General features: G+C 55.4%; 6 protein-coding genes across 26 annotated transcripts in view; 2 read left to right on the plus strand and 4 right to left on the minus strand.

The window, feature by feature from the left end:
* CABP4 (calcium binding protein 4) overlaps positions 1–6,898 on the plus strand; it is an 8,210-nt gene extending 1,312 nt beyond the window's left edge. For 2 of the 8 annotated variants that reach the window (XM_049892654.1, XM_049892655.1), the window contains 8 exons: positions 781–853; positions 1,120–1,945; positions 2,344–2,374; positions 2,461–2,604; positions 4,089–4,198; positions 4,433–4,580; positions 4,764–4,921; positions 5,456–6,898. In XM_049892654.1, coding sequence (XP_049748611.1) covers positions 1,568–1,945; positions 2,344–2,374; positions 2,461–2,604; positions 4,089–4,198; positions 4,433–4,580; positions 4,764–4,921; positions 5,456–5,545 — 1,059 coding nt within the window. In that variant the 5' untranslated portion in view covers positions 781–853; positions 1,120–1,567 and the 3' untranslated portion in view covers positions 5,546–6,898. The other 6 variants (XM_049892659.1, XM_049892653.1, XM_049892656.1 and 3 more) reach the window with 6 other exon arrangements.
* Positions 6,899–11,286: 4,388 nt separating this feature from the next.
* TMEM134 (transmembrane protein 134) lies at positions 11,287–17,908 on the minus strand. Of its 5 annotated transcripts, none has more exons than XM_049892707.1 (7): positions 17,668–17,908; positions 16,647–16,711; positions 16,166–16,228; positions 15,968–16,044; positions 11,938–11,982; positions 11,689–11,742; positions 11,287–11,543 (listed from the first exon to the last, which is right to left on the minus strand). In XM_049892707.1, the coding sequence occupies exons 1-7, from the start codon at positions 17,839–17,841 to the stop codon at positions 11,353–11,355; spliced, it is 669 nt and encodes a 222-aa protein (XP_049748664.1). In that variant the 5' UTR covers positions 17,842–17,908; the 3' UTR covers positions 11,287–11,352. The 5 variants fall into 5 exon arrangements, with proteins under 5 accessions (XP_049748664.1, XP_049748663.1, XP_049748667.1 ...); XM_049892706.1 differs by having other exon boundaries at positions 16,166–16,255; XM_049892710.1 differs by having other exon boundaries at positions 11,403–11,578.
* Positions 17,909–24,111: 6,203 nt separating this feature from the next.
* AIP (aryl hydrocarbon receptor interacting protein) lies at positions 24,112–31,137 on the plus strand. 2 transcript variants are annotated; one of them, XM_049892704.1, is made up of 6 exons: positions 24,112–24,321; positions 28,063–28,242; positions 29,384–29,572; positions 30,103–30,279; positions 30,369–30,510; positions 30,821–31,137. In XM_049892704.1, the coding sequence occupies exons 1-6, from the start codon at positions 24,223–24,225 to the stop codon at positions 31,024–31,026; spliced, it is 993 nt and encodes a 330-aa protein (XP_049748661.1). In that variant the 5' UTR covers positions 24,112–24,222; the 3' UTR covers positions 31,027–31,137. The 2 variants fall into 2 exon arrangements, with proteins under 2 accessions (XP_049748661.1, XP_049748662.1); XM_049892705.1 differs by having other exon boundaries at positions 30,369–30,502; positions 30,821–30,893.
* Positions 31,138–32,220: 1,083 nt separating this feature from the next.
* On the minus strand, positions 32,221–48,321 carry PITPNM1 (phosphatidylinositol transfer protein membrane associated 1). Of its 5 annotated transcripts, none has more exons than XM_049892665.1 (24): positions 48,137–48,321; positions 47,096–47,205; positions 45,280–45,494; positions 45,074–45,195; positions 44,724–44,948; positions 42,638–42,964; positions 42,463–42,558; positions 42,271–42,378; positions 40,301–40,362; positions 39,806–40,056; positions 39,284–39,473; positions 39,057–39,164; positions 38,693–38,850; positions 38,408–38,610; positions 37,781–37,951; positions 35,879–36,019; positions 35,543–35,691; positions 35,153–35,428; positions 34,903–35,019; positions 34,576–34,724; positions 34,351–34,500; positions 34,099–34,282; positions 33,661–33,789; positions 32,222–32,791 (listed from the first exon to the last, which is right to left on the minus strand). In XM_049892665.1, the coding sequence occupies exons 2-24, from the start codon at positions 47,171–47,173 to the stop codon at positions 32,528–32,530; spliced, it is 3,873 nt and encodes a 1,290-aa protein (XP_049748622.1). In that variant the 5' UTR covers positions 47,174–47,205; positions 48,137–48,321; the 3' UTR covers positions 32,222–32,527. The 5 variants fall into 5 exon arrangements, with proteins under 5 accessions (XP_049748626.1, XP_049748625.1, XP_049748622.1 ...); XM_049892664.1 differs by having other exon boundaries at positions 32,223–32,791; positions 35,879–36,043; XM_049892667.1 differs by having other exon boundaries at positions 32,226–32,791; positions 35,318–35,428; positions 35,879–36,043.
* A 1,174-nt stretch (positions 48,322–49,495) lies between these two features.
* On the minus strand, positions 49,496–51,699 carry CDK2AP2 (cyclin dependent kinase 2 associated protein 2). 4 transcript variants are annotated; one of them, XM_049892720.1, is made up of 4 exons: positions 51,397–51,699; positions 50,987–51,087; positions 50,768–50,900; positions 49,496–50,025 (listed from the first exon to the last, which is right to left on the minus strand). In XM_049892720.1, the coding sequence occupies exons 1-4, from the start codon at positions 51,476–51,478 to the stop codon at positions 49,958–49,960; spliced, it is 384 nt and encodes a 127-aa protein (XP_049748677.1). In that variant the 5' UTR covers positions 51,479–51,699; the 3' UTR covers positions 49,496–49,957. The 4 variants fall into 4 exon arrangements, with proteins under 4 accessions (XP_049748677.1, XP_049748678.1, XP_049748676.1 ...); XM_049892721.1 differs by having other exon boundaries at positions 51,255–51,490; XM_049892719.1 differs by lacking the exon at positions 51,397–51,699 and adding an exon at positions 50,378–50,458 and having other exon boundaries at positions 50,987–51,238.
* A 9,262-nt stretch (positions 51,700–60,961) lies between these two features.
* CABP2 (calcium binding protein 2) lies at positions 60,962–65,651 on the minus strand. 2 transcript variants are annotated; one of them, XM_049892715.1, is made up of 7 exons: positions 64,670–64,726; positions 63,961–64,125; positions 63,325–63,355; positions 62,523–62,657; positions 61,864–61,973; positions 61,602–61,749; positions 60,962–60,987 (listed from the first exon to the last, which is right to left on the minus strand). In XM_049892715.1, the coding sequence occupies exons 1-7, from the start codon at positions 64,724–64,726 to the stop codon at positions 60,962–60,964; spliced, it is 672 nt and encodes a 223-aa protein (XP_049748672.1). The 2 variants fall into 2 exon arrangements, with proteins under 2 accessions (XP_049748672.1, XP_049748673.1); XM_049892716.1 differs by lacking the exons at positions 63,961–64,125; positions 64,670–64,726 and adding an exon at positions 65,487–65,651.
* Between the last annotated feature and the right edge of the window lie 541 nt (positions 65,652–66,192).

Genomic DNA, 66,192 nt, shown 5'->3' on the forward strand with positions numbered 1-66,192 from the left:
GGTCAGAGGTCCTGTGGGCCCATAGGGGTCTGAGGGTGGACCGGAAGTCTGGGGCAGCAGCAGACCCCTCCCCCACGGCAAATGCAACTCATGGGCTCAGGGTGAGCCCCCCTTCCCTGCGACTTTCTCTCCCCTGCTGGGGGGCTACCAAATAGAGAAGGAGGCAGTCGCTCAGCATCAAGACGAGGGTGAAGGGGGCTGAGGGACACCAGGCCTGGGACCCAAGTGATCTGCTGCCTCAGCCACCCTCTGAGGGGGGAGGAAGCTGATGGCCCAGAAAGACTGTGTCCTGCCCTGTAGCCCTGGCTCTGGCCATTTGGCCTTCAGCCCAGCACCCCCCAGGGCTCTCCCTTAGGCAGACCTCACTCCGCAAGCTCCAGCCCCTGTTGGATCAGAAACGTGGGGCCTGGGCCTGGAGTGGCAAGGCCTGGCTTACCTGTGAGGCGCAGGCCAATGGCCGGAAGAAGCAGGGTATGCCTGCCTGCCCAGAGGTCCAGCCTTCCACATGGCCCCACACTGGGGCCTGGAACATGGTTCCCGGTGGCTCCAAGTCACGCAGGCACGAAACCCAAGCCTGCGGGACATCAATCATTCATGGGGCTGCTCTCTGGGAAACCCTAACCCCGGCCAGTAGGGCCAAGTGACCAGCCAGGCCCACCTACCCCCAACAGCGCCGGCGAGAACTCCCTCACCCTGGGGCCTCCAACCCAGGGCATGCTCTGGGGCCCCAAGCACCCACCTCATCTGACCTCACCCCATACCCCTCAACTTCCATTCCAGGCACTGTGAACGGGCCTCTTTTCTTCAATCTCACGCATCCTCTGTTCCAGCTGACTCCCTGGTAGTGCAAAGGGTGAGTGCTCAACCTCTAACCAAAAGGTTGGCAGTTTGAGTCCACCCAGAAGTGCATTGGAAGAAAGGCCTGGTGACCTACTGCATAAAAAAAAAAAAACCCTACGGAGCACAGTTCTGCTCTGAAACCCATGGGGCTGCCCCAAGTAAGAACCAGCTTCACAGAAACCGGTTTAGTTTTTTGTTTGTTTATTTTCTGCTCCAGCCAGGATGTCACCCATGAGGGGTCCCAGTAGGCTAATGGCTCTGTCCTTTCCCACCGCCCAGCTCTGCCCACACTCTTCCACCTGCCTGAGATGCTGTCCTCTCTCCTGGCGAAGCCCTGCCCAGTTCCTAAGGAGCAGGCCCTGACTCTTCAGAAATATTCTCCCCATTTTATAGATGAGGAAAACTGAGGCTTGGAGAGGTTAGTTTGCTGGGTCTCCCAGGGAATAAGTGGCAGAGCAGAGCTGGAGTTCGAGGCTGATTTCTCTCCCCGCCCCCCGCTTGCTGTTAACTTCGAACAGTTTTCTGGACCTACCTGGTTCTGCCCCAGTCACCCCCGGCAGAGGGCCCGGATTAGGGCCTTGACTGCCAGCTTCGCTTACCCTAATCCCCCTCAGGGCTGATCCCAGCCCTTTGGCTCTCAGAGTAGGGGGTCATAAGCGGCTTTGTGGGTCCTAAGAGCCAAGGGTGCCCCTCATGCCACATCTTGGAGCCCTGCCACCCTCCCCTCATGGCCACAAAGCAGGCGAGGGGCTGTCCAGGCTTGGGCTCAGTTCCCTGCCCCCAGGAGCCCCCTGCGGGGGTGGTGGACCCCAGGGGTGGTGCTGAGGGTCTAGCCTTGACCAGGAGGAGGAGCAAGAAGGAGAGGAGGCACCGAGGGTCCTGGAAGGGCACTGGCGGCTCTGGGGAGCAGACCGCCATCCAGGGCCCCGAGGCCCTGGGCAGCAGCAAGATGCCTCCTAGGCCTGGGGAGGGACAGGAGGAGTTACTCCCTGCAGCCCCTAGGCCTGCTCCTCCTCGCCGCCAGTCCCGCCGGCACCGTCCTGACCCCCAGCATGAAGCTGCCCAGAGGATGTACGGGCCCCTGCTCAACCGGGTCTTCGGGAAGGTTAGGCAGGACCTGGGTGGGGCTGGGGCCTGGGTGAGGGGGGGACTCCTGCCGTTGAGCTCAGCCCTTGCTGGCCCCAGTCTTCAGGCCTCCTGCCCAGACTGGGGGAGCCTGGACTCCGAGGGCAGAGTTACTGCAGTTATGGGAGGTAGGTCTCCGGCCAGCCCGGGCAGCAGGGCTGAGTAAGAGCGAAAGGCTCTGTCAGGGAGAAATGGTGGGCTCTGTCCTCCTGGGGCCCACCAGCATCCAAGCCCCCGCCTCTGCCTTTATGAGATGGCCTTGCCAGTGGGCTTTTCTGAGGCCATCATGGACAGGGCCTGGGTGGTGGCTGCGGGGGAAGGACGCAGTGGGGACAGAGCTGTGGCTGGCCTGGGGACCTGCTGGCTGTCCCCCTGCAGGACCGTGAGCTGGACCCAGAGGAACTGGATGGTGAGTGGCCCTTTGCTGCTGCTGGGGCTGGTGGTGGGTGTCCCTGAGCCCAGCAGCTGGGGCCTGACCTCCCCGCCTCCCCACAGAGCTGCAGGTGGCCTTCCAGGAGTTCGACACTGACCGGGACGGCTCCATTGGCTACCGGGAGCTGGGCGCCTGCATGAGGATGCTGGGCTACATGCCCACGGAGATGGAGCTCATTGAGATCTCACAGCATGTCAAGATGCGCAGTCAGTGTGGCCCCTGTCAGGCAGCCCTGTCCTCTCTGCCTCTCCCACCTCCGGGGGGCAGCCGGGGGGTGGGAGATGGGCCCTTGTGGCTCTGGGATCCACCATGGGTGGTGATGGGGATGAGGGAGGTGACAGTTTCCAGGGGTCCCTCAGAGGCGGGGACACCAGCATCCAAGCTCCCACCACCTGGTGCTACAAGGGGGTAAGGAAGTCATCCAGGTGATTCAAGAAGGGCCTCAGGCTCGGGTATTGGTCCGCCACTGCTTAGTTTTCCCTCCCCCCCAGGCCCCTTCCCGGCACCCTGGCCCAGGCACCTGGGACTCCTTGATGAAGTGCTCTCTTGGCTTGTACCAGCCATCTGCCTCCTTCTCACTGTCTTTCTCTCTCCCGCCACCTCCTCTGTGACCCTGCCCATTGGGTCTCTTCCTGAGGAGGCTGTGGGCCAGCGTGTTCCCACTCTCCGTGCCCTGGTGGTTGCTGCCTGAATTGAAGTCACCCTGGGTGGAAGAAAAGTGTCTCCTGAGGGTCCATGAGCCCCATCTCTGGAGCTCCCACTAACCCACCCAGGGGGCAATGCTGGGGTCACAGAGGCCCATGGGCAGGCTGGCAATTGGGGCAGGGGGGTGCAGGTGGGCCTGTTGAGCCGGACCATGGCTGTCTGGACTAAATGCCTGGTGGGCACTTATGTGATTCTCATCTGCTAGTTTGTCCCAAGATAAAGGTCCTATTCACGCATCCTGGGAATCCTGCATTTGTTTTCCTTACACTTTTCAACATCAGTGTGATTTACAATTGATGGGAACATAGTGCAGCACTGCTTTTCTCTCCCATCCGTGTAATTGGGCCTTTGGTGCTTTTTACAATTGATGGTATCTTAGAACCGAGGGACTCCGTGCCCATGGCCTAATGGGTTCCAGGCGTCCCTGGGTGGGACCAATGGGTAAGCGCTTGGCTGTTAACTGAAAGGTTGGAGATTCGAGTCTACCCAGAGGCACCTCGGAAGAAAAGCCTGGCCACCTGCTTCTGAAAAATCAGCCACTGAAAACCCTATGGAGCACAGTTCTACTCTGACACACAGGGCGTGGCTGTGAGTCCCAGTTGGCTCTAAGGCAGCTGGTTTAATGGGCTCTGGCACTTTATAGCCATGAGCTCTCATTCTGACACTGCCAGGAGCAGGTTCTATCAGCCCCGCCCGAGCACAGGAAAGGTCTAGTAAGTTACCCACGGTCATGCACGGTCAGCAGCAGAGCCAGGGCTCGAGCCTGGGGCTGCCTGGTTCAGAGCCTGGCTTCTTTCCCCTATCCTGAGAGCAGAAACAGCTATGGCCCCCGCAGCCCGGGTAAGGAGGCTCCAGTCCCTGCGCCCTGCGGGTGTGGACTCCGACCTGTTCCTTCCCGGATGCAGAGCCAGGAAGCACTGGCCCTGTGACTCTCTGTCCTTGGGCCCCAGGCCTTACCATTGTGACGCTCTGCCTGGGTCCACAGTGGGTGGCCGCGTGGACTTCGAGGAGTTCGTGGAACTGATAGGCCCGAAGCTGCGGGAAGAGACGGCCCACATGTTGGGTGTGCGGGAGCTGCGCGTGGCCTTCCGAGAGGTGGGGTCACAGCCCTGCAGGGAGGGGTCAGAGAGGGTTCGGCTTACTCTCAGCTGGGGAATCCATCCAGGGAGGCTTCCTGGAGGAGGGGGCACCCTGTTTTAGCGTGAGAGGACGGGGAGGGCTTGGATGGGCAAAGATGGGGGCATCTGAGCAGAGGAAGTGGCAGGAGTGGAGACGGGTGCAGGCAAAGGCCCCTTTGGGTGGGGGCGCTGAGCCCTTCCGGGATCCTAGTTTGACAGGGACAGGGACGGACGGATCACGGTGGCGGAGCTGCGGCAGGCAGCGCCTGCTCTGTTGGGGGAGCCGCTGGCGGGTACTGAGCTGGACGAGATGCTCCGCGAGGTAGACCTCAATGGGGATGGCATCGTAGACTTTGACGGTGAGTCTCCCTCCCGGCCAGCCCCCTCTCCCCTTGCTGGCAGGGTGAGCCCAGCGCCTCCAGGGTCCTCGGACCCTCCCCCCGCCCCACCTCTTCGGCCCAGGCCCCGCCTCTTCGGGCCAAGCCCCGCCCCCTTTCTCCTGCAGAGTTTGTGATGATGCTCTCCACCCACTGAGGCTCCAGGAGGCCGAGTCGGTTGCCGGCGTTGTCCCAGAGAGCTGCTCGGTTCCTGGTGCTCAGGAGCCTCCGAGAGGCAAACACCCACCACCGCAGGGATGGAAGAGACCCGGCTCCCCCTGCTTCTACCCCTGACCACCCTGGCCAGAGCGTCTGCTCCTGAGGTCACTGCCCACTCTCACCCCAACTTCCCCACCTGAGCTGCCTGGAGGGATCTCGCCCTCAGCCACCCTCCATTCCCCAGAGTTTTCTTCTCTAGTGCTGTTGTAATAGAAGTACCATAAGCGGGTGGCTTTAATGAACAAAAATTTATTTTCTCACAGTTCAGAAGGCTAGGAGTCCAAATTCAGGGCCAGGCTCTAAGGAAAGGCTTTCTCGCTCTCTGTCTGTTGGCTCTGGGAAAAGGTCCTTGTCTCTTTTCTGCTTCTGTTCCTAGGTTCCTTGGTGATCATGTGGTATGTTTCTTCCCTTCATTTGTGCTTGCTTGTTTGCTTAATCTGCTCTTTCATATCTCAAAAGAGACTGATTTAAGACACACCCTATACTAATATTGCCTCATTAGCATAATAAAGAAAACCTATTCCCAAATGGGATTTCAACCACAGGTATAGGGGTTAGGATTTACAACACTTATTTCTGGGGCACACAATTCAATCCATAACACCCAGTGTGAGCAAGATGTGGCTCTCTCTCTCCAGCCCCTTAGGAGAGAGGAAGTCCCCTGGCACTGGCAGCATTCAAGGATTGACCCAGAGGGACCACAACTTAGAAATGTAAAAAATGGCTAAACTTGAAAGAAAGGAGTGACCCCAGGTACGAAAGACAAAGAAAGAGAGAAATGAAAGCTGAGTGGTAGAAGAGAGCTGATGCATTAGGGGTATCAGACCTGGATAGAGGCTCTGCAAGCTGGACCTGACTTCTGACCTGTAAGAGTTCAGGAGGCCAGAAATGGACCTCCTGAGTGCAGCCCAGGGCCTCAAAGGGCTACCCTGCTCCTGCAAGGAGGATTAAAGTACGTCTCCACCTAACAGCCTGAGAAGTGGCAAGGAAGCTTGCCTAGATGTCCAGGGCCTTAGGTGGGAAAAAGTTACCCTAGAAAACCTGAAACTCTAAACAGGAGTGTGATCTACCTCCATGGTGTGAAAAGCTGAAGAAATTGGAAACTAAGAAGGAGGGGGCAGTGTTTTAACCCAGGCCAGCAAAAACTAAAACTAAAAATAAAAAAATCCCACCACCCCTGAAGATGAAGTCGTTATTAAAAATTATAAATCACAAAAGGCAATAAGCCACCATGAAGGAGACTCAGCAGATACAGCAAACAGGAGATTTAGCACCCCAAGGTGTAAATAATAGAACAGCCTAAAGAGACCATAAAATAAATGTAAAAACAGAATCTCTGATGAAGCAGAAGGAAAGGCAGATGCAGACCTCGAAATCTAGTAAAAAGACCAGACTTAATGGTCTAAGACTGGAGGGATCCCAGAGGACGTGGCCCGGGACTCTCTGTTAGCCCAAAACTAAAACCATTCCCAAAGCCAACTCTTCAAACAAAGATTAGACTGGATTATAAGACATAAAATGATACTGGTGAGGAGTGTGCTTCTTAACTCAAGTAGACACGTGAGACTATGTAGGCATCTCCTGTCTGGAGGGGAGATGAGAAGGCAGAGAGGGACAGGAGCTGGTTGAAGGGACAAGGGAAATCCAGGGTGGAGAGAAGAGTGTGCTGTCACATTGTAGGGAGAGCAACTAGGGTTGCGTAACAATGTGTGTATAAGTTTTTATATGAGAAACTGACTTGAATTGTAAACTCTGACTTAAAGCACAATTAAAAAAAAAAAAGCAAAACTAAATTAATAAAAGTTTCTACTGCTTCAGTGTGGGAAATGCCTAGGATCAGACAAAAAGTATCAAACCACAAATTGTTCACAGCTTACCCAGGAAATGTCAATCAACCTAGACAAAAGAACAAGCCCTCTGGGCCCAGTGGCAGAGTTGGGGGTGACAAATGGCAGGGCCAGGAAAAGCCTGTCCTGAAGGGGTTGGGAGCAACCTGTCCTGAGAAGGCCGAGAGGAGGCCCATCTTCAAGGGGCCAAGAGAAACTTGCCCTCAGGTAACTGAGAGGAGCCCTGCATGGCTGGATCAGAGAGAACTGTCCTGCACTGAAGAAGGGAGACTTTGTCTACCTGCTTCCTAATCCTCACTTGTAGCCTCTTGATCCTCATCCTGAGTTAAACCATTTAACTGTAAGTACAAATAAATAAATGTAAAAAAATTTTTGAGAAGGAAGAGAGGCCAACAAGCGATAACAGAATAGCATGAGAAAAGAACAGGGATATTTAAAAAAAGAGTCCAATAGAGCTTCTAGAAAGAAGAGCTATAGCCAATGGAATTAAAACAAAAAAAATTTCAGTGGATAAGTTAAATAGCAGATTAAACACAATTTAAGAGAAACTTAATGAACAGGAAGCTACATCAGAGAAGTCACCCAAAATGTAGCACTGAAGGGATAAAAAGTGGAGTATATTAAAAAAAAAAAAATTAAAAGGTAGTTAAAAGTCATTAGGGATCTCAGAAATAGAAAATATGGACATGAGGAAATATTCAAAGAGATGATGGTGAAATTTTTCCATAACTGAACAAAGACCTAAGTCCCCAGATTGAAGGAGCATGTTGAAACCACATCAGAATAAATAAAAATAAGTCTCTCCCTAGATACATACTAGTAAAACTACAGAATACAACAAGAAAACCTTTTAAAACGTTGAGAGCAAAGTGAGATTACTTTCAAAGAAACACCAGTTCAACTTACCAAAGACTTTTCACTGGCAACAATAGATGCCAGAAGAAATGGAATAAATTGGTCAAAGTGCAGAGGGAAAATAATTGTCAGTCAAGAAGGTTATACCCACCTCAGTCACTATTCTTCAAGAAAGGCGGTGACATATAGATCTTTTTCAACAGATGCTGAGAGGGTTTCCCACCTGCGCACTCTCGTTGAGGGGGTGGCTTTAGCCAGAAGGAAGTGGGATCTAGAAGGAAGGCGGGGTATATGATAAACCATGGTTAGGAAACACATTGGTAAACATACTGTACAGCTGAAGAAGCATTAACTGTAAAAAATTAATTTGGAAGATTTTAAAAACAAGGAGGGACTAAAATAGGCAAAAATCAAACAGGAGATGGGAGAGGACGCTTTAGGCATGCTGAAATTATTTTTTTGGTTGTTGCTGTTCTAGAGGATTCATTGATTAACTTTAGACTCGGTTAACCACGTAAGGGTGACCAATAACAGGATGGAATATTCCCTTCAATAGTCAAATCAATAGAGGAGGAAAACAGGGAAATAAAGAATTCAGGATTAAGCCAATAGAAGGTGGGGAAAGAGAAAAAAAAGAGTAAAAAGTTAAAACAGTAGGCAGAAATAATCCTTTAAAAAAGCAATACTTACAATAAATACAAACAGATAAAGTTCTCTAGTTAAAAGTCAGAGAGACTCAGATTTTTTTCTTTTTTTAATATCAGAATTAGGATTAGGTTCCCTGTGAGTAACAGAGGTCCCAAATAACAATGTCTTGAACTGGATGTAAGTTTATTTCCATGAAAGGGAAAGTCTGGAAGTGGAGTGCAGCTATACACTGGGCTTTGGGGACCCAGGCTCCTCTGATTTGCTGCTCTGCCATCCTAGGGTGTGGTCATATTTGTTTTCCAGGTGGCAGGATGGAGGTAGGAACAAAGAAGAAAGGGGGCAAAGAGTATGAACCACTCTTACTCCACTAGGCAGATCTTAGCATGCGGTATGCCTCGCTGAAAAGAATGCTGGGAAATGTACTCTTCATTTTGGGTGGCCCTGTGCCCAGCTAAAAACCGAGGTTTCTTGTACTATGGAGGAAGGGGAGAATGGATACCAAGGGGTAGATAGCCGACTTTTCCCCACAGCTGAACTCAGGATATTGGAGACACACTCAAAACCTAGTGACAACTGAAAGGTTAAAATTGATGGCTTGGGTAAAAGATTTACTAGGAGAAAACTGACCGAAAGAAAGCTAGTACAACGACAGGAATACCAGACAAAAACAGACTTTGAGGCAAAAGGCATTAGGGATAAACTGAGTCACAATTGATTAAGGAAATCTAACGTTCCTAGTCTGTAAGGTCCTATGAGTGGGTCTTCAAACTAAAAACAAAATGTCTTTCACAATATATACAGCTAGGTACAGTGAGGGTGTTTAGGCATCGTTATTCCCTGTGAATAGTGTTGCTGCCAGTCCAAGCTGCTGAGATACATTCACCCACGAGCAGCAAGCTCACTGGTCACGTTAAAACTCACGTGATATTCACGGGGCTCCTTCGGTGTGTTCAAATACACATTTAAGGGGGAGGCCTAGAACAAGGGTCGGCGAACTTCTTCTGTAACGGGTCAGATAGTAAATATTTTTGGCTTTGAGGACCACACTGCCTTTGCAGCAGCCACTCGATTCTGCAATTGCGGCTTCTAGCGTGAAGCAGCCGCAGACACGTGAACAAGTGGGGGTGGCCGTGTTCCAGTAAAACATTATTGATCGACACTGAAATTTGAATTGCATATAATTTTTATGAGTCACAAAATATTATTGCTCTTTGACTTTTTTTTTCCCAATCATTTAAATATGTAAAAAAAACATTCTTACCTGTGGCCATATCTGGGCTGTGGGCTATAGTTTGCCGACACCTAATAGAGGCCTGTAACAGGCAGAATCACCACTTCCGGAACAGCTTTCTGCTTAGTTAAGGGTGTGGGGTGATAAGTAGTGAGCGGCCTCATGACCTCTGTATTGCCTGTTTGCTCACTTTCAATGAATGGCTTTTGTAATTCTTTTTCTTTTTCGTGTTTATTGTGATCAGATTATTGAAATGTGGTTTTCTATCTGATTAAAAAAAAAAAACAACAACAAAAAACCTGGGTGTGTATTCTGTATGTTGTTTATTTCATTTTCCTTGTTTTTATTTTATTTTCCAAAAGTATTGGTCATCACGGATTGGAAACTAAACGGGCCCTTTGCCATACGTAGCTTGAGAACTACCGGTTTAGGAGTTCCGGCCTCCAGATGGTACCACCAAAAGTGCCTTGACTGAGGAAGCACTAGTAGGGGGCCAGAGAGCAGAAGCAAGAGCAGGGGTCTAAGTGTTCATTTGACAAAGAGTCACAAACTCGAAAGGCACCAGCTTGGCTGCTGTGGACACAGGGGAAGCCTGGCCAGGCCAGGCCAAGGCCCTTTCTGGTCGTTTTTGTTAGTGCTGTCTTTGAGTAAGCGCCCACTCATGACAACCCCCTGTGTAAGAGAATGAAACATTGCCTGGTCCGGGGCCATCTTCAAGATCGTTGGTATGCTTGAGTCCATTGTTGCAGCCACTGTGCATTTGGAGTCCTTTCCAACCTAGGAGGCTCATCTTCTAGCACTGTATCGGACAATATTCTGTGGGTTTCAGTTGGCTAAGTTTTGGAAGTAGATTGTCAGGCCTTCCTAGGCTTTCACTATGGGTGATCCTACTGGTATCTGAAATACTGGTAGCATAGCTTCCAGCATCATAGCAACATGCAAGCCACTACAGTATGACAAACTGATGGGTAGTGGACTATCCTGATGGCATTTATCTTCTAGAGAGGGAGATGAACACGTGGGTATGAACAGGATCACATCGGCCTGCGCTGCTTGTTCAGTTAGCACCTTGGCTGTATGCCCCTCTCCTCCCTCCCCCAAGTGCCACGGAAAAGGCCCTGAACCAGGGAGCTGGAGCCCTGGGTTCTGTTCCTAACTCTATATGTGACTCACGGTTGCCTTTGAGCAAGTCAAATTTCTCCGAGCCTCAGTTTCCTCATCTGTAAAACAGACTGAGGTAGTAAGGATTACAGGATTCATTGCTTAGCAGAGGGTCTGGTTCCTTATAAGAACTTGATAAATAATGTTACAATCTCAGATTTTGGGATTCTTGCAAAGCCTCTTTCTTGGTTCTTGAGATTCCAAGGTGCTCTCATTTCCCTAGATTCTGAGATGGCCCTTTCTAACATTCTGTGGTTCCAGGATTCTTTGCTCATGGAGGGCCCTGCCTTCCAGTTCTCCCAACCTCACAGCAAATGGGGCGGAGGTGGCTGGGCCTCTGCCTTGTCATGGCCCACATTCAGGGCTGGCTGTGGCAGCCCAGGGCTCCAGAGCCGGGCTGGAGCCGGGATACCAGCCTCCAAGCCCCAGGCCTGCATCATCTTCAAGTGCCCTTGGTCAGGGCCACCAGGGAAAGCGCCAACCTGCCTTTCCAGGCAGAGACAGGGCGTGTGTTCCATCCAGCTCTGTCCCTAACATGCGTGTGACCTTCGGCAAGTCTTGGAGCATCAGGGTTCTTTTCTGCTATGGGGAGGTTTGTGGTCCTGAAGGCCCTCAGCCCTGGGGAAAGTCCTATGAGTGAAGGAGGGAGGAACTTTTTGGAAGGGGGCCATGGCCAGGGTGGATGGTTGGCCAGGGTGACAGGAAGGAAAGAGCAACTATCTCTGCTACAATTAACCATCCTTTTATTAGCACAAAATAACACGGACCCAGCAGCCCCGGGCCCGGGAATAAGTTAAGGCACAGAGCAGACGCGGGGCATCTTTCCAGGTCCGATGGAACTTCCTGATCCAACTCCCAAGGGGGCTGTTTTAAGGGTCCTTCCCGTGAGATGAGGTTCCGAGGGTCGCGCGCTCCGGGCCGACGCCCTGCCGCCGATCACTTTTCGAAGTAGGGCAGGTAGAAGAACTGGAAGCCGCGGTGGCCCTTAACGGCGCAGTAGATGAAGGTCACGTGATAGACTGCGGGGCGGGACCTGTCAGTGCCGGGGCCCCGCCCCTCGCCCAGCCCCGCCCCTCGCCCCCGCCCACCCAGGGCCCACTTCATCTCGGCCCGCCCGTCCCGCTCGCACCTCCCGGGACCAACAACAGGAAGCCTGGCACGAAGAAGATGGCGCTAGAAACACCTGCGGGAGGAGGGAAGGGGCCGGGTCAGGTCAGGGCAGGGCAGGGCGCCGGGGCGGGGCCGTGGGGGGGCCCGGGGCTCCCCAGCCCCGCTGGGACGGTAGTGCTCGCTGGGACGTGGGCGGTTTTGTCAGGGAGCCCTGGGCACGAGAGAGGAGGGGTGAGCGCTGCGCGTGCAGGTGGCAGGGGGACCTCACCTGGAGAAGGGGACACCTCCAGTCCCACGCCGATCAGGATCAGCACTGCACACAGACGAAGCCGCAAGGGTGAGGGGGGAACAGGCGTCTGGGCTGGGGCCTCCACCCGACCCCAGCCCAGCTCAGGCCTGAGGAATGGTCCCCCACCTGAGCTGAATGAGGGTCCTCTGGCAGAGACCCCTCCCCCCCAAGCTCGGATTTCAGAACAGCAGGCCCTGGGAAAGGTCTATGAAAGGAGAGATTTGTCTGTCCCTTGGTGTGGCCTTTCATTCACTCAACAAACATTCAGAGTGCACCTACTGTGTGTCTGGTACCGGGGATTCCTCGGAAAGGCAGATAAGGCCCCTGCCCTCAGGGCCCTTCCTCCACAGACTAGCTGAGAGACCAACACCAACCTTGAAGTTACACCCAGGTGATCAGGATACAATGGAGGAAGAAAACCCAGGGAGACGGCCCTCCTCAGCCTCAGAGACCAGGGAGGGGCTTCTTGGAGGCTGTGACATCTAAGCTGAGACTGGAAGGCTGAGCAGGGGCAGGGGTGGCAGCAGCAGCAGTAGTACAGAGACAGTGGCAATAATATGGTGGTGTAGTGGTAGTATACAGATAGTAACAGTAGCATAGTGGTAATAATAGTGGTAGTGTCATAGTCATAAAACCAAAAAAATCCATAGCCATTGATACTATAGGAGTGAGCAGAACTGCCCCATAGGGTTTCCAAGGAGCAGCTGGTGGATTCAAACTGCCGACCTTTGATTAGCAGCGGTATCACTTAACCACTGCGCCAGCAGGGCTGCAAAATAGTCATAGTGGTAGCATACTAATCATGGTAATAGTAGTGTAGTAGTAAGAGTGGTAGCATAATGGTAGTAATGGGAGCGTAATACTCATAGTGGCGGTAACAGTGGTTGTGCTGTGGCAGTAATAGTGGCGGTGTAGTTAACAGCAGTAGTACAGTGATAGTAACAGCAGTGTAGTAGTAATAGTGGTAGCACAGTGGTAGTAACAGTGGTCGTGCAGTGGTAGTAATAGTGGTGGTGTAGTTAACAGTCGTAGTACAGTGATAGTAACAGCAGTGTAATAGTAACAGTGGTAGCACAGTGGTCGTGCAGTGGTAGCAATAGTGGTGATGTGGTGGTAGAAACAGTGGTAGTCTAAAGAAAACCAAAACCAAACCCACTGCCGTCGAGTCGGTTCCGACTCATAGCGACCCTGTAGGACAGAGGAGAACTGCCCTGTAGAGTTTCCAAGGAGCGCCTGGCGGATTTGAACTGCCAACCTCTTTGTTAGCAGCCGTAGCACTTTACCGCTACGCCACCAGGGTTTCCAAGTGGTAGTATACTGACGGTAACAGTGGTGACGTAGTGGTAGAAACAGTGGCGGTATACTGACGGTAACAGCAGTGCAATGGTAGTGTAATAGTCATAGTGGTAGTATAATAGGCATAGTGGTAATAATAGTGGTTGTATAGTGGTAGTAACAGTGGCACTAGTAGTTAGCATCTATTGGCCACCTACCAGGGCAGCCAGGCACTGGAGTAAGCGTGGTACGTGCGCTGGCTTATGAACAGTCCCCTGGCACGGTGAGATAGGTAGTACATGACGCCCATCTAGCCAAAGAGGTAATGAAGCTAGTGACTTGCTCCAGGTGGAGGGTGGAAGTGGTCTGGCCCTAGGGCTTTGCACAGGCCTCATCCAGCAGAGGGGGAGAGAGGTATTCCAGACAGAGGGAATGGACGGCAAAGGCCTGGAGTCTGGAGGGAACTCGGGGCTTTCTAGGGGCTGCCGGCATTTGGGGAGACTGGAGAGGCAAGGGTCCAGCTGGAGGAGTTTGGCCCAGAAGCCCCAGGGAGGGATGCAGACTTGGATGTGACAGGGGCATTGGGGAAGATGGAGAGGCCATGGCTGGATCCACTCTTCAGACCCAGAGAGTCTGAGTCCCTAGTGAGAGGATGGACAGGGCGAAGTGGGGAGTTGGGCTGCAGGCTGCGAGCATGGGGTACAGTGTGGAGGCTGTGGGGCCACCACGGTCTGTCATGTGGTTCGTGCTTGCTCAGTGCTGGCACTTGCTCCCTGTACCTGGCTGAGGGCTGCCTGCAGGCTCTGCGCACCCAGGGGGCACCTGTTTCTAAGGTAAAACCTACGAAAGCCAGAACCTGTGTAAGGCAGAAACCTGTCAGAGAAGGAAAACTCAGTATTTTCCACTAATAGTCTCATGTACTTTGGCTGGAGAAGGACGCCATGCTCGGTAAAGTAGAGGGTCAGTGAAAAAGAGGAAGCCCCTCAACAAGATGGACTGACGCAGTGGCTATAACAGCGGGCTCAAGTATAGCAATGATTTTGAAGATGGCACAGGACCTGGCAGTGTTTTGTTCTGTTGTACGTGGGGTTGCTACAAGTCGGAACCCACTTGACCTAACAACAATAGAGCGATAGAAAAGCAGGAAGACTGCATCCTGTCAAAGGCGGAAAACTTGCCAGACCCGCAAAAACAAGGCAGTCGGTCGAGTTCCGGCTCCCCCAAGTTTCCCTGTAGTTCCTACGAAGGCCCTGGACAGCCCAGCAATCTCACTCCTGTGGGTCAAATCCCAGCTCCTCCACTTCCCAGCCGTGGCCCGAGCCTGTGTTCCCATGTGTGAAACCAGGTGGTAAGGCTGCTTGCCTTGCTGGGTTGGTGAGGGACAGGCAGGCAGCCAGCACGACCAGGGCTGGGGGAGGGGAGTAGCTCCCTCCCCTGTACCCAGACACCCAGGGCTCAGGCCATGGAGCACGGGAGGAGGCATGGATGCTGCCTGCCCTTCTGGCCAGGAGGTCTGGCTGGTTGGGGGCCTGGACCTTCCTTGGGGAGAGAGGCAGAGCTGCGGCAGGAGCCACAGCCTGCCCCCTCCTTATGGGTCCCTCTGACTTTAACCCTAGATCTTTTCTGGGGAGCCTGCCTCCTTAGCCCCAAAGAATGAGGAGCCTAGGAGTCAGAAAACATTTGGCTGTGAGATCTACCTGCTTTGGGCTGCAGTTTTCCTGTCTGGGCAATGGGGGTGGGAGGGAGGTCCCGTTGGGTCTCAGACTCCAGGAAGGGGGAAGTGACAGGTGCCCCAGTGGATGAGGCTGGGAGGGCACTCACTGAGCAGCCCTCCACCCGCCTCGGGTCCTGGGTAGTGGCCCTCCCTCTCACTTAAGTCTCAGGTCTCCGTCTGTAAGGCGGGGAAAGTGAGCCTGCCTCATACCTGGCCCAGAGCAGACACAGAGTTGTTGTTATTGTTAGGAGCCATCGAGCTGGTTCCGACTCACAGTGACCCCACGTACAACAGAATGAAACACTGCCTGGTCCTGCACCGTCCTCACAATCATCGTTATGTCTGAGCCCCTTGTTGCAGCCACCATGTCAATCCATCTTGTTGAGGGTCTTCCTCTTTTTCACTGACCCTCTACCTTACCAAGCATGTTGTCCTCCAGGGACTGGTCTCTCCTGATAACATGTCCAAAGCACATGAGATGAAGTCTCGCCATCCTCACTTCCAAGGAGCACCTGGCTGTACTTCTTCCCGGACAGATTTGTCGTTCTTCTAGTTATTACTTGTCTGTCCTCCGTAACCCCTTGCGTCTACCACAGTGTAATCAATCACAAGGTGAACCAGAACAAAAGCTTCCTGAGGGCAAGGACCACTCTGTCTCTATCTGTTCTTCTCTCTGCTGTATCCCCAGGGCTGAAACAGGGCCTGGAATACAGCAGGTGCTCAGAGTATTGTGCTGGCTGAATGATAAATAAGCTATGTTTTTAAAAAGGAAAAGTCCATGGCTCTTTGGAGCTGAGCCAGGTCCCATTTCCAGTTATACTTGATCTCCTGGCTGTGTGACCAGGAACCGGGGCCCAGTTCTCTCAGCACCTGGTCCTTTCAGCACCCTGTAAAATGGGTGGGGTGATGCCAGCTGCCTTCTTGGGATGCTGGGAGGCTCAGGGCACCCAGGAGGACTCAGAACCTGCACATAAAGGAAGGTGGGCCCCCCCTGGGGGGAAGGGGGCCCAGGGCACTCACCCAGCCCCAGCAGCAGAAGCAGGAAGGAGGCTAGCACTACCCGGCGGTTCTTCTGAATGAGAGGGTGTTGTATCCAGCTGGTGGGCAGGAAAGCAGGATGGCTGTGAAAGGGGTGCAGGGAAGGGGGGGGAGCCAGTCCTCGTGTGCTGGGTTGGCAGGGAGCCCAGGGGGTGGGGCCCAAGCAGGGCCATGTCTCACCTGCAGCAGGCGTTGTAGGAACGCTGGGTGCTACTGCTGATGGTGCTGAAAGACCACTGGGAGCTGCGAATGGAGGTTCGGGTGGAATCCCTGCAGGGCAGAGGCCCCAGTGAGAGAACAGGGAGGTGAGGAGAGGCCCCTGGGGCCTCGTGCCTCTGTGGAGCAGGAGTCAGGATGAAGTGTTGGGACAGTGCAGGGATTGGGGCAGGGTGTCCCTGCAGGAGAAGGGGCCCCGAGAGGGGATGGGGGCTAGGGCTAGGGGTTCCTTCAGGATGGGGAGCCTGGTGGGGGTGGGTGTGCGAGGCTGGGGAGTAGGGTAGGGTGATTCTATAGGACAGGGGGGCCCAGGAGTGGGAGCCAGCGCAGGATAGGATGTGAGAGAGCTGAGGTGGGGTGCAAGGCTGGGTGGGGTTCCTGGGAGGCCAGGAGCCAGAGGTGTGGAGCTGGGGGGTACAAGGGCGGTTCCCCACCTGGCCCTGACCTGGTGTTGACTCCCCCATCCAGTTCCGGAGAGGCCTGGGCTCCATCCTCATCATTCTCCAGGTTCTGTTCCAGAAGGCAGGAGTCAGGGAGGCTGCCAGGCTCAGCCCCTTCCCCACTCCCCTCTGGGGACCGTGGGTGGGGAGGAAAGATCCACACAGCTGTTTGCCCTCCTCCACCTGAGGCTGCTCACTGGCCTGACAGCTGCTCACAGGGCCCTCCCAGCAGAACGGGTTTGGTGACTCACAGAAACCGAAACCCAGGTGGGAGGATGGTGCTGGGGGGCTTGGGGAGTAGGGGCTGGCAGGGCCGGGTGAGGTCTCCCAGCATGCTTCTAGGACCAGATGATCTCCCAAGTTGGAGAGTCAGGGTGAAGCTCTCAGGATGGTATTTCAGGGGTCCAGAGCTGGGGCTCTGGTTTTCGGGGGCTGGGTTTGGACAGGCTCAGGGTTCCCAGGTTTGGGTCACAGATATCTGGTCCAGGTGTCCAAGAAAAGGATCCCGGGGCTGGTGGAAGTCTCCTGGGAAAGTCGGGATTCCCTGTTTAGTGGGAGTCAAGGGGTGGGCAATGACTCCTCTTGTGAGAGGGGGCTTCCAGCTGTGGAGGGAAGATGAGGAGGGGACTCTCACGACTGAGGAGGGGGAAAAGACGTTCCCATTAGATGGTCTGGCCTGGGAATGAATGGGTGCTACTGAGTATGAGCAAGGCTCTGACTCCGAACGGTACAGAGGGGCTCCCCAAGCCCAGTGGTGGGTGGGAGGAGTCAGTGTCCAGGGTGAGTAGGGACTCTAAGTGGGATCTCCACCTGGGGGTGGGAGATGAGCCCCCGAGTCCATTGCTGGCTGGGGACCAAAGTCTGAGCTGGGAGGGTCTGGGCAGGGCTCTAGATTGCGGGTCGTCCGGGGGGTCTCCCGCTCCGGCTGGGGGTCTCCCGGCAGATCCTCCCCAGAGACGGGCTCTCCGCGTCCCGCCTGGGGTCTGGCCCGACCGGGCGGGGGACGAGGTGGGCCGGGCCGTTCACCTGGTAGCGCAGCCGGGACTGCTTGTCCTCGTCGGCCACCTCGAACCGGGCCCGGCGCTCGAAGTGCAGCGGCCCGAAGCGGGCGACCCCACTGGGCTCCGGCCCAGGGCCCGCGTCCTCCAGGGACAGCTCGAAGGCGTCATCGATGCTGAACTGGGGCCGGGCGGCGCTCATGGCCCCGGCCCGCTCAGGCGCCCAGAGCCGCCGCCATGCGCACCGCCTACCCCGCGTCTCCGCGGCCCCGCCCCCGCCCCCGCGCCCAGGCCCCGCCCCCGCCCAGGCCCCGCCCCCGCCCAGGCCCCGCCTCCGCCGGCGTCTCCGGAGCCCGAGCGTCCCGCGCCGAGGCCCCGCCCCCAGGCCAGGCCCCGGCCCCCGCCCGCAGCAGGCTGGAGCTGCCGAGCGCAGAGCGGGCTGGTGGGCGGGGCCTCCTCCTGCTCGGACCAGGTCGGCCCCGCGGCCCCGCCCAGCGGCCGCCTCGGCGACCAGCAGTGGGTGCTGCCCTTTGGCGCAACCGCTCGGTCTGTAAAATGGGCGCGGAGGGGCTTCCCGCGTATGTCTCCCAGCCGGACATGGGGCCCCCGAGGGCCAAAGAGCCTTCCAGCAACTCAGTCTCCCTACCCTTCCTTACCACGGGCCTGCAGGAAAGTAGTATTCTCCCCGTCTTACGGACGTGGAAACAGGCTCACAGATCTTGTGTGACTTCCACTCTCTTCTCCAATCCAGGCAGCAGCCAAAGTGATCTTTTAAAACAATCCTGATCTTTTTTCCGTGTGTGTTACTCTTAAAAATACAACTTTTTTTCCCAAGTAGGCGACTAGGTCACTCCTCTGCTTAAAATCTTTCCTTGAGTTGGGATAAATCTTGGTTTTCCATTGCACTTTGAATAAATCTAAGCTCTTCTACTAACGCCCACAAAGCCCTGAATGCTCTGCCCCCGCCTGCCTCTTCTAACTTCATGAAGTCCCCCTCTGCCCCTCACTCACCCCACTCAGACACTTCGGCTTTCTTTCAGTCTTCCTTCACAGGCCAGGCTCATGCCCACCTCAGGATCTTTGCACGTGCTGCTCCCTATGCTTGGAAAGCTCTTAGTCTGGCTCTTCTCACAGCTGGCTCCTTTCTTCAAATGTTAGCTCTTGGAAAGGCTGTCCCCACAATGCAGTCTAACGTCAGTCCTGCATCATACAGCACTTACCTGAAATTATCTTATTTTACACTGTTTTATTCACCATAATGTCTACAGCGCAGAACAGTGGCACTAGATGCACAATTAATATTTGTGGAAGGACTGAGTGGTTTGTCAAAGCCCTAGATGCTTGCAAGTGGTAGAACTGGGATTTGAACCCAGATCTCCCAAGCTCCCAGGAGGACCCGCCTCTTCCTCACCCTTCCTCAGATCAGAGAGTTGAGTCAATCCTACTTCTCAGTATGTGACACACCATCACAACGAAACAGGCTCCTCTCTGGTTTTGTTCATTCATTTTTCCTCTTTCATTGCTTTTTATATTGCCCACCTTGCCCACCTCCTGTCCTCTCCCCTCCTTTCCATCAGACCCCACCTCAGCGTGCTCAGTCTGTATCCTTGCGTGCTGCCTGGCCCGGTATGGCACGTGGCATTGTCTCACATGTAGATGTGTTTCCAGTTTACAAACAGGATGTCATCATGTAAAACCTATTCTGTCGTTTACGTTTTTCCACTCGGCACTAAGGTTCTCTGCGTGCATCTCGTCTATTGCTTCTACTAGCTGCAGGCACGGTAGACCATGCTGAACATCCACCACTTTTATTAACCACCACCCCTCCCACCCACCCACCCACAGTGATGCACACTTAGTTGGTCTCGACACCCTATCACATACTTCACTGCTGTGAACATCTTCACCGTCATTGCTGTTAGCTGTCGAGGAGTCCGCCGACTCATGGCAATGCCATACACAAAGGAAGGAAACTGTCCTGTCCTGAGCCAGCCCCATGATTAGCTGTGGATCACTGGCTGATTTTTGGAAGTAGATCGCCAGGTCATTCCTCCAAGTCTGTCTTAGCCTGGAAAGCTCTGCTGAAATTTGATCAGCATCATAGCAACACGCAGGCCTCCACTGACAGATGGGTGGTGGCCGTACAAGTGGTTTATTAGCTGGGCATTGAAACTGGGTCTTCCTTATGGAAGACAAGAACTCTACCATTGAACCCCCATTGCCCCCATGAATGTCTTCGTACACCAGACCAGTTACTGTTGAGTTGACTCCAACTCATTGTGACCCCGTGTGTGTTAGAGTAAAACTGTGCTCCACAGGGTTTTCAATGGCTGATTTTTCGGAAGTAGATTGCCAGGCCTTTCTTCTGAGGTGCCTCTGGGTGGACTCAAACTTCTACCTTTTCCTGGGTGGACTCAAACTTCTACCTTTTCGGTTAGCAGCAGAGCACGTTGGTCCCTTTGCACTGCCCAGCGACTCTTCATACTGCCCCCTTATGGACGGTGGGAGAATTCTCCTTGGAGTAAGGCACCCAGGACCAGAACGCCAGGGCCATAGAATGCACGTACCCAGGACTTCACAAAGTATACCACAGATGCTCTCCTGAGTTCACATACCCACTACGAGGGGTCTGCTTTTCCCTCAGCACTTATATCACCTAGTTTTCTAACAGTTTGTCTATCTGATGAATATAAACTGGTCCCTTGTTTTCTTCCCGGGTTCTTTGACCACTGTGGAGAGTTCAAGCAGCCCTTGCACTTGCCAGCCATTGAGTTCCCTCTTCTGTGGACTGGCTGTTCCTCTCCTTGTCCATTTTTTCTACTGGGTTTCCAGTTCTTTTCCTGCTAATCTGCATGTCCGTGCATATTTAATTATTAAATCCCTTGCTGGTTTTTGATGTTGCAAATATCTCCTTCCTGTCTGTGTTTCCCTACTTTGTCCAAAGTGTCCTTTGTTAAATATCAGTCCTTAGTTTTGGTACAGCCAAATCCATATTCTTTTCGCCTCATGGTATGTGCTCTCTGAGTCTTGCTTAAACTGGTTCCTCACTCCAAGGTCACAAATATGTCCTCTAACATCTTATTCCATTGCCATTGTTTTACTTATCTAGAAAGACAGTTGCAACAAAGTAGTTACGAACCAAGCTGCCTGGGCTGGAATTCCAACTCTTTCCCTTACTAGCTTTGGGAGGTGGGGCTGGGGGCAGGGCATGAGACACTCCCCTCAGGTTCAAAATTTAAGGGGACACAAAAAACTGAGTAAGCAAGATAAATAATATCTTAATGCAATGATATTTAAAAATGCAAATAAATGCAAAAATCTGTGATAAGCAAAATATCAAATGCTAAATAAAGACAGGTTTCACCCTGCACTTACAGGACTCATCTCACCCACCTTCCACAAGCCCCATAACCTCTTCTGTGCCTCGATTTCCTCATCTGTCAGATGGAGTTAATAATAGTGCTTCCCTTAGGTCCCTTGGTGGTGCAAATGGTTTGCACTCGATTATTAAACTAAAGGTTGGTGGTTTGAACCCATCCAGTGGTGCCTCGGAACCAAGGCCTGGTGATCTGCTTCCATAAAGATTACAGCCGAGAAAATCCTATAGAGCAATTCTACTGTGTTTTTTTTTTTTTTAACACATGGGGTCACCATGAATCAGAATCAACTCCACGGTAACAAATTATTTTTTCATAGCATTAACTGAGGATTAGATGAATTAATGCATAATAAGCACAGAACAGTACCTGGCGCATAGTGAGCACTGGATAAATGTTAGGTATTATTCCAATTACTATAAGGTCCTTAACTCTGTGGAGTCCATCTGTGGATATGATGGGAGGGATCTAGGTTTCTTTCAATGTAGCATGAGCCAGTTTTCCACCACCTGGCAATCAGTTCTTCCTTTGAGTTGTGGTGCCACCTTTATATCAGCTATATAGTTGCTCATCTACACATCTGTTCTAAGCACTTTTTTTTGCTTCCTCTCATCTGTTGGACTATTTCTAGGCCTGTATCACAAGCTTTTTATCACTATGGGTTGTAGCGTGTCTTAATATGTTAGGGAAAACCACTCCTATTTGGTCATCTCTTTCAAACTTCACTTATCTTTCTGTGGACTTTTATTCTTCTATTATAGGAATATTACAAAAATGTTGTCCAAGTTCTCCAAAAATCATCTCAATTTTTACTGGGATTTCATTGAATTTCTAGATTAGTACTGGGAGAGATGACATCTTTAAATGTTAGGTTGTTTTATTCATTGACAAGGATATCGCTTCAACTATCCATGTCTTCTTTTATGTCCTTGAGTAAAGTTAAAATATTTTTTTTCCTCCAAAAAATTCTGTGCTGTCTTTTGGTTTCCTAAATATTTTATGGGTTTTCTTGCTGTTGTGAATGTTATTTTATTGACTACTATATTTTTGAATAAGGAAACCCTGGTGGCATACTGGTTAACAGCTATGGCTGCTAACCAAAAGGCTGGCAGTTTGAATCTACCAGGTGCTCCTGTGAAGCCATTTGGGGCAGTTCTGCTCTGTCCTATAGGGTCACTATGAGTCGGAGTTGACTCGACGGCAACGGGAATGATATTTTTGAATTGATGTGGAAGAATGTTCTTAAGTTTTGTTATTTTAAATCCCTGTAACTTTAGAAGCCAAGATGGTGAGACTTTGTCTTACTTACTTTGGACATGTTATCGGGAGGGACCAATCCATGGAGAAGGACGTCATGCTTGGTAAAGTAGAGGGTGAGCGGGAAAGAAAGGGAGATCCTCAAAGAGATGGATGACACAGTGGCTGCAACAATGGGCTCAAAAATACCTACTATTGTGCAGATGGTGCAGGACCGCACAGTGTTTTCTTCTGTTACACACAGAGTTGCTATGAGTTGGAGCTGACTCAAGGGCATCTAACAATGACAACGTTTAACATTGCTGAGCTCTCTAATTTGTTAAAATAGCCTGCTTATTTTGTTAGATTTTTCTCTGTAGATGATTATACAATTTGCTAATAATGACAGTGCACACTTATTTCCTTTTCTCATCTTACCGCTTTGTCCAGGACTTTTAACACTATGACAAATGGCATCACGGAAAGGGCGGAATCCATGTCTTGTTACTGATTTTAAAGAGGATATGAATACTTGCTCTATCACACTTAGTTGTACAAAACTTCTATCAACCTGAGGAAGTTCTTTTTTATTCCTCCGAGTTTTCATCATAAAGTCATGGAACTTCATCAAATGCTTTTTTTTCTGTATTGTTTATGATAACCACACAAGTTTTATCCTTTAGTCCATGATGTTGCAACACTCTTATGTTCTTGGAAAAAATCCTACTAGTTCTTGATGCACTTGTAAATACACACTGAATTCAATTAACTTAATATTTTAATTTAGTATGTTTCATATCTATATTTGTGAGACAGATGTGTACTTTTTTTGCCTTGTGGTATGCTTATCTGATTTAGAAATTAAGATTAAACCAGTCTCATAAAATATGTTGGCCGATTTTCCCTCTTTTTCTAGTTTCTGGAACAAATTGTATAAGATACCGAATACTTGTTCCCTCAAAATTTGGTAGAACTTGCCTATAAAACTTTCTATACTGGTAAAAAACGAAACCAAAAACATGTTTCCTCTTGACTGTCTCAGGGAGCTTCTTGTTGGAAAATTAACCACGATAAATACCCAAAGCGCTTAACACCTGGGTCACAGGCGACGGGCACTAATCCTTGACAGCTCTATGATGATGAGATGAAAACAGCGCAGAGGCAGAGGCCCCAAGACATTCCTCTTACTCCGTTACCTAAACCCTGAAAGGGGGAAGAGAAGACTCCTAGAGTTGTTTTGTACAATTAGTTTCCAGAAGCAGGGAGAAATGTTGTTTTAGCCCCCAAAGGACCTCATTTCTATCATTCATTCCCCAATATTCATTGGGCGCCTATGTCTCCCCCGACCCCACAAAAGACTCTTAGTGTTTTGGGAAGTTTACGGGTCCTGCAGAGATACAGAAATTCCCCTCCCCTTTCCCCTTCCCCTCCCTCCCTCTACCTCCTGTTTTTTGAGAGAGAAAAATACCGGATGCATAACGTCACTATTACGTTAGATACTTTAAAAAAGTTGGAAGGGAATACACAAAAATGAGAGTTATTTTAGCGTGTGGCATTACGACTAGGCTATATTTTCATTTTCCTAACTCTCTGTAATGTCGTTATATTTACTTTTACAATTTTAAATCGAGCAGCATACCAAACGCTGTCTAAAACGACTCAATCGCACACACAATCGCTAGGGAAGCCCTGCCCCGCCCATCCGGGCAGACCGAGGCCCCGCCTCTCTGACGGCTCCCGTCCTTCCCCTAGACGTTCTCAAGAGCCGCCTAGTCCAGTCCGTTCGCGCAGCCGCAGCGCAGAGAACCAGTCACAATACGTTTCCCCGCGTTCAGTCCCTTTTTGCCTTCTTCCCTTAGTTAAAATGGCGCCATCACGGAAGTTGCCGAAGCCCTAGAGGTTACCGAAGCGGGTCCGGAAGCTACCGAGCAAGTCCGGAAGTTGCCGAAAGAGAGCAGCGGGGAAGGAGGATGGCGGATATCATCGCAAGACTCCGGGAGGACGGGATCCAAAAGCGTGTGATACAAGAGGGCCGAGGAGACCTCCCTGACTTTGAGGATGGAACCAAGGTTCGTGTTTACCCCCTTCCCCTTTTCCCTTGTGCGGCGCGGTGCGCCTGAGAAGCGGGAGGAGGCCTTAGGCGAGAGGTTGCGCATGCCCAGATAGCGGCGGGCACTGACCCTACCACTCACGTGCGACGCTCGACGCTGATTGGTCTGAATTTAAGTAGAGGATAAAGTCAGATACGTGTGCCCCGCCCCCAGGTTTGGCCGTGTGGCCTCATTGGTCGGAGAGGCCGTCAGTCATCACAAAGACGGTGCGGCGTTTTGACCCTCAGGGTTGGAGCAGACCGTAGGGCGAAAACTCTGGACCGGGGAGGGGCCCCGGGTCCTCTGGGTCTCAGGTTCGAGGTCTTTTATTATGCAAAGGCCTCCTGAGAACACCTCGACCAACTGGCATTATTTACATGGGAAAACTGAGGCCCTAAGGCAAACCAGAGATGGGCCCAGGAGTCCAATCTGCCCGCCGGGAGCCCGTGGCCAGCTTTGCTACGTGACGCGGCTGGTGACAAATGGGGGCTTGGTAGTGAAGAGCCGCTTACCTGCCTCTTTTCTGCGTCCAGGCCCCCAGCCCGTCCCTCACAGCCCCTTCCCCAAGCCTCCTGCTTCCCCTGGGCTCCCTGCCCTTGCCTGTGCCCTTCCCTCCGCCCGGAGTGCCTTTCCCTGTTGATGCTTGTCGGTAGAATAAGGAGCGCAGTCACGAACGAGACGATTTTTGAACTAATGATCAAGATCCTGGCAGGTACTGGGGACATAAAAGATAACAAACAGCTACTGCGAATGACGGAAAAGGAGGCCTAGTGGCGCAGTGGTTAAGCGCTTGGCGGCCAAGTAAGAAGTCGGCGGTTGGAACCCCACAGCTGCTCCTCGGGAGAAAGATGTGGCTGCCTGCTTCCATGAAGATTACAGCCTTGGAAACCTTATGGGCAGTTCTAGTCTGTAGTGTCAGTATGAGTCAGAATTGACTGGTCAGCAGTGGGTTTGTGTTTTTGTTTTTTTTTGGTGAATGATGCATGTTCTTGTCCAGCCCCGTGCCAAGGGCTGGCACGTGAAGCTTCCTACCTGGTGTGAATGCCCTAGACGGGAGCGAGCTCCACAGCTCTATGGATCATTGGTATATTAACAGGGAACTTCTTGGAGAAGAGAGAGGTGTGCGGGCATGTGTGCATGGGCACACGTGCTGGGGGGTGATGGTCTTGGAAGAAGGGAGTGGAGCTGGGGGCCTGACAGAGGCGAAACTGGACACAGCAAACAAAAGGAGAGAACACTGTAAGGGTGGTGAAGGTCTGTGAACAGAGGCATCACAAGAACAGGCACCAAACCCAAATGTGATTCCGACTCCCAGTGTCCCTATAGGACAGAGTAGAACTGCCCCATAGGGTTTCCAAGGTTGTAATCTTTACAGAGGAAACCCTGGTGACATAGTGGTTAAGTGCTACATCTGCTAACCAAAGGGTTGGCAGTTCAAATCCACCAGGCGCTCCCTGGGAACTCTATGGGGCAGTTCTGCTCTGTCCTGTAGGGTCGCTACGAGTCGGAATCGACTCCTCAGTGCTGGGTTTGGTTAATCTTTACAGAAGCAGACTACCACACCTTTCTTCTGTGGAGTGGCTGATGGGTTTGAACTGCCAGCCTTTTGGTTAGCAGCCAGGGGCTCAACCACCAGGGCTCCGTAAGAACAGGCACAGGTGATAGCACATAACCAACCCCCAATGAGTACACGCTGTGTGCGGGGCGCTGCGCTGAGTGCTTCACAAGTGTATTCCCTGGAATTCCCACATCGGTGGTAGGTACTATTGTCAGTTCGTTTACTGATGTGGAAGCCGAGTTCAGAGGGGCAGCTGGTGTGGTGGATGGGAGTGTGGGCTCCTCTCTGCATGTTTTGTCGCCCGTATGTCTGTGCTCACGCTCAGATGATCCCACCCAGGGTCGTTAGAAACTCCATGCGGGGCGTGAGAGGGCTTGGTTAGATTGGGATGGGGGTGGTCTGATTCCCACCACTTGGCAGCTTTTTCAAGTGAAAGCAAAAACTGCTCTCCAAGGCCCAACTCGGAGTCCCGGTGGGTCCTCGTTCTCCCCCGTTCCACAGCCAGTCCTCCCAATACAGCCAGCATCCAGCCACTTCTCACCACAGCCACCATTGCCACTCTGGTTCCGGCCACGGTCGCCTCTCCCTGGATTGCTGCAGCGACCCCCTAACTCGCCTCTCTGCCCTGCCTGCTCCCCTACAATCTGTGTCCATTCCAACAGCAGAACTCAGGTGGGCCCAGGCCCTCCTCTGCTCGGTGCCACCCAGAAACTCCCATCTGACTGCGTCAGGACAGCCCTGGCCACAGCTTGTGGGCCCTCGAGGGTCCATCCTGGCGACCCCTGTTGTGCCCCCTTCCCCTCTGCGTCTGCCACACTGGCTGCCATGCTGCTGCTTGAACACACCAAACACAGTCTCGCCGCAGGGCCTTTGCACCTGCTATCCCTTTGGCCTAGAAGGCGCACATCCCTCTCTGCCCCAGATGTCTCTGTTCCTTCCTCCCTTCTGGTCTACCCTCCCTGACGGCTCGGTGTAGACCTGCCCTCCCGGACGGCTCAGTGTAGACCTGCCCTCCCCGACCGCTCGGTGTAGACCTGCCCTCCCGGACGGCTCGGTGTAGACCTGCCCGCCCGGACGGCTCGGTGTAGACCTGCCCGCCTGGACGGCTCGGTGTAGACCTGCCCGCCCGGACCGCTCGGTGTAGACCTGCCCTCCCGGACCGCTCGGTGTAGACCTGCCCGCCCGGACGGCTCGGTGTAGACCTGCCCGCCCGGACGGCTCGGTGTAGACCTGCCCGCCCGGACCGCTCGGTGTAGACCTGCCCTCCCGGATGGCTCGGTGTAGACCTGCCCTCCCGGATGGCTCGGTGTAGACCTGCCCTCCCTGACGGTTCGGTGTAGACCTGCCCTCCCTGACAGCTTGGTGTAGACCTGTCCTCCTGCTTCTCTCATCCTGCTGTAGTTTGTGGTTTGACCCATAGCACTGAGCTCCACCTGACGTCATACACGGCCTTGTTTGATGCCATCTCTTTTCTCTAGACGTGGACACCACAAGGGCAGGGTCTTTTGTCTGTTTTGCTCACTACTGTATCCTGGCAGGAAACCCTGGTGGCGTAGTGGTTAAGGGCTATGGCTGCTAACCAAAGGGTCAGCAGTTCAAATCCGCCAGGTGCTCCCTGGAAACTCTATGGGGCAGTTCTACTCAGTCCTATAGGTTCGCTATGAGTCGGAATCGACTCGACGGCACTGGGTTTGGTTTTTGTTTTTTTTTTTGGTTTTATATCCTGGCAAAGGAGCCCTGGTGACACCTTGGTTAAAGAGCTAGTTGCTAACTGAAAGGTCAGCGGTTCAAACCCACCAGCCACTCCTTGGGAGAAAGGTAAAGATGACAGCATAGGAAACCTTGTGGGGCAGTTCTACTCTGTCCTATAGGAGTGCTGTTAGTTGGAATCGACTCAATGGCAACGCCCTTGGTTTTTTGTATTCTGGCATGTAGCACAGAGCTCAGCACACAGTAGGTGCTCCGTAAATGCTTGTTGAAGGAATGGTTGGAGGTAGATGGGTTGGTGTCTAGTCTCAGCCCGGCCACCCACTAACCACATGACTTAGTTTCTTTACCCGTGGGAGGGGTGGTGTCAAGTGTAAGGTCAGATGGAGAACCCTAGGTAAGACGTGTCCCCACAAGGTGGGGTGGGGCCCTTGCTGATTCTGTGTGGCCCACAGGCCACCTTCCACTACCGGACACTGCACAGTGATGATGAAGGCACCGTGCTGGACGACAGCCGGGCGCGTGGCAAACCCATGGAGCTCATCATTGGCAAGAAGTTCAAGCTGCCCGTGTGGGAGACCATCGTGTGCACCATGCGCGAAGGGGAGATCGCCCAGTTCCTCTGCGATGTCAAGGTGCCTGGCCTACGCCCACCTGCCAGCGCCCGCCCTGGCTGGGCTGCCCCCAGCTCCACACCTGCCTTCCCGCTGGCATTCTGGCCTCTCCTGCCCTCTCCCGTCCATTAGCCAGACTGCAGCCAGGGGATTCATTGTCAAATGCAAATGAGCCACACAACCCCTTGCTTAAAACCAACCTGGCTCCTTGCTGGCAGGATAGAGCGGAAGTTATAGCTGTTCTCATGGCTCTGTGGGTCTGGCCCCTGCCAGTCGCCCCCTCACCTCCCTGCCTTTCCTTTCTTGGCCAAGATCCTCCCCCATACTTCAAGGCCAGTTCCTGGATCACCACCCCAGGAAGCCCTCCTTGACTGCTGGTGGGAGGCTTGAACCCCTCCTCTGGGTCCTCCAGGCCCTCATGCTCTGCATGGCCAGGATTTGGTCCCCTGCCTGGTCCTGAGCTATTGCAGGGCAGGGAGCTGGCCTGGTTCACCTCTGGCTTCACCCAGAGCCAAGCTCAGGAAATGCCTGCTGTGTAGATGGCCCATAGCTGAGCAGTCAGCTTCTGTGCAGATGGTGGGCAAGTGAGAGGGCTCAGTTAGACTGATTGCCACCATCTGCACAGCTGTTTCAGGGGAGAGACCAGAGCCCAGGTCCCTACGCCCTTCTGCGAGGGTTTTGAAGTGGCTGCCCTGGACCCAGCTCGGAGCTAGGCCCTGAGTGGGGTGGGGTGGAGTGGGGAGACGGAAGAGATGCAGGGAACAGAACGTGGGGGGGACGCCAGTAAAGCAGAGGAACCTGGCTTGTGGTCTGCATCCCAGGGCAGAAGAGGAGGGTAAGGTGAGAATTCAACGGGCCTTTAAGCACAGGCGAGACTGAAGGATGGTAGGAATGTGTGTGTGTGTGTGTGTGAGAGTGTGTGGTAGGTACTCAGTTTGGTTTGCCATCCAGAGTATGCCAGGAGCTGGGGCTTCACTGAGAGGCTGGGAGGTGGGGAGTCCTAGGGCCCCCACCCCCACACGGTCAGGGGGCCCTGAGCCCTTGGCTTCCCCTCTCTGGGCCTGCGTCCTTTCTCAGACGGTGATGGGGCGGGGGCTGGCCTCTGGGGCGGTGAGCAGCCAACCTGCACTGACAGCCCCTGCGTCCACTTGCCCTCCTGCAGCACGTGGTCCTGTACCCACTGGTGGCCAAGAGCCTGCGCAACATTGCTGCCGGCAAGGACCCCCTGGAGGGGCAGCGGCACTGCTGTGGCATTGCCCAGATGCACGAGCACAGCACTCTGGGCCACGCCGACCTGGACGCCCTGCAGCAGAACCCCCGGCCTCTCATCTTTGACATTGAAATGCTGAAGGTGAGGGCCGCCAGGCCACCACTGCCCGGCCCTGCCGGCCTGCCCGGGGCAGTGGAATCGGTGGACGGACTGCTGAGGGGGGCAGGCAGAGGCAGGTGCAAGAAAGGCCTGCTTGGGACCCCTGGCAGTCCACCTGGTGCCCCTCTTCCTCCAGGTCTCCAATACACCTCCTCCAACAGGACTGCCTCCCGCCCTGGGTCCTGTATTCTCTGTCCCTGTGTGGTCACTGCCTTCATGGCCCAGCCATGATTTGAAATCACCTAGGAGTATGCATTTCTTTGTCTGTTGGGGTGGTCCCCAGGGAACTGGAGCTCTGCGAGGGCAGGGGTTTTGACCGTCTTGCTCACTGCTCTGTTCCTGACACCTAGCCCAGTGCCGGGCACGTAGGAGATGTTGTTCAACAAGTGTTGGTTAACTAGTCGATGAAAAAACAAGGGGTTCTGCCGCCAGCGTCTGAGGTCTAGGGACCTGCTGGCTCAGATGCTGGTGAGTCTGGGGCTGAGAAGCTGACCTGACCCGCGCCCTGGCAGGTGGAGAACCCCGGCACATACCAGCAGGACCCATGGGCCATGACGGATGAGGAGAAGGCCAAGGCAGTACCAGTCATCCACGAGGAGGGCAACCGGTTGTACCGTGAGGGGCACGTGAAGGAGGCTGCCACCAAGTACTACGACGCCATCGCCTGCCTTAAGAACCTGCAAATGAAGGTGCTGCCCGGAGGCTGCTGGGGGTGGGGCGGGGGGGGGCCAGGGAGCTGTGGGCTCACCCCTTCTCCTCTTGGGCCCCGTGCCCCCAGGAACAGCCTGGGTCCCCTGACTGGATCCAGCTGGACCAGCAGATCACCCCGCTGCTGCTCAACTACTGCCAGTGCAAGCTGGTGGCCGAGGAGTATTACGAGGTGCTGGACCACTGCTCCTCCATCCTCAACAAGTATGATGGTGAGCACTGGGCTGCGGGGTGGGTGGCGGGCAGTCGGTGAGCTACCTCCCCCTCCCTGTCACTACTGAGCACTGGGCTCAAGACCTAGCCTTGGCATCCCCCCATTCCAAGGTCTCACAGGAGCCCCACCAAATGCCCACATCTCTGGTGTGAGCCCTGCTGTGCCAGTGAGGTCTGAATGGTGTAACAGGGAGGGAGGCTGGCGTCCTCAGGTCAGGAGGGCACGCTCTCCATGGGCACGTGGTGGCAGAAGTGCAGCCAGGCATCAGGCTCACGCTGTTGCCTCCTGCGCATTGGTATACCTTGCAGACAATGTCAAAGCCTACTTCAAGCGGGGCAAGGCCCATGCAGCCGTGTGGAATGCCCAGGAGGCCCAGGCTGACTTTGCCAAGGTGCTGGAGCTGGACCCAGCCCTGGGGCCAATTGTGAGCCGCGAGCTTCGGGCCCTGGAGGCACGGATCCGGCAGAAGGACGAGGAGGACAAGGCCCGTTTCCGGGGCATCTTCTCCCACTGACAGGGTCCCTGGCCCTGCCCACCCTAATGCTGTTCCCACCAGGCCACCTGCCCCGACTACACTTCAGTTCTTCTGTATAAAGGCCTTATTTATCTCTTTCTGGTCTGCTGAGCTGAGCCATTGGAGATCTGCGGTCATTCCCTGTATGTCCTGGTTCTTGGGTGGCCCTGGGGAGGCAAAGGACCAGGGTTCTAGTCCCAGCTCCCCGGTCACCAGCCCTGAGTATCTGGGCCCTGAGAGAGAAATGGGGACAGTGCTCTCTATTGGGGAGGAAGTGGTTTTGGCTGGTCAGGGCTGGGGTGCCCTGGGAGCCCCCAGTCTTGGAGGGGAGCTAGAACTGGCACAAGCCAGGTGGCTGGGCTGGCTGGGGAGGCTTCCTATTGGGAGGGTCAGGGACTTGAGCAGTGTCCTGAAGGGTGTGGGAGGTAAAGAGAGTACTGGGCGAGGGGCAGAATGGTGGCACTGTGTCTGTGTGATGTGGGGGCTGGGGCCCAGACTAGACGGACTTCAGGGCCGGGGGAGGGCCCTGGGGTTGTCCCAGGAATCATGGGGAGCTGTGGGGAGGATGTGGCCTGGGCAGCTGGGACCGGGACCTGAGGAAGGCACATTGGAGGAGAGGGTGCCCTGGACAGGGGCTGTGGGGAGGTAGGCCAAGGGATTGTAAGATGTGGGACACACAGCCTGGGCAGGCCACATTTGGAGGGTGGTCTTGGTACATCCAGGTCCCCTCTTGGCCTGGGGCTTGAGCCTTGTGACAAGGCCAGTGTGGGAGAGGAAGGGGTTCTCAGAGAGGAGGGTGGACACCCAACAGATCATGCAGGGATGGGGGGACCTTGGCCAGTGGGGAGGACATTAGAGACCTGCTGGGGAGGAAGAGCTTTGAGAGGTGGCTGCTGGAGGGGTCTCCACTGGAAACTTGGGTCGGGTGGGAAGGAGAGAAGAGGGGGGGCTGGTGCCTGAGTGAGGCGCTCTCCCAGTGTAGCCTCCACACCACCTCTGACCCCATCATTCCCTGGCCTTGGCTTCTGGGGGCAGGGGATTCTGTGAGATGCCATGTCTGGGCCAAGGGGAAGGTCCAGGTGGGGTGACTATGTAGGACCCTGAGATCTTGGAGTTCCGGGCCCCCATCCTGGCTCCACCTGACCTGTTCAATGACCCTGGGCAGGTCCCCAACCCTCTCTGCACTTCTGTTTCCCCATCAAATGGTCAGCTGTGCTCAGCTGCCCTGGGACGCCAGGCAGGTGGGCACACCGTGGGATGCAGGTGGTTTATTTTCGTGGACACACACACACTGGGAAGGCTCTAGCCAACGCCCACACCCTCCTCCCTCCCGGGGCTGGGTCCCCCACCTGGAAAGGAGGAAACACGGAGAGGCAGATGGATGCAGGGTGTGGGGCTGGTGGGCTGGGCGGGGCTGGCAGGCTGTGCCCCAGCTTCCTGTTTGCAGCCATGTGGGCCCCGCAGGGTGTGAATAAATAACCCAGGTCTGGCCAGTGTGGCCTCACTCCTCACAGTCCAGCTTGAGGCTGATGCTGCGGGCCTTGCCCCGCGCCAGGGTGGTGGGTGGCGTCCCTGGGCCCTCGCGCTCTGCCTGGCTGGGGCCCCTGGAGCGAAGTAGCTGGCTCTGTTTGCGCAAGAAGTCCACAGGGGCGCCCACACTGTAGCTGCTCTTGGCCAAGGCGGCCCTCGAGGGTCCCGTGGGGGCATGAGGGTGGGAACCCGCTTCCAATTGGCCCAGGTGAGCCACGTAGCCGTCGGAGAGGAACTGCAGGCAGAGGTGGGCAGGCATGAGGGGATGGCTGGCCTCGGCCCCACACGCTGTCCCCACCTGTCCTTCCTAGGCTTCTGAGGCAGCGTGGGGACTGTCAGCACTGGTGGAATGGCTGGCCATGCACAGCCTGAGCCGGACTCTTCTCAGCTGGTAGGAACCCCAGGCTGGAAGCCAGGGCACCACTGGTTTACTCCTACCGCTTGGCCTTAGTTTCCTCATCTGTAACATGGAATCTTAGGGGAAAAATAACAGCAGCTAACATTTAGCAAGCCCCTCCTTTGACCTGGAGCCCTGGCGGCGCAGTGTTTAAAGTGCTGGGCTGCTAACCAAAAGGTCCGTGGTTCGAACCCACTAGCCACTCCAGGGGAAGAAAGATGTGGCAGTGTGCTTCTCTAAAGGTAACAGCCTCGGAAACTCTACGGGGCAATTCTACACTGTCATGTGGGGTCGCTGTGAACCCAAATCCGCTGGACGGCAGTGGTTTGGGTTTGGGCTTTGCCTTGGCTCAGTTCTGTGACATTAAGGTGTGGTAAATCATTGGATCCTCCTGATAAGCTGAGGAGGCATGGTAGGTGCCATTATTTTAGAGAGGAAACAGGTCGAGGCCATTCTGGAGTGCGGCCAGCACTCAGGCTCTCCAGCACACTCTAGTTACCCCCACCAACTGTCCGGCTCTGACACACAGTTCCAAGCTGCTCATGACCCCAGCTCTAGGAGGACCACAGATCCCCTGAGGCCTGAGACACAAAGGGTTGGCATGCAGAGCATCTCAGAGCCGCGCCCACAGGTGCTACTACTATGGCCTGGGAGTCCGTCCGTCCTTGCTCCCTGCAGGGCCCCTCTCCCCTCGACGTGGCCCTCACCTGGCACTGCGCCTGCAGCTTCCGCACCGCGCGGCCCACGATGTAGGTCTGGCTGGGCGGCAGGCCCAGCGCCGCGTACACCGCCACGTCTTTGGGGGACCCGTAGCCGGCCACAATGTTCAGCTCCACCTATAGCAGGAGGGGCCCGTCAACGCCGCAGGAGGCGGGGCTCTGAGGCCGGAGGTGGGGTCTGCCGGGCTCCCCCCGAGACTGATGGTGTGGGGCGGGGCTAGTAGGACAGAGGTGGGGCCACAAGGTGCTCAACTCGCCGGGTCCCAACGGGGAGGGGCCCGTCCGATCTCCCGCGATGGCACTCAGGGCAAGGGGCCCTCGGACCGAAGGGTCGGGCAGGAGGCCCGTCAGGCAGCAAAGGGACAGGACCGGATGGCCCTCCCGTCCTACAGGCGGGCCGGGGCCGGGACCCTCCCCGCCGCGCACCTCCTGTACCAGGCTCTGCAGGAACATGGCCTTCTGGCGCAACGGGTCGTGAGTGAGGCCGTCGCAGAAGGAGACGACTCCGTGGGGGAAGTTGTGCTGCGACAGCCAGGCCACCACGCGGTGCTTCTGCATGTCGGGCCTACCCGTCACGTACAGGATCAGGTAGCCCGCGTCCTGCCAGTGCCTGCGGGCGGGGCGTTGGTCAGCCCTGGGCCTGGCGGGGCGAGCACGCGGGGGCAGGACGGCTCCTACCTGACCACGTCCACTGCGCCGGCGCGCACCTTGGGGTCGCTGCCCATGATGGAGACGCTGGCGGTGAAGGAGCCGTCGATGCTGAAGACCACGGCCTCTGTGCCGCGGGCCACCACGGTCAGGCAGCACTCGGCGTAAGTGTGGTCGCCCCTACGGCCCACAGGTCGTGAGCGCAGGGACCGGGCCCCGTGGAGGCCCTCCCCCAGGGGCCCGCCCCTCGCTCACCTGACCACCATGCGCACGGGGTAGACGCCGATGCCCAGCGCGCGCTCTGAGGGCACCGGGAAGGCCAGGCGCCCCGAGCTGTTGGTAACCTCAGTGCCAAAGTGGATCCACTTGCCAGACAGCGGCTGCGTCATGACGTAGATGTCCACCTGGCGGGGAAATGCGGGAGGGCCAATGAGGAGGTGCCCCGGGCACCCCCGACTCAGAAGGGGGGCAAGCCTGTCGTCGGGGGTGGGCTGGTGCTCAACTCCGCCAGACCGGAGCCATTCCGAGGACAGGAGGGTCCAATGGGGGTGGATCTGCGGGGACAGGCCGCAGGGTCCTGACCTTCTCTCCGGTAAGCGTGACTACGTCCAAGGGCCCGTACATGAAACGCCCGTTCAGCACCTGGGGGCGGCCCTCGCACACCACCGTGTCGTTCGCCCGGTGGTTGGAAGTGACGTTCTGGCGGGAGGAGACGGGGTGAGGCCGCGGCCAGGAGAGAATGGGATGCAGGGGAGCTGGGGAGGGGAACTTCGTTCAGGGGGCGAGGCCTGGCCCGGAGGGGGCGGGGCCAGGATCTCAGGGGCTTGGTCACCTGGGAGCGGGGATGCACGCCCGTTTGCACGCCCGTTTGAGGACCCCGACTTAAGAAGGGAACCGTGGTGCCAGGGAGTGAGGTCATGAGGAAACAGGGCCGATGCCGGAGCGCGGGTACCGCGGTCGTGATGAGGGGGATACTGAGAACGGCCGGGGCGCGTACCCGGATCTTGACCTGCGTACGCTTGCGCTGCCACCTCTCCCTAGGGAAGGCCGGGCTATAGATGGACGGCTCCTCGCACTCGGCCAACTGGGGTTGCTCCTTCTCGATCACCTGCGGCGGGACGGGGCGAGACCACGTGAACGGGGCCCGGGGCTGCCCCTATCAACCCCGCCCGAGTTTCCGTCCCCCCTCCCGTTCCCATCTCAGCCCCTCGCCCCGGCCCACCTGGCGCAGGATGAAGGCCACCACGTCGGCCGACTCCCAGTAGCTGGCGTGGAAGAGGTGGGGCAGCGTGACGGTGGGGAAGGCCGTGAGCGCCTCGGGGCAGTACAATGAGTAGTCAATCCGCTTGGTCCCCCACCAGCGCTCCAGGACTGTACGGCCACGGTGGGAGTGAGTCAGGGGCCTCCCGCCCGTGACCCCGATGGCCAGGGCGCTCTTCCCTCCCTCCTTCTGGCCAAACCTGCTCTCTGCCGAGCTTGGGCTCGGTGCTGGGGGGAACAAAGGAAGTGTCCCCTACCCCAACAGGCTGCACTGCCCAGGTAGGGCTGGCTGACTTACTCTTGACCACCTCACTGGTGGTGCTGGGGGCAGCTGGCTGGGCAGGTGGCTCGGTGCCCAACTCACTGCCCTTCCAGAAGGCACCGCTGGCCGAGGTGGGCGTTGAGGGCACCGTCATCTCCAGCTCCTCCAGAAAGAGGCCTGAGTGGGTCTGCAGAGTGTCGGCTGGGGGAGGACGGGCGGCCTCAGCAGCCCCCCTAGCCAGGCCAGGCCTGCCCTCCTGTCTTCCCACCACCACCCTGCCTGCCCTCCCCTTCTTGGCCGGGGCTTGGCTGAGGCTGGACTGCCCTGTGTCTGGGTGGGGTGCAGAGTAGGGAGCAGCCTCCTCATAGCTCACCCCAGCAGCCAGCTGCATTCCTGTCAGAATGCTGCCACAGTCACGCAAGCACATGCCCACCTGTCTCATGGGGCTGCACAGGTAGCTGACTGCGTGCATACCTGTACGCGCTCTACACCAACACATGGACACGAGCGCATATGGAGACACAGTACACTCCTCCACACACACACAGCAGCCACACACACACACACATCTGCCACACACACAGCAGCCACACACACACACACATCTGCCACACACACAGCAGCCACACACACACACACATCTGCCACACACACAGCAGCCACACACACACATCAGCCACACACACAGCAGCCCCCCACACACAGCAGCCCCCCCCACAGCAGCCACATACACACACAGCAGCCACACACACACAGCAGCCACACACACACACAGCAGCCACACACACACACAGCAGCCACACACACACACACAGCAGCCACACACACACACACAGCAGCCACACACACACAGCAGCCACACACACACACAGCAGCCACACACACACAGCAGCCACACACACACACAGCAGCCACACACACACAGCAGCCACACACACACACAGCAGCCACACACACACACAGCAGCCACACACACACACACAGCAGCCACACACACACAGCAGCCACACACACACACAGCAGCCACACACACACAGCAGCCACACACACACAGCAGCCACACACACACACAGCAGCCACACACACACAGCAGCCACACATAGACATCTGCCACACACACACAGCAGCCACACACACAGCAGCCACACACACACAGCAGCCACACACAGACATCAGCCACACACAATCTGCCACACACACATACAACAGCCACACACACATCTGCCACACACACACAGCAGCCACACACACATCTGCCACACACACACAGCAGCCACACACACATCTGCCACACACACACACAGAAGCCACACACACAGCAGCCACACACACACACATCTGCCACACACACACAGCAGCCACACACACACATCTGCCACACACACACATCTGCCACACATACACACAGCAGCCACACACACATCTGCCACACACACACAGCAGCCACACACACACAGGAGCCACACACACACACATCTGCCACACACACACAGCAGCCCTCCCACAGCACCCACACACACACACTGCAGCCCCCCCACACAGCAGCCACACACATAGCAGCCACACACACACACAGCAGCCCCCCACACACAGCAGCCCCCCTCACACACAGCAGCCCCCCCACAGCAGCCACACACACACACAGCAGCCACACACACACACACACACACAGTGGCATACACTTAGACACTGGCACACCAGGGACGCTCTGCCTCCTCTGTCTAGCTCAGTCACTGCACAGCACCCTACTCCTGGACAGAGAAATGTCAGAGGGAACTGAGGCTCCAGAACCCCCAAGGGACCAGGGTAGGGCTCTCTGGTCCTGGGAGTGGTGACTGAGAGGGCTACTGATGATGTGGGAACTACCTCATGTCCTCTTCAGTGAAGGGGACCCACCCACGTCCCTCCCTGCAGGTGCTCTCCTTGTTTGGGGCGTACCCAGCAGCAGGGATGAGCCATCTCCCAGGGGGAACTTCTGGTAGCGGGGCACTGTCAGTGGGGCGATGGCCTGGAACTTGGGGGCCAGCAGGGGCTCGAGGCGGGAGGCGCAGGGGTCGGCTGCGTGGAAGAGGTTGTAAATCTGCTCACAGGCTGGGCGCATCTGGGCCACTGGGTACCGAGAAGATAGAGAAAGGTGGGGAGGGGCTCAGCATGCATGCTGGGAGGAGGGTGTGTGAGAAGTGGCGCCCTGACATGCTGTGGCACTGAGCCAGCGTTCCCACCCAGCACTCCCTGGGTGGCCACTAGGGTCCTGTGTAAAGTCTCCTGGCCAAGGTGTTCTCAGAGCCTGTGATAGGCTTACGTGGTTCAGGACTCAGCATTCCCCAAACCTGTTGGACCCCTTCTCAGGCAGAGCATCAAGGAATGAAGTTCCTCTGGGAAACTTGGCCTTGGCAGTTCCCGTCTCTCTGGGCCTCCATTAGTTTCCCCTCCATTAGCCAGGTCGTTTAATTTGTACAGTGGGGGATCGCAGGTGAGATGGAAGCTCAGATGAGTTTGGCTGGATGGGGGTGGGGGCTGATCAGACAGAGGACCAGAAGCTCCCGCCCCACACTGAGGGCTCACCCTCCAAGGCGGGCATCACGGTTTTGCGCAGAGCCAGCACCAGGCCCAGTGGGGAGCCAAAGAGGAAGAAGCCAGAGACCTTGAAGTCAAGGCGGGCAGCGCTGGTGGGGCCATCGGGCGCCTCGGAGCCAGCAGCAGGGGGGCAGGAGGCTGTGCTGGGCCGCCAGGGTTCCCCGGAGGAGGTGGCTGGGGCAGCCTGCAGGCTGTGGGGGAAGGAGGTGCTTAGCTCAGCTGCCTTTGCTCTCAGCACCAGAGCATAGCAGGGTGACCGGACAGGGAAATCACCTGTTCTGAGCACCCTCGGGCTCAGGGCTTGCCACATCGCTGGGGGTGCGCTGGGCAGGCAGGGCTGAGGGTTCTGGGCTGGCCCGGCCCAGCCCCTCCACCCCATCTGCCAAGGGGTCCCGAACTGGGCCGACCTCGGGGGATAGCAGCTCGTTGTTCTAGATGGAACAAGGAAGACAAACATTCTCAGGCCTGGAGACCCTTCAGTTTCTACTTACTTGGAAACAGGAAGGAGAGAGGCTCGGGGGTTGGGCAGAGCAACACTGGGGAGGAACAGGAACAAGGCCGTAGGCAGACCTGCCCACAGAGAGGCTACACTCAGGGGCAGAGACCTGGAGAGGGAGAGAGACAGCCCCCCACTGACCAGACTCCCTCTGCGGCTGCTGCTCCGGCTCCCCGTGCCCGCACTGGCACTGTGGCAGAGTGCATCAAAGCCCAGGATCCCGCCAACTCCGTCCCCAATCAGCACCACCTGGTCGGGGGGGGCAATCTCAGGAGGGGCCTGTGGCCAGGCCATGCCTGGGGCTGCAGCAGAGAGCAGGCGGGGGCTGTTCCGGCAGCACGCTCCTGGGCACGTCCCTACACTCTGACCTGCCCACAGAAGCCGGTGCCCTCAGGTGAGCGCAGGAAGGCAGTGTAGGCCTGGTTTGTGTGGGCGATGACTGTGGCCACAGCACCCTGGTAGCGGGAGGATGAGGTGGCCAGCAGCGGCAGGGCAGCCAGTGGGATGTGGTCCTGGGAGCGGGACAGGCTGTCACCGTCATGGCTGTAGGGGCTCAGGCTGCAAGAGAAGGGGGCAGGTGGGTGGGAAGCCTCTAGCCGCTCCACTGCCCTCGGTTCCCCTCGGCCCACTGAGCAAGTTCCTGCCCTGTGGGCTGTGGTGGGGAGCTGCAGCACTGGGGAGGCCCCTGCAAAGGAGCCACTGCCTAGAAGCTGACGTCCAGCAGGTGAGTGACCGGCCCAGGTTGCTCAGGTAGGCCAAGAGCTCAGGTGTCCGGCTTCCCAGGCTCCTCCCCCACTGGCATGGAGCCTCCCTGATCCTAGAAGCCCCCAGGTGGCTGTCCTTGCCTTATGGGCCCTGTGTATCCCTTGCCCATCCCCCCCAGGCAGTACTTGGAGACAAGGGCGTAGGCAGCAGCACAGATGGGCGGGCAGGGCACCAAGCGCAGCGCCACATGGCCCAGGGCCTCGGGGAAGTGGATGCGGGTGACGGCCTCGAAGGCCGCGCTCAGCGTCTGCAGGTCCGCCTGCTTGGAGTTGGCGTCCCCGGGGCCCGCGTCCAGGATGCCGCCGCTGTGCAGGACCAGGAAGAGGGCATGCACCGCGCAGGCCTCGGCCCCCAGCTCCCCGCTGCCGTCTGTGCCCTGCGGGGTGCAGTGGGCACCAGGTGTGTCAGAGGGGATGGCTAGCAGGTGGCAGAACCGCGATGTGGGGCTTGGGGTGGCAACCGTGTTGTTGTTCGGTGCCATTGAGTTGATTTTGACTCATAGCCGCCCCATGTGACAGAGTAGAAGAAACTAGCCCATAGGGTCTCCTAGGCTGTAATCTTTACGGAAGCAGATCGCCAGGTCTTTCTCCTGTGGAGCTGAAGGGGCCCACCATGCTCACCTCTGAATCCCTGGCTGCTCGGGACGCATCCCCAGTGCCTTTAGTGGCCTCAGTTCCAGGGTCTGTAGGGCAGGGGAAGGCCAATTAGAGGGTGCTTAGGGAGCCCTGGGGCACCCCTGCTCTGGTGTCTGCCTGAGCCCCCTACCTCTTCTCTGACCTGCTCCCCACACCTGGTTCTCACAGATCATTTCACATTGTAAGGTCTTTGCCCCTGTGGGGCCTGCTGTCAGGGGGCCCTTGCCCCACAAAGCTTTGTTTGCTTGACACACTTCTAATTCCACCCTGACCAATATGGTAGCCACTAGCCACATTGGAGCCCTGGTGGCACTGTGGTTAGCGTTTGGCTGCTAACTGAAAGGTCGGCAGTCGAAATCACCAGCTGCTCTTTGGAAGCCCTATGGGGCAAGTCTACTCTGTCCTATAGGGTCACTGTGAGTTGGAATCGACTTGACAGCAACAGGCTTGGTTTTTGTTTTTTTTTTAGCCACATGTGGCTATTGAAATGAATTAAAAATTCAGTTCCTCATTTGTACCTGCCACATTTCAGTGCTCAGTAGCCGCGTATGGCTAGTGGCTACCATATTGACCCACCCACTGCCATCAAGTCGATTCCAACTCCTAGCGACCCTATAGAACAGAGTAGAACTGCCCCATAGAGTTTCCAAGGATTGGGCAGCACAAATATAGAAGATTTCTATCATCACAGAAGTTCCTTTGGATAACAATGGCCCAGTCCTCCAAAACTCAGCTTAGCCATCACCTTCCACATGCAGCCTTCCCAACTCTACATTAACTCTTCTGTCCTTTGTGTTCTGTCTGAACCTCGGATCTAGTAGTCCCCCTTCCAGTAGTCCCCCATTATCTGCTGTTTCACTTTCTGTGGTTTCAGTTACCTGGTCAACCGTGGTCCAGTTACCTGGTCAACAGTGGTCCAGTTACCTGGTCAACCATGGTCCAAAAATAATAGCCTAAGGCTATGTCACAGTGCCTAACTCATTCACCTCACTTCATCTCACGTAACTTTTATTACAGTATATTGTTATAATTATTCTATTTTATTATTAGTTCTTGTTGTAACTATTATTATTAATTATTGTTATTATTACTCTTACTGTGCCTAATTTATAAATTAAATTTTATCACATGTATGTATGTATAGGAAAAAAACACAGTGTATACAAGGTTCAGTACTATCTGCAGTTTCAGGCCTCCTCTGGGGGTCCTGGAACATATCCCCCACGTATAAGGGGGACCAGTGTACACTCAATCATCCCTCCACCCATTGTCCATTCATTTTTCGCTTTTGTATTTAATGAGCACTGCCTCTGGTTGACATTTATTTTGTGGGTCGTTGCTGTTGTTAGTTGCCGTTGAACTGATTCCGACTAATGATGACCCCATGAGTTACAGAGTAGAACTGCTCCATAGGGTTTTCTTGGCTGTAATCTTAATGGAAGCAGGTCATCAGGCCTTTACTCCGTGGTACCGTTGGGTGAGTTCGAACCACCAACTTTTAGGTTAGCAGTCAAGCACAAACCGTTTGTGCCGCTGAGGAACCCCTACATTCATCTCATTGTCGTTGGGTGCTGTCAAGTCAATTCTGACTCAAGTGAAAGAACAGACCCCAAGTGACAGACAACTGCCTCGCGGGGAAGCAGACTGCCACATCTTTCTTCCTCGGAGCAGCTGGTGGGTTCGAAATACGGAGCTTTCAGTTAGCAGGTGAGGGCTTTATCTACTGCGCCACTAGGGCTCCTTTACATTCATCTTAGGACCCCATTAAACTTATGACTGACCTGTTCTCGGAGTCCCCAGTGTCCAGGGCAGCCAGCCATGCGAGAGATAAATCAATCTTTATTGACTTGAATTGAATTCTCCGAGATGCAGACTGTCCCTTTCACAGGCCATGGGAAGGACCCAGCCCTCCCACTGTGTACAAGGCTGGCCATGGCCTGATGCGGGGTCCTCACCTGGCGCCCCCTCAGCCTCCGTGGGAGGGGCGAAGGCGTCAATGAAGTCATTGGAGTTCCACTTGGTCATCTCCTTGGGGAAGACCTCCTCACTGTCCGAGAAGCCTTCTGAGAAAACAGGGGGCTGTGTCACAGAGAGGGGAGCTGCCCAGGGATGACCTCTCCGCCCGCCACCAGGGCCCTGGTGCTGACCGTGGGCGTCAAAAAACTCCTCCTCAGAGCTGTTCTCGGAGTCACGGGCGATGTTCTGCATGCGCCACTCGGACAGACTCTGGGGAGACACGCCCCCTGCAGGGCCGGCTCAGCCACAGCCTGGGAGCCCAGTCTGCAGAGGGGCGCTCCCTCCTGGCCCGGCCCCCAGCCTCACCTCCGTGCTGGGACGAGTAGGAGGAGCGGGAGGACGAGGACCACTGCTTGCCGAAGCTGGTGTCGGGCGAGGCATCGGGGCCAGGAGGGGACTCTGGCCCATCGGGGGTGCTGGCGTGGGTGGCCCCAGACCGGGCTTCGGTGCCTGGCTTCCCGGAGGGCTGGGCCTCAGGCTCCTCACTGCCCGTGGTGCACTTGGCCATTCGCTGGGCCAGCATGCGGGCTGTCTCCTCCTCCAGAGCCCGGATATCGGCCATGCTCAGCTCGGTCCACTCGTCCTGCCAGCACCAGGCCTGGCGGTGGGCTCGCAGCATCACCCGGCGCAGACCTGCAGACGCGGAGGCATCAGAGCCCCCCCCACCCGGGTTCCAGCCACCACAGTCACATCCCAGCCCTTGAGGTTGGGTAATGGCTCCCCTGGGGACACCACTTGCCACAAAGTAGGGCAGGGCCAGCACTACCCAGGGGATGGGAGCGGGAACTGGGGCATCTGTCTTCCTGCCCCACCTCCCTCCCTGCCCACTGCCTCTTCCATCCCTGTGGACACCCCAACTCTGAGCAGTGACCCCACCCCCTCACCCCAGAAGCTGGAAGCAATGCTAGTTCTTGCTCTCTTTCAGCTGGCTTCCCGCTGACTTCCTCGACGTGTTAACAGTTAATGAAATTATTGATGGTTAACGAAGGTGTTAACAGTTAATGGCAGCGCTGGCACTTAATGAAGGTTGTAGTCAAAGATGATACCCATTCTGGGATATTTTCATCTTAAGCAGAGGAATAAAGTTAGAAACCCTTCAATATCCAAGAAAATAAAATAATAACGGTTGGGTTATAATTACAGTCATGCGTTGCTTAACGTCCACGATACGTGCTGTGAAACAGGATGTTGTGTGATTTGGACGTTGTGTGGATACCGTGTTATTTGCTGGGACAAACAGCCTCTCCCTACGATTTACTGCATACGTCTGGCAGCGCAACTGCTTTGTACACAAGAGACATGAGGTACACGTGTTGGCTGTGAGAAGCAACGCATTCCTTTCGTCCCATTGCATCTGCTTACGTCCGCTACAACCCACTCTGAATTCTCTCATAACCTAATGGGGCCACAGACACGTACGTGGTCGGACGTTGCCCGAAGGAACATTATGCGGTGCACGACTGTATAAGATTCCGGAAGGAAAAAAAAAAAAAAAAAAACAGTTGCCATCAAGTCGATTCCAGCTTATGGTGACCCCATGTGTGTCAGAGTATAACTGTGCCCCACAGGATTTTTCAATGGCTGACTGTTCAGAAGGAGAACATCAGGCCATTCTTCCAAGGCAACTTTGGGCAGACTGGAACCTCTAACCTTTCGGTTAGTAGCCGATCACGTAAACATTTGCGCCACCCAGGGCCTCTTAGCACGAAATGTATCAGAAATTTATATGTGGTGATTGTATGTGGGTGATTTTAATTTTCTTATTTGTGCTTCTCTGTATTTTCCATCTGTAAAACGGGAATAGCGATAGTCCTTACCTACAGGAGATCTTGCGTGTAAAATGATTCACAAAGTACTGGGCGTGTTGTGATTGCTCAGTCAATAACAACTCTTAGTATCTCACCTTCATTTCCAGAAGGGACAATCAAGGTGTGGAGGTGGGAGGTGGCTTGCTGCAGGTTCCACAGGGATCAGTAGTGGAGCAGAACCCAGGCCCCCGGACTCCCCATCCAGGGATCGGACCTGGAGGTGGGGCAGGGGCTGTGGGGTCATGTTTAAGAGGAGGTGCGGAACAGGAGGTCCTGGAGACCCAGGCCAGAGGATGGGGCTCTGGGAGCTGATGACCCTGAGATTCTATCTTGCTCCGTTCATGGAGCGATGGAATCTCAGGATCTTCATGGAAGAAGCAACATCTCCAAAGGCTGGAATGGATCTCAGAGATCACGTGGCCAGCTTCTTGCCCTCCTGACTGCTACCTGCACCTCCAGACTAGCTCCCCTGACCCCCAGCCAGGCTGCACTGTTCCCCTCTGGCTCACCGCTTGCCATATCAAATGGGAATGAGGGCTTTTTGGTGGGTGTTCCCCAGCGGAGGGGACGTGCTGGGTGCTCACCGACATCATGGATGAACTGCTCGATCTTGGCCTGCATGCCCCAGTAGCGGAACTCCACCTTGCACAACTTGTAGGCGCACATGAGGGGCCCCGTTTGGGCCGCTGTCCGTGCCCAGTCATCAGCCAGAGGTCCTCGGCCCGTCTTGACAGAGCGGTAGAGCCTGGGGTCCTCCTCTGCTTTGTACTCGGCTGGGGCCACTGCATCCCGCACGATGTCGATGGTGTCTGGGGTGGGGGACAGCAAGCACTCAGCCAGTGCTTGGAACTTCTCCAGAGCTGCCCATCGAAGCAGCAAGTGGCCCGGGGTGGGCTCCAGAGTCACCCTCACCCCTGCTAACCCCAGGCCTCACCTAGGATGCGCTGCCGTCTTTCAGCCCCGCTCAAGTTGAAGACGTTCGGCTGCTGCCCCGCATCAGGCAGGTAGTAGGTCTCTATTTCAATGGAGAACTTCTCTACGAAGGGGCAGGTGTACCTAGGCAGGGATGAGGGTTACTACTGTGGCTTCCAGGGCCATGCCCCTTGTGGCCACAGGCCCGTGCCCGCTCCACCCGCTCACCGGGTTCGGGTGTAGGGATAGGCGTTCCAGGATTCCTCCTCCACCTGTAGGGCAGCTTTCGGCAGCAGTGCCCGGAACCAGCCTGGGATGTGGGAGCCCACGTGGTACACCTTGTGTGTGTACTGCCCGCTGCCGCCCGGCCCATCCGTGTAGGGCTGGTTGGCCAGGATCTCCACGCCACTGCCCTCGCCACTCGACTCCTCCCGGCTCTTTTTCTGCAGCCCAGGGCACAGCAGAACAGGGATCTCAACCCAGGAGTGAAGCCCTTCCCAACTCATCCTGTGGCACCCCCAACTCAGACTGGCCCCCCGCACAGCTCTGGAGCCCCAATCCCAGCCCTCTTAACTCCCTGAAACCTGGCCCTGGCCCCTTCAGCTCCCTGGGATCAGGATCACAACAGCCTCTGCCCAGTCCCCCGTGGGGACTTATTCGGTCATTCAAACATTTATTGAGTGCCTACTCTGTGCCAGGAATTGTTTGGGATTATATTGACTGGGATATATCAAACAGAACAAACATCCATGCCCTGGCGGAACTTACATCCAAGTGGAGCGAGAGAGACAACATAAAAGCAGATTATATGGTGTGTTAAGAAGCACTGGTGGCACAGAGGTAAAGCGCTTGGCTGCTAAACTGAAAGGCCAGCAGTTTGAACTGACCAGCAGCTCTGTGGGAGAAAGATAGGGCAGTCTGCTTCTGTGAAGATTAGAGCTTCAGAAACCCTATGGGGCAGTTCTACTCTGTCCTATAGGGTTGCTGTAAGTCGGAATCAACTCGATGGCAGCGGGTTTGGTTTACGGTATGTTAAACAGTGGTGCGCGCTGTGGAACAAAGAAAGGGGGCTCAAGGATTGAGGACTGCAGTTTTAATATGATGGTCAGGGGAGACCTGGTTGAGAAGAAACATGACCCAACACTTGAAGAAGGTAAGGGAGTGAGCCATGCAGACATCAAAACGTCTGCAGGCTGGGGGACCAGAGTGGTATTGAGTACTGGAGGCAAAGGAGAAAGAAGCCCCTGCTAGGCCGTGAGGTGGGAGGGTGTCGGGCAGGCTCAAGTAGCAGCAAGGAGGCTAGAGAGGGCTGGAATGGAAGAATCAAGGCGATTAACCAACTCCACTTCTCTGAGGACCTGACCCTGATTCCCTTCCTCCCAGCTCCTACCATACCCCTAGTAGCTGGAGAACCCCAGGCCCTTCCCAGTTACATCTCTGGAGTCAGGACTTGCCCCCACTCAACTGCCTGAGGCCCATCTGGGCCCTCTTGCCTCCTCAGGCTCCAATCCTACAGTTCTGGAGAACAGACCTCAGCGCCTTGGCCTCTCTGAGGCCTGCCCCAGCCCCCTTCCTCTTAGCCCAGACCGCTCCCTCACCCTTTGGGGCCCCTGCCTTCCCCTTCCCTCCCCACAGCTTTGGGGCCTGACTCTCATCCCGTGTCCCTGACCTCTTGCAGCTGCCAGGACCCTGGCCCCCTCTCCCCCCACCTCTCACTGTTGCCTCCTCCTCAGCTCCTTCCCCTTCCCCCACAGGATTACCGACTCCGAGGAGGATTAAAAGAGCTCATGCGTGGGCTGAGCGTCCAACCTGGGCTGGGCACGTGGGGGGCAGGGAGGCGCCACTGGCTCTTCTGCCCCTTTCCCACAGCCCTTACCCCACGTGGAAGAGGGGCTTCTCTGCTCCCTGGGCTCTGTCTGAGCCCTTTCAGCCGGGGCAGGACTGGCTGCGTTCAGGGTGCGGCGCCTGGATAGTGCCAAGCCTGCGCGCTCCCGTCGCTGTCCCCGTCATGCCGCAGGCCCCTTGTCCCCTCGCCTGCCCTCACCTGGATCATGTAGAGCTGGGCCACCTGGTACTCGTCCAGGCTCATGGGCAGTAGGATGTGGTACTCCTTGATGAGCATCTTCAGCGCTGGGCCCACGGCCTCCGCTCCGCCTGGCGTAGGCACCGCCGTCAGTGCGGGGCGGCGCGCGGCCACGAGCCCTGCGCGCGTCCCGGGGGGCTCGGGCCGCCGGACCCCATGCCGGCCGCGGGGAGGCGGGGCGAGCCGGACCGCCGGGGGCCGAGGGCGCAGCCCGCAGAGCGCTGACCTCGTTTCCTCGCAGCCCCCCCACCGCCGCCCGCCGTCACCATGACAACCGTGCGCTGACGCGGGCCCCCCGGAGCGGCGTCGCGGACCCGCGGGCGCCAGGAAGCCCCGCCCCTTCAGCCGTGACCGCGGCTGGAGCCCCTCTCTGCAGCATCCTGGGAACCTAGCCCCGGGTGCCCTGGCCGGTCCTCTGGACCCACCTTCCCTGGCGGCCCGCCCCCCGAACCCTTTCCCGGGTCGGTGGGGTTCCGGGGTCCCCCACTCGGACATCCTCTTAGAGCCCTGTCTCCTCGGGCGTCTCTCCGAGGACAGACCTGCGCGTCCCACCCGTCAGCATCCCTGCCGGGGTCCCTAGCCCCATCTGCCCCTACCTCCAGGGTCAGACCGCCCCTTGGTCCCCACCTGCCCTCCCCGCCTGGCCGGCAGCCCGGGCCTCAACTTCCCCTCCCCAGTATCCTTCCTGGACCCCCGGCCCCGTCGCCTCTCCACTCGTCTACGGGCCGCCCCACTATCCACTCAGGGCGTGACCCCTCCTCAGGCTAAGGCAGAGTGGCACCACTGGGTATCCCAGCGGCCCCGGAATCTGGGGGCCGCTCCCCCCACCTGCTCCCCGGCCGGCGCGGCGGTTCAGCTGCAGGCACTTCCCCCCACCCCCGCCACTCCCCATCTCGCACCCAGCGAACAGGCTGGAGGCCCCGCTGTCTCCACTTCCCTGTGCTCCCCGGCGTCCCCGTCCCTCACTGAGCTCCTGGCCCGCCCGCTGACGTCCCAGCTCACCTCTAGCTGGGGAGCGGCGCCCCTCACCCGACCCGGGCGGAGGCGGCCGGGCCGTGGGTCGGAGCCCGGAGCGCCCCCCGCCCCGGCCTCGGGTTCCAGCAGTGGCCGGCCTCCCCGGAGGAGCAGCGCGGGCCCATGGCTCCGACCTTCCTTCGGTCCGCCTGCCGGCGTCCCTGCAGTCACCTCCCCGCTGCCCGCCGCGTCACTGCTGCCGCCCCACCCCCTTCCTGGGCCCGCTGGCCCTCCCCACGACGTCGGAGGGCTGGCCCCTTCCTTCCCTACTAGCAGGCAGCAAGGAGAGGCCCTCCGCCAAACGCTGGCACTTACTTCCTGGGTGCTGCTTGGGGCCGCCAAGGTACTCCTGCTTTCCAGGCCACCCCGGCCCAGCCCTCCAGTGTACAATGAAGTGGCGGAGTTTGCTGTGGCGTTGCACCATCCCTACAGGAAGCCCCTCACCCTCTGCAGCCCCAGGAACCTGTGACTCAGGGCAGGGGAAGTGCCTCCCTCAAGTCCTGCCAGAAGCTGGGGACTCTGACTTGCCTCTGCCTGGGGTTGGGGTCTCAGGGCCCCAGGCCTCTACGATCGCTCAACTATAGGACCGGGGCATAGGCTGCCACTCCAAACTCTTGGGTCAGCCCCTTAATGGCACTCCAAGGCCTTCTCCACCTGTACCTTCCGGGTCCACAAGTCCGGCCACCCAGATACCAGACCCTGGGCAAAGGCCAAGACACTTGCAGATGGCCAGCAGGTGGGCTCACTGGGCCCCGCCCTCCCCGCTGGAAGGTGCTGGGCCAGTGGATGGCAGCACCCAGCTGGGTCTCACCCAGGCTGGAGGCCAGTCCTCTCCCCTTGACCCTGTTTGCCAGGAAAACAGTGCTGGGCAGTGGAGAGTGCCCCTCTCCTCTAAGGAGTCGGGGCTGGGGTGTACTCAGAGCCTCCCAGGGCAGATTCAGAGTGGAGGATGTTGTTAGGGCATTAAGGCATATGAGGGAATGGCAGAAGTGAACCGGCCACCCGGCCAGGCACTACTTGTAATCCAAAGAAGAGCCCTGTAGGCCCAGGCTAGCAGCAGTGCCCGCTAGCTGTACGGGCAGCCAAGGCCCTGTGCTGCCCCCTCGTGGCACCACACGAAGGGGTGCAGGGCTCTCAACTCCTGCAACCCCTTCCACCACCTACAACTGGAAGGCCAAGAGCCTGAGCTGGGGCCCATCCAAGGGACAATGGGCAGCAGAAGCAAGGCCAGGCCAGGTTCAGTCGGTCTCTGCCCCATCTCACTCCACCTCCCCGCCCCATCCCTTCCCCTCCTTGTCTGGCCCACCCAGGCTTGGCAGAGGAACCAGACCCAGAAAGGCTCAAAGCTGAGAGAACAACTTCAAATCATCTTTATTTTATACAAAAAGGGCATATTTAGCAAAAGACACACTGAGAAAAGAGTTGCTATGGCCCAGGAAACAAGGCAGGGAGGTGACAGGCCTTCCGAGACCTGCTGGGGGACAAGGGGATGGGACACAAAGTGGTCAGCAGTGCTGGATAAGTGCTGAGTGGTGGAGGCCCCAGAAAGGAGAACGTTCCAGCTGGATCAACACTATTGGTAGGTCATGGGTGGGTCTCATAGTGACCCTGCTGCTAACTATTGCACGGGGCCTCAGTTAGTGCTGCTGATCGGAGTGGGATTTGCCCCTGGTTCCTGGAGGGCACCCACCAAGGGACACAGGACAGGAGGCCCAGGATGGGGAGTGCAACTCGGGGTGAAGGCCAGGGAGAAGCTGGTGCTCTGCAGTGGCTGGAAGGGTCCGGACGCTGAGGTGCAGGCGCTTCCTGTTACGTGCGGGCGTTTCGCTCTGTCTCAGCCAGGCACTCTCTGACTAGGGCCCGTGCATGGATGATGCCTGGGGTGGGGAGGGGTGGGGGAGTAACATACGGGGTCTCAGCAACCCTCCAGAGCCCACCCCAACCTCCAGAGGAAGATCCTGCCCCTCCACCCTCTTCCCGTCTGTAGTTATTGTTGTTGAGCGCCCTCCAGTCAATTCTGACACATAGTGACCCCATGTGACACAGTAGAACTGCCTCAAAGAAATGTTCTAGGTTGTGATCTTTATGGAAACAGATCACTAGATCTTTCTTCCACAGAAAAACTTAGTGGGTTCGGACCACCAGCCTTTTGGTTATTAGCAGAATAGTTAGCCATTGTGCAACCAGGGCTCCTTCCTCTCAGTTAAAAAAAACAAAACAAAACCAAACCTGTTGCCGTGGAGTTGATTCCGACTCATAGCAACCCTATAGGACAGAGTAGAACTGCCCCATTAGGTTTCCAAGGAGCAGCTGGTGGATTCAAAGAGGCAAACCTTTGGTTAGCAGCCAAGGTCTTAACCACTGTGCCACCAGGGCGCCTCCTTTCAGTAAGAGACTGGATGAGATGGGAGGCTTGGCTAAACCCCAAATTTTCCTTGTTAAAATGCCAACACCCAGTCCCCTCCCTGGAAATGGTCTCGATTTAAATTTAATTCAAAACCCCTCTCTGGATAGTGACACTGGCTCGAGGTCTAGGCTCCACTCAGGTGGCCTCCAGATGGCCTTCCTTCCCTAAGAGGTTGTTCGGCGTCAGGGCAGGGTGCGCCTGAGCTTGCTTACCTCTCTTCAGGCGCTCCATGGCACTCTTGCTTCCAGCATAGGTGGGCCGGATCTCTTTGCCCATCTCCTCAATGACCGACAGCAGGTCTGTGTAGGTACTCTGGGAGCCCTGGGCGCCCGGTGGCTTCATTGCCTAAGCCAAAGAGAACAGGGCAGTGAGCTCAGGCCCCGGGTGGGCTACCAGCCCTCATCCCTAAGCAAGCTGGCCGTCCCACTCACCTGCACATAGCCCATGGAGGGAGGTCCAAAGTCGTTGAACAGTGGCCTGAAAGGGGCAGCGGCTCCCGGCACCGAGCCCGACGGCGACGGGACGCTTCCGGCTGCAACGGGCGCGAGGAAGAGGTCAGCACGGGGCAGGGACGCCTCCTCCCAACGTTCCAAGCCCCGGGCCGAGTGTTTCCGATTCCCTCCAAAAGGATGCTTCATTCCAGGCTGGTCAACTTCAGGGACAAACCCCACCCCCTGCGCCCCACCTACAAGCCCTTACGTCACCACGCCCACTTCGCAGGCCAGGAAACTGAGGCTCCAGGAGGGTAGGCGGCAGGCCCGGTATTGCAGAACTCAGGCCGTCTTCTCTTGGAGACCTCGAGCGCCCGGGGAGGCGAGCAGGGGTGGAGCTGGGTCCTCACCTGTAGGGACCGGGGTGCCGGGCCCAGGGGTACTGGAGCCGGGGGTGCTGCTGGGGGCGGGGGCGATGGGCTTGTAGGACATCCCCGACTCTCGGGTGCGGGCGGACGCCGGCCGGCCGCTGCTCCGGGGTTGGCTGCTGGCCGCTCAGCTGCGCGCTGATTGGCAAGCGGGCTGCACGCCCCTGGTAAATAGAGCGCTGGCCGGAAGGGCGGGCGGGCTCGAAGGCTCTCTCACTCCCGATTGGCAGGCCGAAATGTCATTCAAACCTCCTCACTGGCCGAGACCCGCCCCAGCAGGCCGCAACCGCTGTTGATTGGCCTCTGTCTTCCGGACCTCGCACCTGTCTGTTCCGGATTGGGTGGCGGCAGAGGCCCTCCACAATTGGCGAGTTCGCGGCCCGGGCCGGCGCGCTCTCAATCCGATTAGTCCCAGGGTTCCCGGGGCGGGGCCTCGGAACCTGGATCTGGGTTTGGGCCGCCGCGGATCGCGCAGAGGGGTCTTCTCGGCGCCTTACTTGCGCCTTACTAGCGCTGCTTCGCGCGTCAGCTTCGGGCCGCCCGGACCTCGGCCCAGTCTCGGTTCGGCTGGGTCTGCTGTCGCCGCGGTCGCCGCCGCCAAGCGCGCCTGTCCCCCTCTCCGGACGCCGAAGGACTCAGGGCTTTGACGTTCCGAGCCCTGCGCCCCACCCTGTGCGCTTTTACGTCACCTTTTCCCGGTTCAATAACCTCTCTCCGATTTGCGCATGCGGCTGCCTAAAGCCTTCGTTCGTTCCCATGGCAACGGGTCCAGCTTCCGACGCCACCACCCAAGCCTTTTTCTCTGGATTGGCAGGTCCTCAGTTCAAGGATTGGAGGGAGACTCATTAACAACCTGCGTTATGCAGATGACACAGCCTTGCTGAAAGTGAAGAGGACTGGAAGTGCTTACTGATGAAGATCAAAGACCACAGCCTTCAGTATGGATTTCATCTCGACGTAAAGAAAGGGAAAATCCTCACAACTGGGCCAATAAGCAGCATCATGAAGAATGGAGAAAAGATTGGGGTTCCCAAGGATTTCATTTTACTTGGATCCGCAATCAACACCCATGGAAGCAGCAGTCAAGAAATCAAAAGAGGGACTGCATTGGGCAAATCTGCTGCAAAGGACCTCTTTAAAGTGTTTAAAAGCAAAGATGTCACCTTGTAGACTAAGGTGCGCCTGACTCAAGCCATAGTATTTTCAGTCGTCTCATATGGATGTCAAAGCTGGACAATGAGTAAGGAAGACCGAAGAATTGACGCCTTTGAATTGTGGTGTTGGCGAAGAACAATGAGTATACCACGCATTGCCAAAAGAACGAACAAACCTGTCTTAGAAGAGGTACAGCCAGAATGCTCCTTGGAAGCAAGAATGGTGAGGCTATGTCTCACATACTTTGGACGTGTTATCAGGAGGGATCCGTCCCTGGAGAAGGACATCATGCTTGGTAAGGTAGAAGGTCAGTGAAAAAGAGGAAGACAACAAGATGGATTGACACAGTGGCTGCAGCAGTGGGCTCAAGCATACCAGCGATTGTGAGGATGGCACAGGACCAGGCAGTGTTTTCTTCTGTTTTATTTAGGGTTGCTATGAGTCTGTGGGTAGTGGTTAAGAGCTATGTCTGCTGATTAGGTCAGCAGTTCGAATCCACGAGGCGGTTCTTGGAAACTCTGTGGGACAGTTCTACTCTGTTCTATGGGGTCGCTGTGAGTCGGAATCGACTCGACAGCAATGGGTTTGGTTTGGCTCGGGTATGAGTCGGAACTGACTTGACAGCACCTAACAACAACAACAGGTTCAAGGCTGGTGTTGGATCCCAGGGCAACCTCACAGACCTCTCAACCTGCACCCAAGACACCCCACACCTCTGCTACAGATAACGACAACAGCAGTAACAGCTGACCTTGGTTGAATACTTGGTGCACGTGATGCCTGTACTAAAGGATCACAGACAAGAGCACAGCCTGGAGTCAGACTGCCTGGGTTCAAATCTCAACACCACCCATCTCATCTTAGTATGGCTCAGTTTCCCCGTCTGTAAAATAACTATCTCATAGGGTTATGTTGTGTGGATTAAATGGATGTATGTGAAGTGCTTATTTGTTTCATTTCTCTTGTCCCTGTCTCACTCCAGTACCTCAAAGCCTTTTCATTCCCGTACCCATCAAATCTCATTTCTCATGACCCTAGATCTCAGACCTCCTCCTCCATTAAACAAAACCTGTTGCTGTTGAGTCGATTCTGACTCACACTGACCCTCCTCCATTACTACCCCTTTTTCCCAGGTGGAGGGACTGGTACACGCGAAGGTGTGGCACTGTGAAAGCACAGGTAATAGGGGAACAGCAGGTCAGTTTTTCCCTGGAGGGTTCATTGGAAAGCAGGCAAGGGCAGCCGAGATAACAGTAGGGGCAAGAGAAGAACCTGGGTGGCAAGCGTATAAGGAAGCAGAGATACCTGCATACGGTGTTTCCGTAACGTCATCTGTGCATGAAACTTCTTCAAGGGTCTTTCCATCTACTTAATATTTCCTTATAACCCAAAGTATAAAATAAACACCCGTGAGTCCATAGTGATATAAATAAACAAATGGGAGAGAATAGAGAAATCACCTGTAGAAATAATTCGAAATAATTTACGTAGAGATGCTGCTCTCCAGGAGCGTGTGATAGCTAATGCTATGTGTCCAGTTGGCTAGGCTATGATTCTCAGTGGTTTGGCAAACACTATGTAATCATGGGAAACCCCGGTGGCGTAGTGGTTAAGTGCTATAGCTGCTAACCAAAAGGTCAGCAGTTCAAATCCACCAGGGGCTCCTTGGAAACTATGGGGCAGTTCTACTCCGTCCTACAGGGTCGCTATGAGCCGGAATTGATGGCAACAGGTTTGGGTTTTTTTTCTTTAATCATCTTACATTTTGTGATCCGATGTGAGTAGCCAATCAGTTGAAAAGGCAGTTTTCTTGGGAGTGGGACCTGCCTCCAGTATGTAAATGGATGTTCTGGCAAAGCTTGGTGTTTTTTGATCCTGTACTCTTCTCATCTGGTCGCTTGACCTCCAGGTCTCTGGTTCGAGAAGCCTTCAGCCTGCCACCTGACCCGCTGATTTGGGACTTGCCAACCCGCACAGTTGTGTGACCCATTTTCTTGAAGTCAGTTTCTCTCTATATATATCTATGTCTGCCTCACTGGTTTTGCTCTTCTAGAGAACCCAGACTAAGACAGAGAATAACTTCTCCCTCCTTACATGTGAGCTGTGCATAGTGACCTTCTTCCAAAGAGTACAGAATGGAAAGGGAGAGAAAAAACTTAACTGTTACGGATCGAATTGTGCCGGCCAAAAATGTGTGTCACCTTGGCCAGGCCATGATTCCCAGTACTGTGTGATTGTCTGCCATTTTGTCATCTGATCTGCTTTTCCTGTGTGTTGTAAATCCTACCTGTTTGATGCTAATGAGGCAGGATTAGAGGCAGTTATGTTAATGAGTCAGGACTCAATCTGTAAAATTAGGTTGTAGTTGATCTCTTTGGAGATATACAAGAGAGAAGAGAGCACAGAGAGGAGGGAACCTCATGCCACCAAGAATGAAGAACGAGGAGGGGAGCATGTCCTTTGGACCTGGGGTCCCTGCACTCTGAGAAACGCCTAGACCAGGGGAAGATTTAAAACAAGGACCTTTCCACAGAGCCAACAGAGAGAAAAAGCTTCACCCTGGAGCTGTCACCCTGAATTTGAGCTTCTAGGCTACTAGACTGTGAGAGAATAAATTTCCATTTGTTAAAGCCATCCACTTGTGTTATTTCTGTTATAGCAGCACTAGAGAACTAAGACAATAACTTTACCTTGGAGGAACTTGACCACCACTCCCTCAACCAGGTGATCAAGGTCAACATCAAGTTGGTTCATTGTGGTTTGAATGCCTGCTGATAATTCGCATTTCCACACTAGATGTACTGAATCTGAATCTACGTTTTAATAAGATCGCCCAGTGATTCTTATGTGTAATAAAAATTGAGAACCACTGCTGCACTGGTGCTCTCAGAATTGGTCCCTAACCAGTAGCATTAGCATCTCCTAGAAGCTTGTTAGAAATGGAAATCATCAGCAGGGGTTCAAACCAGAACCCTGACATCAGCAGTGATAAGTCACGCATAAACACTTGATGTGATGTGTTGAGAAGGGCAGTTTACATCCGGGATCTTCCTCCCCAAAACACATCACCCCAGTCTAACCATGAGAAAAAAATCAAACAAATTTCAATTCCTACTCATAGTGACTACAGCGACCCTATAAGACAGAGTAGAACTGCCCCATAGAGTGTCCAAGGAGCACCTTTTGGTTAGCATCCATAGCTCTTAAATGCTGTGCCACCAGGGTTGTTGTTGTTGTTAGGTGCTGTCAAGTTGGTTCTGACTCATAGTGACCCTACGAACAACAGAAGGAAACATTGCCCAGTGCTGTGCCATCCTCACAGTTGTTCTTATGCTTGACCCCATTCTTATAGCCACTGTGTCAATCCATCTCGTTGAGGGTCTTCCTCTTTTTCACTGACCCTCTACTTTACCAAGCATAATGTCCTTCTCCAGGGACTGATCCCTTCTGATAACATGTCCAAAGTATGTGAGACGTAGTCTTGCCATCCTTGCTTCTAAGGAGAATTCTGGTTGTACTTCTTCCAAGACAGATTTGTTCATTCTTTTGGCAGTCCATGGTATGTTCAGTATTCTTCGCCAATACCACAAAGGCATCGATTCTTCTTCGGTCTTCCTTATTCATTGTACAGCTTTCACATGCATATGAGGCGACTGAAAACACCGTGGCTTGGGTCAGGCGTACCTTAGTCCTGAAGGTGACATCTTTGTTTTTCAACACTTTAAAGAGGTCTTTTGCAACAGCATTGCCCAATGCAAATTTCTTGACTGCTGCTTCCATGGCTGTTGATTGTGGATCCAAGTAAAATGAAATCCTTGACAACCTTAATCTTTTCTCCGTTCATCATGATCTTGCTTATTGGTCCAGTTGTGAGGATTTTTGTGTTCTTTATGTTGAGGTGTAATCAGTACTGAAGCTTGTGGTCTTTGATCTTCATCAGTAAGTGCTTCAAGTCCTCTTCACTTTCAGCAAGCAAGGTTGTGTCACCTGTACAATGCAGGTTGTTAATGAGTTTTCTTCCAATCCTAATGCCCCATTCTTCTTCATATAATCCAGCTTCTCAGATTATTTGCTCAGCATACAGATTGAATAGGTATGGCGAAAGGATACAATCCTGACGCACACCTTTCCTGACTTTAAACTATGTAGTATCACCTTATTCCGTTAAAATGACTGCCTCTTGATCCATGTACAGATTCCTCATGAGCACAATTAAGTGTGTCAGAGTTCCCATTCTCCGCAATGTTATCCATAATTTGTTATGATCCACACAATCGAATGCCTTTGCATAGTCAATAAAACACAGGTAAACATCCTGGTATTCTCTGCTTTCAGCCAGGATCCATCTGACATCAGCGATGATATCCCTGGTTCCATGTCCTCTTCTAAATCTGGCTTGAATTTCCGGCAGTTCCTGTCAATATACTGCTGCAGCCACTTTTGAATGATCTTTAGCAAAATTTTTCTTGTATGTGATGTTAATGCTACTCTTCGATAATTTCCACATTTGGTTGGATCACCTTTCTTGGGAATAGGCGTAAATATGGGTCTCTTCCAGCTGGCTGGCCAGTAGCTGTCTTCCAAATTTCTTGGCATAGACGAGTGAGCGCTTCCAGCGCTGCATCTGATTATTGAAACATCTTAATTGGCATTCTGTCAATTCCTGGAACCTTATTTTTTGCCAATGCCCTCAGTGCAGCTTGGACTTCTTCCCTCAGTACTGCCAGTCCCTATTCATATGTGACCTCCTGAAATGGTTGAACATCGGCCAGTTCTTTCTGGTATAGCGACTCTGTGTATCCTTCCATCTGCTTTTGATGCTGTCTGCATCATTTATTATTTTCCCCATAGAAACCTTCAATATTGCAACTTGAGGCTTGAATTTTTTCTTCAGTTCTTTCAGCTTGAGAAACGCTGAGCGTGTTCTTCTCTTTTGGTTTTCTATCTCCAGCTCTTTGCACATGTCATTATAATACTTTACTTTGTCTTCTCTAGCTGCCCTTTGAAATCTTTTGTTCACCTCTTTTACTTCATCATTTTTTCCTTTTGCTTTAGCTACTCAATGTTCAAGAACAAGTTTCAGAGCCTCTTTTGACATCCATTTAGGTCTTTTCTTTCTCTCTTGTCTTTTTAATGACCTCTTGCTTTCTTCATGTATGATGTCCTTGATGTCATTCCACAGCTCATCTGGTCTTTGATCATTAGTGTTCAATTCGTCAAACCTATTCTTGAGATGGTCTCTAAATTCAGGTGGGATATGCTCAAGGTCGTACTTTGGCTCTTGTGGACTTGTTCTAATTTTCTTCAGTTTCACCAGAGTAGGAAAAAAAAAAAAAAAACCAAACCCACTGCCATCGAGTCGATTCTGACTCATAGTGACCCTATAGGACAGAGTAGAACTGCCCGATAGAGTTTCCAAGGAGTGCCTGGCGAATTCGAACCGCAGACCTCTTGGTTAGCAGCCACAGCACTTAACCACAACCCCACCAGCGTTTCCTATTTGAAAATAAATGGATGTAATATCTTGATCTGGGTGATGGCTATCGGGTGTATATAGCTGTTGTTGTTAGCTGCCCTTGACTCATGGCCACCCCTTGCACTATGGAACAAAATGCTGCCGGGTCCCGGGCCATCCCTAAGGTTGGTTGTGGATCAGACCATTGTAATCCACAGGGTTTTCATTTTTAGGAGTAGATTACGAGGCCTTTCATCCTAGTCCATCTTAGTCTGGAAGCACTGCTGAAAACCTATTTGGCATCTTAGCAACATAAAACCAAAAAATGAACAAACAAAAAAAACCAAACCCATTGCGTCGAGTCAATTCTGACTCATAGTGACACTAGAGGACAGAGTAGAACTGCCCTCATAGAGTTTCCAAGGAGTACCTGGTAGATTCAAACTGCCGACCTTTTGGTTAGCAGCCATAGCACTTAACCACTATGCCACCAGGGTTTCCATAGCAACATACACATGTAAAAATTCATTGAGCTGTCCACTTAAGATTTATAGACTTTACTGAATTATGTAATGACCCCCCAAAATGTGAAGTGAATCTAAAAATGTGAATTTACGGCTTCCTTTGGGAAATCAGAAGATCTCCTAGCTCCAGCCTGCTTCTGACTGGCATTAGATGGCAGGGCTGGGCGGCAGGTGCCCCCTTTAGGTGGGGAAGGAGCTCTCAACTTACCCCAGTCTCCACTTTGCTGCTCTTTCGCCCCAGCCCTAATTCCTGCTCTAGCTATCATCTGCTGGCACCTTCTGGGCCAAGAGTCCTTTTGGGTTGGGAGGGTGTATGTGAGACCTGGGGAAGCTGTGGGCACTACAGGTGCCAACAGACGCACTACAGCTGGTTCAGACCATCCTGCCAACTGCCTCCCAACAGAGCCTCCCAGGCTAGGGGCAAGTAGGGAGAGGCTGACCCTGAGCTGGGTCTGGTCTTCCCCTGGCACATAGCCAGCACTCCTCCCTCGACTGCAGAGGGGGAAGCAGCAATGCCACCTGTGCCAGTCGTGGAGGGAGGGTGGGCCATGGCTCCCAGAGAAGTCGCTGGGGCCAGGGAGAACTCATCCTTATCCCCAAGGCCTGCCAGATTGGCAGGAGAAATCACCTCATCGAGGATTAGGGATTAATTGGGATCTCCCAGGCCGAGTGGCGCAGAGGCTGCTGCAGCCAGCCCTGGCACCTTGGCATCCAGGCCCCAGGCCGGTCAGGGCACCGTGAGCAGCCGTCTGCCTCCGCTCTCCCAGAGACCTCTAGTTGGCAGGAGTGACGGTGAGGACCAGGTGGGGGTGCTGGAAGCCTCCCCTACTTCTTGAGCAGGATGTCAGGGGCTCAACCTCCCTCCTAGCTGTTGTCGGTCAGTCAGTGCCTGTGCAGACTGGGCCTTTGCTAGAATAATCCGAGGCCTGTTCCTGTCCACCCTGTTTGCACTGAGGCTTTCGAGTTTCCCGGCCTGGGTGCAGTCCCACCTCCACCTCATCCAACTCACGTGACTTTATGCCAGTCCCTCACCCTCCCAGGGACTTCAGGGGCCAGGTAAAGGGGCTGCTTTAACCTGAGGGGGATGGGCAATCATTGCCAGTTTCTGGACAGGAAAATGACAAAATGCGCACGGAATTTCGGGAAGAATAACCTGGCAGCGTGTGCTGTGAAGCTAAGAAGGGTGAGGTGGCAGTGGTGGCGCGTGCAGGTCACATAGACCGTCAGTGCCTTGGTTTGCTCAATCTGTAAAATGGAGCTGAAGACGAGGGCAGGACTAGAGTGAGGAGGTGTGTCGCTTGGGTCCTCCAGGAAGCAAACACTGAGCCAAGTTAACAATAGAAGAAAAATAAAGCGTGAGGAGGCAGGGATGGGCAGGGGAGCCTCAGACCACGAGACGAAGCTGACAGTCTCCCCTAACCTAAAGGGCAACACAGAGTGCCCATAGAGAAACCCCCAGGTCCTTGTCCCCCCACCTTGCTCAGTCATTGGCGGGGGGCCTCCAGGGAAGAGCGTGGCATCAGTCTAATAGCTAAAGCTTATCCTAAAGGTGGCTGACAGCTGGGGGCCATCAGCTACCTGCACACCCCGCTTCCTCCACTCCCCACGCTGAACAGCAAGTTCTTTCTCGAAGGCAACTCCGAGTGGCGTACTCCCAAGACTGCTGCCGGAGTAAATGTCATAAAGCTCAGGAAAGCACTTTCTCCACCTTCTATTTCATAATTGATCTGGCAGGAGCCACTCACTAGATAAGCGGCAGGAAACGCTGAGGCCAGCACACACCTGTGCTCTGGAAGAAATGGGTTTGGCCTACTCCTTTAGGACATTTGCTCTGGGCTGGGCCCAGGATCCACAGGAGAAAGTAAAGAGGGTCCTTGCTCTCACGGAGCTCATAATCCAGGGGGCTATGGCCCAAGAGGAATCCCTGGGTGGTGCAAACATCTAATGTGGTTGACAGCTGAGTTCACCCAGAGGCACCTCGGGAGAAAGGTCTGGGAATCTATTTCCAAAAAGCAGCCACTGAAAACCCTATGGAGCACACTTCTACTCTGACACCCATGGGGTCACCATGAGTAGGAATCGACTTGATTGCAACTGGCCATGGCCCAAGAGGACAGTCCCAGGACTTGGATCTTTTGGGGATCAAATCCTGGGGCCTCCGGGGTGAGCAAGTGAGATGTGAAAGCCATCTACCCAGGTTTGCAGATGCTTTATTTCAGAGAAACAGAGTTGGGGTAGGGGGGCCCTGGTGGAGGAGTGGGAGCGGGTGAAGGCAGGTAGAAGCATTGCACATCGGTGGGGGTGGAGAGAAGAGGAGGGTCCAAGCTGTAGGTCTTGACCTTCAAGAAGCACCCTGGTGGACATCAGCTATAGTCCTTGAGTCCTGTGTGCTCCCGCCAGTTTCTGTCCAGACTCAACGGGACATCATTCGTACAAACTCTGCCAGGACAAAGCCGAGGTTTATGGGTCTGCTCTCTAGGCCCCACTAGAGGTGAGGCCAATCTGACAGCCTTGAGGGAGAGGGAGTGCGGTCAAGGGGAGGACCTTCAAGGGAACCCCCTGGATCTGTTAGGGACTATGCCTCAGGGCCAGGGAAGACTGGGGCTTTGTCTTATGGACAAAATAAGCCTTGCAACTGAACTTGTTTTCCTTTTTGCTTTGGCCACTAGGAAGCTCAGGAGCAACTTTGGGGCCTACATCAACCAAGTCATGCATCTCTATGTACTAATTTTTCTTGGCTTCATACTATCATGTAATCTTTGCTTTTCCTTTATGAGGATGTTGCATAGAGAAAAACCTGGATTCTGGGCCACGTGGCCCAGATTCAAATCTGGGCTTCACCCACTTTCTTTTGCTCTGTGACCTTACCCAAGTACCTAAACTTTTCCTAAAAACTTAATTTCTTCTTCTGAGTATGGGGATAATAGTTGCTTCCTCCTGAGTTCTTGTGATGATTAACTGGGAAAGGACACAGGAGTGCTCCGAAGAGCCTGCACACAGTGAGCTCTCAATAAGGCACCTTCCCCGGGTGTGGTACTCAGCGGCTGGCATACCCTCGAAGTCGACCAGGCCGTCCCCGTTGAGGTCCATGTCGTGGAGCATCTCATCCACCTCCCGCTGGCTGAGACGCTCCCCCAGCAAGACCTTGAGCGCCGCGCGGAGCTCGCCCACGCTGATGCGACCGTCCCTGTTGGTGTCGAACTGTGGTGGCGTGGGGCGCGGCATTGGCTCGCTGACGGCCTCATTCATTCATTCAGCCCCTCACCCACAGCAGACACGCGCCCCCCGCCCGCCCTCCAGCCCCAGCGGCCGCACCTCCCGGAAGGCATCCCGCAGCTCCCTAACGCCGATCATGTCCGCCGTCTCCGCCAGCAGCTTGGGGCCCATCAGCTCCACGAAGTCCTCAAAGTCCACCTTCCCGCCGCCTGGGGACACGCCCCCAGAGACCTAAGCGCCCAACCCCTGGCCCTCCTTGGCCCTCCCCTCCCGGCCCATGGCCCTCTCCTCTGCCCCACTAACTGGGCCCCTACATCCCCCTGCACCGACAGGCTGGGTCATTCGTGTTTCCTAATGGGAATCACTACCCAAGCAAAGCATAGATTTGGTTAAATATGACAGGAAAACCACTCTCTTGAAACTTCCTAGGACTTTCCTTATTTTTAATAAGTTTCCTGAAGAGTTTGAATTGAGTTCAAATCCTGACCCCAATATTTTCTTGCTGTGTGATCTTAGGCAAATCACTTAACCTTTCAGAGCCTCAGTTTCCTCATCTTTAAAGTGGGAATAATGGTTCTCATCCATCTCATAGAGGATGGTGAGAGTCTCTGGAGGCAGAGATCTTGCCTTGAGAATGACCAGGGACCTGGACTCTGGACGCCTACCTGGGCAGACACCTGTGTGTCTGAGCTGCCAGCTTCCCTGGTTCTACCCACAGCCTGGCACTGGGGGGGTGCAGGCGGGTCAGAGGAACATACTGATTTGCTGTGAGATCTCAATGAGCTCCATCTCTGTGGGCATGTAGCCCAGTGTCCGCATGCAGGCGCCCAGCTCCCGGTAGCCGATGTAGCCATCCCGGTCTCTGTCAAACTCCTGGAAGGCCACCTGCAGCTCTGCGGGGCAGAGTGGGGTTAGTCCTTCCCCATATGCCCCCAAGCACTGGCTTGGGCTAACCCACCCTTCCCCCCTTGGTCCCATCACTGCCTTCTTCTAAGCATGTTTCTCTTTGGTGCCTCAGGGCCTTTGCACATGCTGCTCCTTCTATTCATTCTTTCAGCGAATATTTAAGGGGCACCCACTTTGTGCCAAGCTCTGCTTTAGGCACTTTAGTGAATAAAGAAAAGGGAGAGAAATGAATCCCCCCTCATGGAGTTCACATTCTGTTACACTCTATCCTCCTCCTGGGTCCTTATGTCTCCTACTTCAGGAAGCCTTCCCTCTGAATCCACTTCCCTCCAACCCCTTGGTACATTTTCTTTGGTGCACTTTGCACTGTTTGTTTTCTGTACTTGTGAGTTGACTTATTATGCCTGTCTCAGAGGGTGGGGTTGTTTCTGTCCATTTGCCATGTTTCCCAGGGCTCGGCACAGGGCCAGGCACAACTGATAGGTGGGGGACCCTGTCAGCCCCTGCATACTCAGTCTTGTCCCCACCTCCCCTCAGGGGTCCCTACAGCCTCCTTCTCCCAGTTCTGCCTGGAGACTGCTAAGGCTCTCTGGCCCGCCCTTGATACCCCCATATCCTGTCCCCCCACCCTGTGCTGACCCCACAGACCTTTACCTTCAACCTCCTCTGGCCGCAACTCCCGGTCCTGAGGAGGGACACAGGGGTTAGGAATTCCCTGGACCACCCAGACACCTGCACCCCTTCCTTCTTGCTCCTTGGGGCTCCCCACTCAGCCCTGCACAGCCGGCATGCAGAGGGCCTGTGTGTGCCTGATGCTGCTCAGACCTGGTTCCCACTATCTCTGCTGACTGGCCTGGTACAGGTTCCCCTCCCAGCACACACCCAGCCTCTCCCTGGGGCCTCCACTCACCCCACCACTCTGGGAATTCCCTTTGGCAGAGATGAGCCTGGAGGTTGGGCAGAACCTCAGGCTTGGCCCTGGTGGCCTCACTGCCACTGGGTATCTCTCCTGTTCTCTGTGTCCCTGGGGGTCCTGGGACCTCCCTGGCATACCCCTTGGTGGTTCTTTCCGATGTTCTCTGGACCTCTCTTTCCTGGTCTCTCCCTAGGTCTCCCCATGTTTGATCTTGTTTCTGTTTCTGGGGTCCTCTCTCTCCGCCATTCTGCCCCCCACCCTTGGAGCTGTGAGCCCTTGCTGTGATGTTCCCAATTGGTCCTCTGTCCCTGCTCAAGCAGAGACGACGTGAGGGGCCACTGGCTGGGCGGCAGGCCTGCAGCGGCCATACATACGAGCTGGGTGGCGGCGATGCTGGGCCGCAGGAAGATGCAGGCGGGCCCCACCAGGCTGCTGAGCACCGAGTAGCTTTGTACCCCAGGCTCAGGGCCCCTCTGGTCCTCAGGGTTGGGGCTGTGGCAGGAGCCCCCCAAGGGAGAGCAGGGCCACTGGCCAAGGTCCTGCAGCAGATCCAGCCATGAGCCCAACGGCCCTCCCCAACCCACCCATCAGGGCTCCTGCACAGGACGGAGGCTAGAGGTGGGGAGGACAGCGCACAGGGGCCCTCACCCATGGACACTTTAGGCTGGAAGGGTCCACCCTCTGACTGTTGGGGAAACCAAGGCCCAGGAAAGGCAAAGGATTTGACTGAGATCATCCAGCAAGCCAGCGGCAGAAAGAGACCTAGAGCTCAGGTTCTGCGCTCCTCTGGCCAAGGCTGTCTAGCAGGCAGCAGGGACCCGCAGGAGAGCTGGGGCAGCTGGATGGGCAGCTGAGGGTCTGGTGAGCTGGCAGGGCGGGTAGGGGAGGCCCAAAGGCCTCTGGGAGCCAAGACCAGCGTGAGTCAGAGTCTGGGGGCTTCAGTGGGCAACTCCCCTCCATCCCATGGCTGTGTCCCACCTCCAGCCCAGACCCACCCTCACACAGGGCCTCTGCCCACCCACTTGACCCCTTCCGGGGTCCAGCCAGCTTCCTGGCCCCAGCCCCTCCCCCAAGCCCTCCTACCTTAAGCCCATGGCGCCTGGGGCGCTTGGCACAGTTGCCCATGGGCCCCTGCACCATGCCAGGCCCAAAGTCTGTGGGTGGCCTGGGGCAGCTCCCTCCGGCCCCCAGCCTCTCCCACTGAGAACCCAGAGGACTGCAGGGGATTTTCCCAGGGTTTTGTGGGGAAGACTGGGGGCGGGTGGGCAGCAGGCGGGCCCTGGGCAGGGGGGCTTGGGCCCTAATCCGGGATAATCTCTGTGCATCTCTGTTGCAGAGGGGAGCCATTTGGGGCCCAAGGCCCCCAGGAAGGCACAGTCTCCCCACGCTCACTCCTGAGGGTCTTCTGGATACCGTCCCGCCAGCATCCTTCTAACCCTCCCCGTTACTCCTAATCTCACTCAATCAGGAGAGGTGTAATGTCTTCAGAAGCAGGGCCACGTCCTGAGAGAAGGAAACCAAGCACCCGGTGTGCCAGGGAGGGCTGGGGTATCTCCCCTCTCAGAATGTCAGATGGTACTGAGTGATGTGAACATGGCAGACCCTCCTCCCACTGACTGGCCTGTTCGGCCTAGCCCAGGAAGCCCCTGCTGCTCCCTGCCAGCCCCTGGCTCTGCCCCAGGCCTCCCACCCCAGGGGGCTTCACCAGCCTGTTTGCCCTTGGCACTTTGCCTGACTACCCCATACCTTTGTACATGGTGGGGAGTTGGAGAGAGCCGATTCTGGGCCCTGTGGGTAGCAGCCAGCTCAGTGAGGGCAGAGGTGGGGAGCCGGCTATCCTCACCTCTGCTGACCCTGCAGGGCCCTGCAGTTGAGGACGGCCCACCCTGGTACCCTTTACCTGCCCGTAGGCCGCCTGCACCTGGGCCTCGAGCTCCTGGAGGAGTGCCTGCCTTCTGCTGACTGCGGAACTGTCTTGGGTGCGGCTGGGCCCTGGAGTGCCCTCTGAAGGGCTGGGGTCCCCAGTGGGGAGGCTGCCATTGGATGGGCCCCGGGGCACGGCCATGAGGATGAGTTGGCACCTCCTGCTGGCGGGGGAGCGGTGCCCCAGTCTGCTGTCCCAGGTCCTGTGGGAGGTTGTCTTAGTGGGGAGCTGAGGGTATGGCCCCAAGACCTCCTGCTGCTCTCCTCCCTGTCTCGCCTCCATGGCCCCACAGGCAAAGTCCCGACTCCTCCCTAGTCCCCACTGTCCCTTGGACAGCCCTACCAGCCTGGCCAACCCCTCCCCAAAGTCCTAGCCTCATCCCATGTGGCCACCCTCCAGCCCAGAAGCTGGCCCTGCTCTTCCCCGCTCCAAGTCCAGCCCTGGGGCCCTTACTCCTCCCTCCAGAGCCCAGACTCCTCCCTCGGGGACCCCTGACCATCCTCACAGACTCCTGGCCCCCTGCCCTCCTGCCCAGGGCTTTGACCTCTTGCTCCCCAGCTCTTCTGCCTCTACCTCATGGGCTCGCGGGCTCTATTTCTCTCAGTCTCCTCTTCTCTTTCCCTCACTCTGTCTGTGTTCCTCCCTACTCTTGGTTTCTGTCTTGAGCTCTGCCTTCCATCTG

Source organism: Elephas maximus, chromosome 7 (genome assembly GCF_024166365.1).
Source record: "Elephas maximus indicus isolate mEleMax1 chromosome 7, mEleMax1 primary haplotype, whole genome shotgun sequence".
NCBI classification, from domain to species: Eukaryota; Metazoa; Chordata; class Mammalia; order Proboscidea; family Elephantidae; genus Elephas; species Elephas maximus.

Bases quoted from the DNA above. Each gene is read 5' to 3' on its own strand.
- TMEM134 (XM_049892706.1), bottom strand. From the start codon at position 17,841: ATGAGCGCCGCCCGGCCCCAGTTCAGCATCGATGACGCCTTCGAGCTG. The intron at 16,712-17,667 runs GTGAACGGCCCG...CTTCTGGAACAG, and splicing joins AGTCCCGGCTGCGCTACCAG to AACCTGGAGAATGATGAGGA. The intron at 16,256-16,646 runs GTCAGGGCCAGG...TCTGCCCTGCAG, and splicing joins GATGGGGGAGTCAACACCAG to GGATTCCACCCGAACCTCCA.
- AIP (XM_049892704.1), top strand. From the start codon at position 24,223: ATGGCGGATATCATCGCAAGACTCCGGGAGGACGGGATCCAAAAGCGT. The intron at 30,280-30,368 runs GTGCTGCCCGGA...CCGTGCCCCCAG, and splicing joins TTAAGAACCTGCAAATGAAG to GAACAGCCTGGGTCCCCTGA. The intron at 30,511-30,820 runs GTGAGCACTGGG...TATACCTTGCAG, and splicing joins CATCCTCAACAAGTATGATG to ACAATGTCAAAGCCTACTTC.
- PITPNM1 (XM_049892664.1), bottom strand. From the start codon at position 47,173: ATGCTCATCAAGGAGTACCACATCCTACTGCCCATGAGCCTGGACGAG. The intron at 42,965-44,723 runs GTGAGCACCCAG...CCGCGTCTGCAG, and splicing joins GCAGTTCATCCATGATGTCG to GTCTGCGCCGGGTGATGCTG. The intron at 33,790-34,098 runs GTGCGCGGCGGG...CTCCTGCTATAG, and splicing joins TGCAGAGCCTGGTACAGGAG to GTGGAGCTGAACATTGTGGC.
- CDK2AP2 (XM_049892718.1), bottom strand. From the start codon at position 51,193: ATGAAGCATCCTTTTGGAGGGAATCGGAAACACTCGGCCCGGGGCTTG. The intron at 50,901-50,986 runs GTGAGTGGGACG...TCTTTGGCTTAG, and splicing joins CCTCCATGGGCTATGTGCAG to GCAATGAAGCCACCGGGCGC. The intron at 50,026-50,767 runs GTAAGCAAGCTC...TCCCCACCCCAG, and splicing joins CATGGAGCGCCTGAAGAGAG to GCATCATCCATGCACGGGCC.
- CABP2 (XM_049892715.1), bottom strand. From the start codon at position 64,726: ATGGTGCAGGGGCCCATGGGCAACTGTGCCAAGCGCCCCAGGCGCCAT. The intron at 63,356-63,960 runs GTATGTATGGCC...GTCCCTCCTCAG, and splicing joins GCATCGCCGCCACCCAGCTC to GACCGGGAGTTGCGGCCAGA. The intron at 61,974-62,522 runs GTATGTTCCTCT...GCGTGTCCCCAG, and splicing joins TGAGATCTCACAGCAAATCA to GCGGCGGGAAGGTGGACTTT.